The sequence below is a fragment of the Lygodium microphyllum genome, chromosome 21 (genome assembly GCF_053477565.2).
Source record: "Lygodium microphyllum isolate KBCC chromosome 21, Lygodium_microphyllum_v1.1.10, whole genome shotgun sequence".
In the NCBI taxonomy this organism is placed as follows: Eukaryota; Viridiplantae; Streptophyta; class Polypodiopsida; order Schizaeales; family Lygodiaceae; genus Lygodium; species Lygodium microphyllum.
Window position 1 is genome coordinate 80,197,311 of NC_141155.1, and position 67,256 is coordinate 80,264,566.

Below are 67,256 nucleotides of genomic sequence, written 5' to 3' on the forward strand. Positions count from 1 at the left end.
TAAAAATCCAAATCTTATTTTCATAACCTAAATTGTGGATATTTCCTAACTGGCTGAAATTTTCTTTTTCCTTCATCACATATCCATATTTAATTCTTCTTCCTTTTGAAAAAGAAATAAATCACCGCATACAATTTATTCAAAAACAAATCCAGAACCACACACATAATTCCAACCACCACACATAATACTCCTAAAATATCAAACTAAAAAAACATAAAATTAAAAAAAAACATAATTATAACTCATAATACAATTTAAAAATAATAATAATCATCAAAATCAACAAACCCACTAAGGTGTGGTCTTTGTTGTTCAGTCAGTGGTCTTTGATTTTCTTTTACTGGATTCATTGCTTTTGGGGGTTTCTTCCGTGCGCCTTCAGGCTATTGCATACACACCTCTTCCAGGTATTTATTTTATGTGCTTTATTTATTTTTATTTCCTCCTTAATCACAAATTAATTGCTAAAATAAACTATTTATTCACCCACATTTTTCACGCGCATTCGCACTAAACACACCATTTCATAATAATAAAAATTAACCAGTCGTTCACTTTGCACGTGCTACATGCGCTTAAGAGGCACTTTAATTTGTAATAAAAATGAACCATCCCGTCATCACAAGAGCACGCGCTGGCAAAAAAGCGCTCCACATCACTCTTAATTTTTAATTAAGGAATTTGCATTTAGAGACCCAGTTTGGGCATTGTAGTCCGAGTTGCGCTAAAGCACCGTTTTAACTTAATAATTTGTAATTAAAATTTTAAGAAGAAACCGTCGTTTTCTTATTAAGGTTTATCACCTAATAAAATGTCACCCATTGTTAATAATTTATTAAAATGAACCCTTCATTAAAGTAATTCCCCCTCACTGCACTTCTTTTCTCATTTTTTAATAAACTCGCTTCATGGGATGGACGTGTAAAAGTCTATTAGTTGACACTGATGGTTCAAGTTATGGTTCAGTCTTCAAGTACATTTTTATGGTAGTTTGGTTTGTCTATGTGTTACGATTACGGGTACGGTGTGTAGTTTTTTTTTTTTTGCATGATACGGGGATTTGGGTGCTTGCATGTTGCATCGCATGAAGCTTTCGGTCACATATGTGTAGAGTTCATGCCAAAATTTTTCTAGGCTGTGTATTGTCTGGGGTGGTACTTGGGTTAGTTACGTCTATGTCTGTATGAATGTCCTTCTTTTGGATTGATTCCTTTTTTATAGCCCTTTGGTTGTTTTGTAGGCATTCTTTGTAACTGTCTTTGTTGTGGTGTGTGTGTTTACCATCTGAATGGCGCCTCACGTTCCTCCCCCTATCCAGTATGTCCCACTGGTCAGTAGGGATTACTCTTCCCTACTCACTTTTGAGCCTCTCACGAAGGCGGGACTTGCGACTTTCGTGGCTGCCTCCTTTCCCTTACTTCCAGAGGATCCATCCATGTGTGATGAGTTCCTGGTCTCATACAGCAAGAAGTCGGGACTGGTCCAGGGTACTTCCATGACTTTGACACCTCAAGGCTTAGGGAAGGCTCTGTCTCTTCCCTACAAAGGAGAACCCTTTGTTACAGCTCGACAACTATTCTCTAACGATGAGATTTTGAAGCTGTTACAAAAACAGACCAAGGAAATTCTAGATGTCAAGAAGGTGATCAACACTTCAGGAGTTTCCTTTTCCATGATCACTGATCCTGTGTGGAAGTTGGTTTGCCAGTTTCTCCAAGACAGGTTTATGCCTGCAAAAACGCCATCCCATTACTTGTCCAAAGAGCTCTTTACAGCTTTAAGGATGGTGTTAAAAGGAGTAGCTATTGATTGGAGCACTTACCTACTCACTAAGATGGATCAACATTTCGTTAAAGTAACCAGGGGCAATGTTACCAATGTCACCTATGGATCCTACTTGTCTGCCTTCTTGACCTACTCAGGTTTACAGAAGAGTGTGCCTCCTCCTCCTCCATCTGATCCAGTACCCCCCCCTCCACCTTCAGATGAGTCCGAACCAATTGATATAGAGGATCTGGATTCTCCTCCCCCCTGGTCATACAACGCAAACGCTTGAAGCGGGTGGCAGATAAAGCTCCTTCAGTTCTTCCTTTAGTGCCAATTCTTGCTATATTTGGCAGTGATCTCCCTCCTTATCTCACATGCAACAACCTGTTCCGAGCACATCGAGAAGGTTCGTTGGACATATCAGTCTCCTCACTGAATAGTCTAGTCTCGGGAGATGCCATTCCTTTCCTATGTAAAGACATTCAAAGTTCAATTGAACTGTCAGTGACAGCTTGTGTTCAACAGCTGTATGCTTCCTTTTATGAGGAACTGATGCAGTCTAAAGACCAGTTGCATAAGGCAACATCCGAGTTATCCTCTGCTAAGGATACACTGACCGATCTGTTTAAGCAGAAGGAGCAACAAACCCAATTGATTGAAACCCAAAGAGATGCGATATCTTCTTTGAAAATTCAATTAACAGAGGCTCAATCAGAGGTCACTAGAATCTCAGAGGAGAAGGAGAGGATGTCCAAAGAAGCGCAATAGTTTCAAACTCTCTTAGATGTCAAACTCTCAGCCTTATAGATTGCTAATGACACAGTGGAATCACAAGCTTCCCAAATCAAGTAGTTACAAGACCAATTGGCATAGTCACGGTCTATTCCTCCAAGCCCTAAAGTTCCCCTGATCCTTGCTCTCTCATAACAGGACTTGGCAGTTCTTCAGAGACAGACTACCTTGTGTCCTTTATTCCAAGATAAAGTGGAACGATTGCAGTCCAGGATGGATCTGCTATGGTCTACATTTGAGCATTTCCAGGAATATGTTCCTCTGGACCATTCTTTCTTTGTCCACTATCAATTGCATAAATTGGCCTTTTACATGAAGCTTTCAACGATGGATCTTCCTCTTCCAGAGGATGGTTGGAGTGGGGCTTGTTCTCCTGAGTTGCTGACAGAAGTGGTTTGCATGGTGTTTGAAGATTCTGTCATGACCGATACCATGTTGATGTCATATATGTATCTACGAGGAGACTTGTTGATTCTAGATGAAGTGGATATGGCCTGGTATGTGGGAGATGTGGTTTTACAAGCTGTTTTGTATGTCAACTATTTGGAGTTACGAATAGATGACATGTTCCAGAGTTACTCCTCAAAAGTGGCTACTTGCCCTGATAATTCCTGGCACTTCATGATTGATTCTGTGGTCCTGAATCCACGCCACAACACAGCTTCTACCTATGTACAGAGCACTAACCAACTGAGGGTGGATCTCTTAGCTTACCTTTCCAAAAATAATCCATTTGATTCCACCTTTTTTTATGCCTATCAGAGAAGATCTATATTAGGTCCCTCTATTCCTACCCTACTGTATTACCAACAAATGGCTCACCGTTATGATATATATCTTTCCCTCTATCAAACCAATTCAACAACAATCTTACCCCTTCTTTTCCAACCTCAATCTTTTCCTCAGATTCCCATATTTACATATTGCTCTTTTATCAAAGATAGAGTATTTTTCCCTTCTCCACCATGTCCTTCTCCATCCATTCATGTACCTTCTACCTTTCCTATTTATCAATTAACACCAAGGGAGGTGGCTTCAAATTGCTCACTGAAGAGATTCTGCTGGTGATGAGTCAGCTATCCTGAACTGCAGGGTGTTACTACCTTTTCCACAGTCAGCTTCTCGCCCAAGGGTTTTTCCACCTTTTCTTGGAACGAGGCCTGTTATGACAGGGAATTTCTTCCTTTTCTCCCATAACAGTTTTGTTGTTTTTGTTTTTTTCTTTTGTGTTTTCTTTTCTCCTTTTTTTTTCTCTTTTGTTTTCTTTTTTTCTTTTTTTTCTTTTTTTAATTTCTTAATAAAAGGAATGGTAGAAATACCATATATCAGGACCAACCTCACCACCGTTGTTGGATCAGATGAGAAGAGAACAATGTCGGGTTGAGATGTTTTTGCGAGGGGATAGTAGAACGAGACCGCCTCATGAGGAGAACCATCATGGCTATCAGAAGCACGACAAGAAGGATAGTGCGATGCCCAAAAGGGAAACGGTAGGTCAACTGTGATTGTCAAGATCCCCATGGAGCAAAGTACTTTTTCAGGCGATAGCCGTTGATCAGAAAAGGATCATCAACGGCATCAATGGTCTGCACCTGAACAGAGCCGTTAGGATTGACGGCCAGTACCTTGTATGGGCCCATCCACCGTTGTTGGAGCTTGCCAGGAAACTTTCCAAATCTTGAATCATAGGCAAGAACAATATCACCTTCTTTGAACTCCTTGTGCTTGATGAAACTGTCATGATAGGCCTTGCGTCACACTTGAGTGGTTTCCATGCACTGTAGGGCCATACGCTGGATCTCATCCAAGCATTCCAAGTGCAGGAGACGGCATTGCAGTGACTCACTTTCTCCCAAGCGTTCTTTAACTACCACTCGCAAGGAGGGCAATTCCAGCTCAACAGGAAAGACAGCTTCTATACCATACACTAGCTGAAAAGGGGTCTGTCCTGTAGCTGCCTTATGGGAGGTTCTGTACGCCCAGAGGGCCTATGTAAGTCGATCGTCCCAGTCACGACGATGTGCGGCAATCGTTCTTGTTAGAATCGAGCAGAGGATGCGATTGGTGACTTCAACTTGGCCATTGGCTCTGGGGTAATAGGGAGTGGACTTACGATGGCGGATCTTATACAATTCCATCAACTCCTCCATGATTTTGTTAAGGAAATGAGTACCTCTATCACTTACCAGCTCGAGGGGACTGCCAAAATGGGTGATAATATTCTCATACATGAACAAGGCTACGCTATTACCATCGTCCCGCTTTAGGGCTTTAGCTTCACACCACTTTGTGACATAATCCGCATACTAGGATGTATCTGTTCTGCTTCCGTCTGGTAGGTGGATCAATGGGACCCACAAAATCAATCCCCCACTTCTCGAACGGCTTTAGGGGAAGAATGGGCTGCAGTGGCATGGCACTTGTTTTGGTGGGTTTCCCCATTCGTTGACAAGCATCACATCTTTTACACTAATCATATGCATCCTTGTGGAGGGTCGACCACTTGTATCCTACTAATAGAGCCTTCCTGGCTGTCGCTTCTCGTGCGAAGTGTCTACCACATGGTTCATCATGGCATGCTTTCAATACTATGCAAATTTCATCTCTTGCGACACATCTTCGCAGCACTTCATCTTTGCCTCTTTTGTACAGTGCACCGCTTAGCAAAGTGTAGGGGGCTGATTCTAACAAAAGCTTCTTCTTCTCACGACTTGAGATGCCAGGAGGATACTGTTGAGTTGCCAAGAGGTTGGCTATGTCTGGATATCAGGGAGTAACTGTTTCAACTAGAAACAAGGAAGCATCAGGAAGGTCTAGATCATCATGTTCCTCTTCTTCTGTTTGAGGGATCCGTGATAGATGATCGGCTAAGACATGGGAACGGCCAGGCTTAGTGACTACTTCAAAGTCGAACTCCTGGAATAGGAGAAACCATCTCATCAGTCGTCCTTTAACATCTGCTTTGTTCATCAAGAAGGACAGGGCTTCATGATCCACATAGAACTTGAAATGTGTGGATAATAGATAGTGTCAAAACTTCTCCAGCACAAACACCATTGCCAAGCACTCAAGCTCTCTCACTGTATAGTTATGTTCCCTATCAGTGACCTTTCAGCTTGCATAATATATCGGTTGATCTAATTTAGAGGGGCCCTTTTGACATAGGACAGCACCTAGCCCTTCAACTGATGCATCTGTGTGCACATGGAATTCTTGCATCCAATCAGGAGGCTATAAAATAGGTGCTTGGATCAGACACTGTTTTAGGGTATTAAAGGCTTCTGCACAGTCATCAGTCCAAAGGAAGTTAGCTTCTTTTCTTAGGAGCTTGTGCAGAGGGGCTGCCTTGGTTACAAAATATGCAATAAATCTTCTGTAATAGCCCACATGGCCAAGAAATCCTCTCAATTGCTTGAGGTTTGTTGGTGCTATTAAGGCGGCAATCTTTTCAATATTTGTCGGGTCTATTGCAATTCCTTGTGCAGAGACAATATGGCCCAAAAGAACTCTTGAGGAGACGACAAAGACACATTTGTCGGGGTTGAGAGAAATCCCATACTCTCGGCATCTGTCAAAACATTGCTCTAGGTGTCCCCAGTGCTCTCAGATCAAACTATAGACACAGAAGTCATCAAGATACACCTCAATGAAATCATGCAGATGATTCTAGAAGGCAGCCATCATTACTCGTTGGAAGGTGGCACGAGCATTACAGAGTCCGAATGGCATCACTCTGTAGGCATAGGTCCCCCATTCCGTGGTGAAGGTTGTTTTGGATTGGTCCTCTTCTGTTATTTGGACCTGGTTATATCCACTGAATCCATCCAAGAGGGAATACAGCTCATGGCCTGCCACTGTGTCCCCAACAGTTGGTCTGTAAAAGGGATAGGGAAATGATCCTTCTTCATCTTCGAATTGAGCTTTCGAAAGTCAACACATATTCGAAGTTTTCCGTTCTTCTTGGGCACTACCACAATGGGCGAAACCCATTCACTGTTAGCCATGGGATAGATGAACTCTACTTCAAGAAGTTTCAATAATTCGGCCTTCACCAAAGCAGAGTAATTAGGATTCATATGCCTTTGTCTTTGCCTTACAGGTTTGGCATCGGGCTCTAGGTCAATGTGATGTTAGCATACTGTGGAATCAATCCCCTTTAGGTCTTTATACGACCAAGCAAACACATCTAAGTTTTCCTTTAGTAGGTCTCGCAAGACCACTAATTCTTCTTCTGGAAGATTGAGACCCACTTTCAGGTGACGTTCAGTACCCTCAGCATCCAAGAACGTTACTTGTCTTTCACCTTCCACTTCACGGATAAATGTTCCACGAATTGCTTCTAGATAGAGGTCTGACTCTTTCAAGAGAGTCGTATCCTCATCTGATGTCCCACTAGAACCAATGTCCTCCTTCTAAACAGATGACTCATTCGTCTATTGAGGTTGCTGGAAGGGGATCATAGCTTTGTTTGCTTCAGTGTAAGTGGTGACCTCTTCAGGACTCAAGGCTTCATCTTCAGAGGATGCATCCAGAAATGTCACATAGTACGAACCTGCTAGAGGCCGTGGCTTTGAGGGCTTGGGCTTCTGTTGGCAGGGGGCATCATCATCATCTTTTCTTTGGACTAAACACTTAGGGCGACAGGAGCCACTGGTGAACTTAATTTTTATGCTTTTAATCCATTGCTTATACAGATTCTACATACTTTGTGGTCCATTGATCAACCCAAACGGAACCATGGTCATTCCATTCAGCACCCGAAGAGATTCGGCCTCTGAGGTCTCTGTAGGGACATCAACAAGATCATCCGCTATCAGAGGGGCTTCTTCATCTGCACTTTCATAACCTGCTTCATTTTCTTCCTCATCATTTTCATCCTCAGTCTTTGGAGGCTCTGTCTCTGCTTCTGTAGAGGCTCTGTAGGAGAAGAACATATCTTCTGCCTCTGCATCTGCTTCTACTTCTGTCACCAGTTCTGACTCTGCTTCTGCCTCTAGCTCTGGCTCTATATCTGTTACTGTCTCTGTATCCGCTCTGTCTTTGTTCTGTAGCCGCTCTGTATCTGCTCTGCCTCTGTACTGACTCTGCTCTGTAACTATACTGTCTCTGTACTGACTCTGCTCTGTCTCTACGACTGTCATGTAACAGGGAGAACAGTACATCCATGCTTCTATTTCACTGTCAGAGGTATTCACCCATTGACAAGGATTTTACTTCCCTTGGCAGTTGGCTTACAGTGCCCACTGTTAGGGACTGTGCCTCTGTTTTCTTAGGAAAGATCTGCTTAACAGCCTCTTCATCTCCTGATGTACCATCTGTTACCTTGTTAGAGGAGTCAGTTAAGACTTCAATGGATGTGGATCCATTGCCTTTTTGCGATCCATACAGTTTTAACACCGCTTTATTGGGTCCTCTGCCTAGGGTTAGGGTTCCTTTGGACCAGTCCGTCCTGGCTCTTGCTTCAAAAAGCCAAGGTCTTCCCAACAACAGAGGGTATGAAGTCCCATAAGAATTTGGTTTGACCACCAAATATGTCAGCCAATAGTCTCTTCCTGCAAGGGTTGTTTTTACGTATGGGAGGATGCCCAACGGTTTAACTCTACTTTGGTCTACCAATCTGATAAGCCACTGTGTAGATTGAATTCCTTGCAATCCTAAGTCCTTCATTATGACATCCGTCATTATGTTTACTGATGAGCCTCCATCAACAATCAATGCATCTAAAATGAAGCATCCTTCTATCCATACACTAATCTCTGGGGTTCCAGGATCTAGGAAGGCATTAGCCACATCCACTTTCTTTACAGGCTCTGGGGCCTTATTGGTCTTGGTTGCTGTTGAAGGAGCGATCCTTAGTCCACACCTTTGAGTCAAGATGCTTTTGAATCTCTTTCGCCAGCTGGGGGACAACATCAACAACTGCCGGAATGTTAAGTTTGGTTTAAAAGTGTCTAGGTCCTTGACCAAGTCATAATCTTTAATAGGATCCATAAGCTTCTCCAACAACCGGCTGGGAAATGGAGCTACGCCCATTTTCATCTTTCCTTTTTCTACTAACAATTGCTACATCAGCACTTCTTCTATTTCTGGAAGTGCGTCTATATCATCTATCTCTTGGGCCTCTGGTCCTGTCTCTAGGACTGTCTCTGTAGCCTTCTATGGCACTGTAGTGCTCTGTACTGTACTGTTCTGTTCTATACTACTCTGTCCCTCTGTAGGTAGGTTGAACTTCACAGTCTTGGCAAGAGAGTCATTTCCATTCTGAACCACTGGTTCCTTCTTCTTGGTGCACATAACAGCGGCAACTTCCAACTCGACCGAATTGGAAGCAGGTTCTTGTACCTTCTGTTGGCTATCAGTGGCATTGGCCTTTACAGGAGCTGGATTGGGACAGTCCTTTGAAGTGTGGCCTTCTCCTTTGCATCGACTGCATAAGGGCTTGTAATCCACTGATCTTCTAGGATTTGGACAATTCGGGGAGATATGTCCCTTTTTTCCACACCTGTAACATTCCACCTCTGATCTCGGACCACCGCCAGACTGTCGTCCTCTGTAACTTTGAGATGGAAACCTCCATGGACCGAAATTAGGACCAAACTCTCTAGGCTTGGGTCCAATATCTTGTGTTGTCATTTTGGATTCTAGCAAGTTGAATCTTGCATTTTCATCCTTCTGTCTTCGTTCATGCATCTCTTTCAGAGAGCAAATATCCTCTGTATGGTTCTTCCGCAAATAGTAAGAACAGAAGGCTCTAGGAATGGTTGGTTTTCGGGTACATTCAGTGGCTAAATGTCCCGCTTGATGACACTTTCCACACCATGCATTAGAGTGCATCACATCTCTTCCAGCTCCCGCAGGAGTGGATATATTGGTGGTATTCACCTTCAGCGTCTGTAGCTACTCTGTAATCACATCCAGAAGCTCTTTCTTGATACTTGCAACTAAGTTGGATAAGTAGTCCTTCAAATTTTCACCTCCTGAAGTGCTTGTGGTAGGGTTTTGGGAAGCTTCTGTAATTACTGCATACACTAGTTGGGTAGATCCAGAAGGTCCTCTGCTCTGGCTCTGATTCAGAGCTCCTGTTGAGACTTGGGGTTGTTGATTCCAGTTAGTAGGATTCCATTGTTGTTGAGTCGCCATTGGAGGAACTGTTTGAGGCCACTGTTGTTGTGGTTGAACCATCATTTGAGGCACTGTCGTCTGTGGTGACCACAGTGGATTAGGTGCATTATAGTGCGGCACTGTTTGCATCTGGGGATAACGGTAGGGAACTGTCCCTAGGACTGCATTTGGTGGGTATACCATTCCAGGCATATGCGGGGGTAAGACTCCTCTTCCTGGAGTCATTGACAGCCTTGCTTCAACTTTGTTATACAATCTTGCACCTTCCACTGCAGCTTGCAGATTGACAGGTCTTCTCAATTCCACGAACTTACGAACTTTTGGTTGTAGGCCCCTGAGAAACGCTCCTTTTTGGATTCCTTCATCCAAATGATGGTTAGTCCATCTCTTCAGGATGGATTCCATTCGCGAGACATAAGCTTCTACTCTTTCTCCAGAGGACTGACTTAAATTCATGAGCTCCTCTCGCATCCGCTCTTCAAAACCTTCATGCCTGAATTTAGTGAGGAAGGCCAACTTCAGGTCATCCCATGTGCCAAAAGTTCCTACTGCTTGTCTCTCATACCACTGAAACGCCGCGCCCTTGAAAGTGGCGGGGAAGATTCTAACCAATGCTCAGGGGTTCTAGCATTGTTAGCCACACATGCTACCATAAACTCTGCTACATGAAGATCAGGGTATTCATTGTACTCTCCCTTAAAAACTGGCAATGGGACTACATTTGCTGGCATGTCATCAATATTTCCAGGACGAATCTGACTAGGAAGGGGACCTTGAGTCACCATGGGGACTTCTGTAAAGAGTGCTTTTAAGGCGTCAAAGGAGGCTTCTGTGCGAGCTCATTCTCAGCTTTGATTTTTTCCTTCTCTCTTCTCACGTACCTCTGGACTCGTTCCAATGCTTGCCTCTTTATTGCGTCATTCATCAAGGGGTTGACTTCAACCAGTTGGTCTGGACTCAACAGGATAGTGTCAGAGAGGGCTTTAGTCTCTGATAGATTCTCTGGCCAACATCTCCTCTACTTCCTTCTTCTCAACATCTCTGAATTCAGCTTTCAAACCACTACAGAGGGGAAGATATTCTGTTCTGAAAGTATCAAAACTCATTCTTCTTAGGATTGTTGTTGCATCATTATAATAATGCCAGCTTCTGAGGGTTTTAACAGTGTATGTTGTGAAAAACACTCTATCTACCAACTTCCAGTGGGTTGCTAATTGAACAAACAGAAGATTATCAGTGCACCAAGAATCCCACATATCTTGCTGTTGAGCATCCACGAACAAATTCCAACTCTTTTCCTTCTTGTTTTCCTGAACCTCTACAGACCAAGACTCCTGAAGCTTCTTCACAATCTCCCACTTGATGATGTTTGGAAACTTCTCAATGAATGCCAAATCTTCCATGGATGGTCATTCTCTCTGTTTCTGCTCTTCAGTTTGTTCCCAAACAGTTTGCCACCAAGATGCAAGTTTCTGCTGCTTCAACAGGAAGAGGAAATAGTCCACCACATAGAGCATGCATCATGATGGTGATATGTTTCCGCCATTGTGGGATGAACTTCTTGTGGAAAGTGGCTTTGATAATGAGAAATTCCAACTTCTTCAGTGGAAAAGGAACTTTACAAACATCCATTGAATTCTTTTCTTCTTGGCAATGCCATTTCCTTCATTTTTAGCCTCTTCTGATGCTTGTTGATGGCAAGTTTCCCCGGCTGCGCACCAAAAACATGGAGCCCCAAGAGGAACACCAAGGAAAAGGGAATTCTCTTGCAAGAAAATCTATCTTGTAACATCAACAAGCTTTTATTTCATTCTTTTGATCATCAAAACAAAGAAAACAGCAATTCTTCATGAAGCATCATAGTAGATATCTCCCACGGATTTGATATAATCAACCATAATCTTCAACATCTTCATAAAATCCATCAATAGAACAAATAACACAAGGGAATACACTATCTTTGAATGGAAATCAATCACATATTATCCATCTTCAATGTCTTCATAGTTCTCTCTCTCAATCTCTCATATACAATTACACTGTTTTGATAGAATTGGCTATCTCTGACTCTCTCTCTCTCTCTCTATCAATAGTACATCATATCCTCACTACAATACTCTCATAATAACCCTCAATAATCCTTCTTAGGTCGTGGATGCACCTCCCAAGATGTATGTCTGATATGAAGAGTCACCAGAACCACTACAGTGTCTTTTCACAGCTCACTACTGTCACTGTCACTTAGTCTTCTCTTCAGTCTTCAGCAACTGTTTCTTCCACTTGTTTTAGCTCTTTGAACTTAGATTCATCCTTTCCAAAGATTAGAAAAATTTCCCAAAGTCACACATACATTCTACAGAACACTACAAAAGGTCTACAGAATAGTCACAATACAGCTACAGTACAGTTACAGTACAGAGACAGAGCAGAGATAGAGGCTCTACAGAAGGTCATCAGAACCTCATAACTCATACTCAAACCATTCCAAACTCTCAAAAACTATTCAATAAGCTTTCAAAAGATCTCAATCTTCATCAATCATCAATCCATGCTTCATACAGAAGACAATCAGAACAAAACAGAAGCTATACTGAAGGTATACATAACCAATCAAAACCTATCAGAACATCACAGAACCTCATATCTCCACTGAGAATCATCATGAACTTCTAAAACATAATCAATATCATCCAAAACACTCTCAAATACTTCCCTTACAAATCATACATCACTCTAAATCCATCAAAAATCAATCATTCAGTCCTCAAAAACAACAAAAATCAGTCAAAAATTCAGTCTTTTTCCACTCTCAACAATATTTCACACAACCCGAGTGGTATTTCCTCTATCTAACTGCACGTAGTTGGGTTCCAAGACTCGTTATTTTCCGTTGGCTTTCCTCTAATTGTTTGCTCATTGTATTTATTTTTTGGCTTAACCATTGGTTCTCCAGCTTCAAAATGTTAAAGTGGCCTACTAGATTCTAAATATATGCTAGAAGCCCTTGACAATCATCTCCAATAAACCTCAACAATGAGCACTATGAAGAGAATGAAGGGGTGCTTCTTGTTGTAGAATCCACAAGATATGATATAACATTAGTTCATAAATTGATGTACTTTCTACCCTTTGATCTCATTGCTTCCAATGCACTTGGTGTGTGACTAGACACCTTGTTTCTTTTGCAAACTGGTTCATAGTCATCATTGAGCTCAATATGGAGGTGGTATGGATGTTTGCGTCATTAATGAATGATAGACAGCAAAAGTACCAAGGTACAAAAGGGCAAACATTCCTCAAGATTGCAAATTTTTTCCCAAAATTTTTTTTATAAAGAATTTGTTTTCGGTAGTGGTTTTTATAAATAACATCACACTTTCTCTCTCCTCAATTTCTTATAGGGCAAAAAGTGACCTCAAATCTCTCATAATACTCAACAATTTGGGGAAAGTGAGATAAGGACATATGAGAGGTTGTTCCATTTCTTCTATCAAGTGTTATAGTATCATGGCCATCCACAAATAACTTGATATGGAATGGTATCTTTTGATAGATTCAAATGTTAAGGATGTCAATTATCATTCTAATATGAGGGCCATAATATAGAAATATATTGATATATCTTGATAGCATATCATCCTTTCCGATGAGATTGTGTTTGTAATGATCAAGCATAAATTGAATATTTCTCTTACGGGGAGACCACAAGAGCATTTGAATCCTTCCTCCATGAAGATTAAGGAACAAAGTATTCTAATGTGGAGTGATTATTTACTTGTATCTCTGCGAAAAATCAAAATGTTTTGTTATAATGAATTCTATTGTGATTTTGGTATCCATGGTATAATAAATTGTAAATGTTTTGGCCATGAAGCTTATGAGAGCTTTAGAAAAGTTTTGGTACAATTGATTACATTGTGATTTTGGTATATGACAATACTTTTATTGGGTATGGAATTGATATTGCATGTCAATTACATGTCCACAACACATTAAGATATTTGATTACTATGTTAGATTTGTGCCATGATTCTCTCATTATTTGTCTCTTTAAATGCTTTATTACTTTATTTTGGATTGCCTCTCTAGGCAAGCTTTCTATATGTTCACTAATATAACTCCTCCAGAATGTTAGTTTCCTTCAGTCCATTGTGTCTCCTATGGTTGAATAATATGAGTGAGATTGATACCATGGTTTCTCCACCCCTAAGTTGACCAAATTGATTATATTACGTGTTTTTTTTATAAAACTAGACCTTTTGTACAAACAAAACTCTAATAAATAAAATTTTACCTCAAAGGATTTTTTGCTTTGACAAATTCAATAACATTTTGATATATGCATCTAAATGTTTTATGCTTAAATGGGTAGGTTTGTCTTTTAAAATCCATGATTAGTTTCAATAAAGCAAATGAAATTTATTTGAGATACAAAAATAATGAGCACCAATAGATGTTTAGAAAATATATTACTTCGTTACATGTATCCTCTTCTTTATACCACTCTATTGCAACTTCATATACTACATGTATCGAAGCTTTTGTTACGTTACAAAACCCTAATAATTATTTAGAAGTAGAAGATAAAATGCAAGATTTACTTTTCTTACTTAAGGATTCATACACATGATCAAACTCATTGTGAGGATAATGTACACTTCATGCCTCTTTGATATTGATCCGGTCATAACTCCAACATCTATGTATATCAAGCTTGACATGGAGGTGATACACATCTCTATTGTATCTCTTTGATGATAATTAGGCCCCATCCATCTCACTCTGTTGTTGATTTAGCCCAAGCCATCCTCACAAGCTTCTATGTGTTTTCTAAAGTTGCTTCTAAGAAATGAGAATACCTCAAATAAGAATGTGTCAAAACATGGCTCGATCCTTGACATGGTATTTTTGCTCAACTTTTTATGAAAAGGAAGTGCATCGTTATTTTAAATTGATCTAGATATGAGCTATCAAATTTCGAGCTAACTAGTATTTTTTTGGTGTATTGACCTTTAGACTCCTAATCAAGGGTAATTGACAACCTAAAATCTTCATGTTAATTTATGAACTTTTAATAAAATAAATATATTAATTAAATTGTATTTTTATTATCTTTAATGGTATTTGAATTACCTCTCTCTTTGCTAAGGTGAAATTTCTTGCAAGGCCCAAAGTTGAGTCCAAATTTCCCTTATTGGGTATGTGGTCCAACATACTACTGTTTATCCATGTCTTTCTATCAAGACATCAGCTCATTTTTCTAAGATGAAGCCATAAATTGGCTAAATAGTTGTCAAACATGATGGTCTAGTCAACTACTTGAAAAACCCTAACAAACAAATTCATTAAATGTGTGTGCTAGCTTCGATGCTAATGTATCATCCCTTGCATGAGCTAATTTGTGTGTTTGTGGTGTTGTTCTTCCTATGTGTCATACACCACAAACACACAAATTAGCTCTACTTCATTGGGATATCTTCCAAGACCAATATAGCTCTACTTCAAGCTTACATTTCAAATTCCCCACAAGGCATTTAAAAATCTCCCTTCCTTTTGTTCATGTGAGTATCAAGGATAATTTCTCATTTAAGTGGGCATCATCTCCTTGCACTAGTCATCATACCACCTACAAAGAGGGATAAGAGATTGTAATACATGTGAGAATTAGTGTTGTTTATAGCATTCCATGAACTCATCAAATGGGTTGTAAGAAGTGACATTAACATTCTGGAACTAGAAAATGTAACAAGTATATGAAGGTAAAGCAAACCAAAACTCCATATTTTTTTATAATCTAGGAAAATGGAAATTCATATCCCCCCTCACCACAAATAGGGCCCAAGTAACCTTTTTAGCCATAATTTGTAATGCATTCTCTCTCTCTCAAGTTAAGGCAAATAATGCATTACATCTTATCCATTTTAAAAGTGTGAGGAAGTAAGAGAGCAAAAACTATTCATTGAGTCACTAGGCTAAAGCAATTATGTAATCTCATAACAACTAAATGAATAAATCTCTTACATTCAAGAGATTATAGCCATTCCAAGACTAGATGAACCATCAAAGGAGAACTATTTGATAGTAGCTTGGGCCTAAAAGTTAGAGTGTTTCTTGTCAAAACCATTTTTGCTAGCAAAAGTCTTACTAGGTTTTTGGGAAAATGCATTAGTTTGGTAGAAACCATGAAAGTATATCAGTTGATTCTTTTTTGAGAATCACATACACAGTATTAAAAAGCTTTTAAGAATTTGGTTAGTTAAGAGGAGATAATCAAATTTACTATAACATTTATGTCTAGTTACCAAAGTAGGGCATATTTATAATGTATATAAGCATGTTGAAAAAAAAGTCTTTGGGAGAACATATGATCATCTTAATATTATATAAAAATAACATATCAATTACGAAACTACTGTACAAGAAGAAGATGGGCTCCAACTTCAACATGATTCTCTTTAGGTCCAATCCTTTTCTACAATATTATACATTCACTTAAGTATTCTTTGCTATAATAGTATGGACAATAATTTTCTAACATAAGACATTAGCCATATATAAGATAACCATGAATAAAATTGGAAAATTATCACATAAGAGATTAACTATATACAACAAAACCACGAATAAGTTTCTAGACAATGAAATATCAATTTATCTTAGTTGTTTTACTGACTTTAAAAGTTTTACTATCACACAAGTGAATGGTTGGGTTGACTCATATTCCTTGAAATGCATTTGCAACCTTCGCCTTGAGTTTCTAATTGTTTGCTAAATTCTCACCAAAATCTCAAGATTTTCTTTTATATAATCGCACTACAACTACTTAAAAGTAAAATTTAATAGATATTCAATGGTTGGCAATGTGAAAAGTGTTTTTGGTTCGCCTATGCCATAATGAATAGTTTTGGAGACATCTTCTCTTAACGTGCACACCAAAAAAAATTAAAATAAATGTTGGTTGATCATTGATCTCTCATCATTTTCAATATCGTGTCCTTCGAAAAATTCTCTCTTGGTAAATAAATTTTTCTTGATCAAGAAAAGGATGACCAATGTCATCACACACACACACACACACACAAAGAAATTGAGCACAAGTAGAGTCTTATTACAACATGTTTTTGATGGATAGGCATTCCTATGAGAAAATTATATTCGCTACATGGCCATCTCTCTATCCATGGCCACCACTTAAAGCTTCCATACATGCCCCTAATTGGGAAAATGTTGTATATGCAATTGTCACATGACTATCGTAGACATTAATTTGGAATGTAGAAAATGCAATTCTTGACCCTGTATATTAAGGAATCTATTGAAGAGGAGAAGAGAGGAGATGATTCATTCTATGTTTCAAATATATGATTCCCAACCTCCTCTTGCTATGTGTAATATGTATATTTTGTTTTGATGGCAACATCAATTTCTTGAACAAACGTTTTTGGATTTTGTGTGTTTATTAGTCACTCAAATTTGGGACATCATTGTTATTGTATGTCAAGATTACCCTCAATAATTAATGTTCAATTCATAGCTACTTGAAGACAATGGGAAGGGAACAATAGTGCCTCAAGTAGGAAGGTCAAGGAGAATTGTGACTTGAATAAGACAAGACAAAAATTGTTTGCTTTGGAAATTATATTGGAGAAAAACTATGTGTTTGGTCTTTGTTCTTGCAACAAAATATTTGTACCTTGTACTTACTCTTGATTTAATGTTACCGTTCGCACAATTAGTATTAGAGAAAGGCTTGTGCTCTTGTTGAGCTTTGATAAGCTCTGTGTGTGTGCACGCGCACACATGTGCGCAAACAATTGTCCAAACAAAGGTCAACCTTGAGAGATAGAAAACATTTGCAACTAGTTCTAAGAAGAATGTCCCATCCCAAGAAATAGAAAACATCTACAAATAGTTCTCCCAACAAAGGTCCCATCCACAAGTTTTTGAAAGACTAAAGAAGGATATTATGTGTGAGAGAACTCCAAATAATGTTTCACTTTCTCTATACTAGTAGCCTTAAGCATTCATGAAGGGTACATATCCTTGAATTACACTTTCACTATCTTGTTTTGCAAATACAACATAATATATATCCTCAAATGACATTCTCGCTATCTTGTTTTTCGAATACAATGAGATATTATATTGTATTTTAAGTGTAAAATCATGCATGAGGAGCCTAGTTTGTGTCTAAATCTTTGTCTTTCTTTTACTACATGCAACACCACCGAAACATATATTGGCTTGGTTTGTGCAAAATCATATTTGCAAAGATTTGGCAAGCAAACTTATTATGGCGATCTTGGCTTTCTAAGATGTGAAGCTATGTGAGATTGAATCCATGCATACTTAGAAGAATGTGTGAAGAAGAGCACAACAAAGTGATCAACCAACACCTCTTGGGGGTTCCCAAGTTGGTACTTGCTTCATCACTAATCTTGAATCTCCTTGCTTTTACATGTTTGACGAGCGTTTTTTGGTTGCTTGAGATATAGTGTTTGTCACTCTATCTAACGACTCCTCAACAAGTGAAAATCTTAGTTGAATTCTCCAGGATCATCTTTATGAAAGATGACAATAAGATAAAGCACTAAATCAATGTATATAGTGATAAATTATCCTAACATCATGTGATCATGTTGCTAGGATCTATGCAATAATCTAGATTCATGTGCAATGTTTAAACACATTTCACAGCAGTTTATACATTAGATTCAAAAATAATAATTTAAACACATTCCACACAATTGCTATTTTATGAATTTGATCACTGATTATTGCGTAGCAGTATTTCACCTTTTTAACCTGTGTGTCAATACACCATTTTTTAACTTCCTATTAGGAGCTTATTTTTCATGGAGGGAAAGGACTAGATCGAGTATAAACACTACAGTATATCAGTAAGACTGAAATCAAAAATTGTGGAAATAAGCACTTTGCTATGACTGTTTCTAAATCCCTTAAAATTTGCAATTTATTAATTTATAACAAGCTAATAATAAGAATTAGTCAATTTAACATCATTATCTGTATTTAGGATTATCAACACACAGTGATGTTTTTGAGATTAACAAAATTAAGTTCCTAGCATAAATTTGTTTTCTTGTAAACATCGTCAGGTACGATGCTAAATTCAAAGAAACTCTTCCAAGCACAAGCCTAATGTTTGTCGAGCCCTTTTGATAACATCACCTTGTTTTGACATCAAGAACACAAGCTGAGTCCAGTCATCAGAGGCAGAAAGCCTAATTTAAGCTTAAATACAAGCTTTCACATCTAAAACAAGTCTAAGGTTTTGGTATGCAATCTATGAGACACAAGATGCTAATCATATCTAACCCTCATTGGAGCCATTACTTTTGTAGTCGGTTTCTTCAAGTTTCCTGTTGATCTAGAGACTAGAGGTCTAGGTAATCAAAACTTGAGGTATGGAGAATCTACTTAAAATCAGATACCTCAAACGTGAATACTCAGAGTCTTAAGAACAAGTGCATGGCAGATAATTTGCATAGTCAGAGACATGACTTTACCCCTTACTACAAGCTGGATCAGAACAGAAACTCTCATTTTCATAAGATGCCGAATGCTACTCTAACATTGAAATGTATAACTATGCTTACAATTACAAACCTCCTTGGCCTGAGAGCACTTTCACCTTTCACAGGTTCGTGTAATCATTTATACAGATCATACTGCAGCTCAAAAAGAATACAAAGCTGAAACTGAAAAGATATTCTCTTTAGTAGAACAGCTCTCTCTTCTTCACAACCTAGGATTCTTCACTGGAATCCATATCTTGCCAGATGGACTGCAGAAGCTTTGATGATGCCTTGAAATATATACAGCACAGCTCCTGAGGCTTAATTGGGCTGACACCACGAAGTTAAAGAATGGTCAATAACTTGGACAAACAAGATTGCATCCAACATGTTATGAGACTCCAAGATGAAGCTTACCTCGTTGCCAGCCTCATCTGCACTCTTTGAAGAATGCAGGAGCATTTTTCCTCTACTTTCTTCTTTATAAGGGCAAGACCCAACAAGATCCGCACAATGAGCTGAATAAGAGGAAGATTTCTTTACACTTTTGGAAAGTTCCAAACAGAATCAGCACGCAGGAGGCATTGCTTTGCTCATACACTGGAAAACCAGAAAGAGATAAAGAAGAACAGGGATACTATAACCAACCTGGGGGAGTTTGTGTCTCTCTACACCATCTTGATACCTGCCCAACATTTGCTTCAGCTGGTTTAGTGGGACCTGTATGACTGCCCCTTTGTCCTCCCTGTGCTGAGCTGCTTATCACATTGTGGATATCAGTAGGTAGACCAAGATTACTATATGTACTGCCCTTTCCTCTATTCCTGTTCCTCTCTTTGTTATGAGAAGGCATAGAGCCTTCAAGTGATGGTAATTGCATGCTTCCTTTTGGTTGAGAGTAGACAGTAGACCAAGACCTTCCAGTTGAAGCAGCTAGGGTCATGATTGCTTCAGCCTGTAAAGATACATACATGATTAAAAATGCTTGGCAGGCTGTGCTCAGCCTAACTAATTCACAGCAATCGAAAGCTGTTGGCTCACCTTATCAGGAGGCACATCATCAAAAACATGAGCTTGTCCCCCATAAAAAATTGTCATTTGTCGAGTGCTCAGTGCTGTGGTTGGTTTGCTGCAGGCATAAAGAAATCAATGTGTAAAACTATTTCCTTAAGACTTTCAGACCCTGAGAACAAAATACACGTCCAGTTATTCTGCTACTGTGGTTAACATGATGAGAGAATAAACAAACCTTCCTAAATTAAATTCTGAGGCAGCATTTTGCGACCATGACTTTGACCTGCCAGCTGGAAGGCATGAAAAGGTAGTCCCACTGGCAGGTTGGCCAGATCCACTGTTAAGGAGATGTGCAACACCCGAATTTTTCAGCCCAGTTCTTGAGCCTTCATCAGCAGGAGGCAAATACTGTTGCAAATTCAAGGACTTTTCCCTGTGATTGCTAATTGCTGTCAGATCTGGCTGCAGTTCTGTGCGATCTGTTTTGGATGATCCAAAATGTCCTGTCAAATTTAGTGATGATCTTGAGGTGTCCCATTTCTTTGATACAACATCCCGATTCAGTGTTGATGGGTTACGGGCATTTGAAGGCTTTGCTGACAAACGAGGAGGTTGCATTGTCAAATGCAAATCATTCATGTCCACATCACGATATCCACTCTTTTCTTCATCCTGTTTCTCTAATTGTGATGTCCTCTGCAGATACAAAGACAAAATAAAGAGTAGGCAAGTCAAACTAAGAAAAATAAAAAGAAAAACCAAGTAATTCCCTAGTTCCTTCCTCCCTCCTTCCTTCACTGTTGCTCTTCTTGCCAGGCATTTATAGAGCCTCAAGTCCTCATTACTTGGAGACTAGTGGCAAGCGACAACAAATGTCTCCTAACACCCTAATGGTGCCCACACTTTGATATAACTTTATCACTCAACCGAGTAGCACAGAGAGATCTTTCTAGCAACACAGCCATTCAACATTCACCCACCATGCCAAAAATATCCTGGCACCAAGGTTGTCAGCTGCAATGCAGTTTCATGCAACCATAAGAGCAGTTTCAACCAGTGAGATGAAAGAACAGACAGAAGAACAGGAACCAACAAGCTAACTTCAGTATACAGCTATCTTAATTATATGACCCTTGCGCTATAGAAGCGATTTCTAAGCAACCAACAATGAGTAAAAAAACAAAGCCAGGGCCCAGCTCGGGTTTATGGCTTTTTATTTACCTACATTTGTGTTTTGGGACATGTAATAGGATTTCAAGATAGACTTTATTGGGGCTTCACCAACAAATTTACAAACGTGAGGTTAATAAAAACTAGTTTACTTTTCAAGTCTTTAGTCACTTGATCACACATGGGTCATGAAGCACGCTTCACTCATCTACATGCTCTACTGCATGGCACATGTGCTAGTGTCCTAGGAGTTCTAAAAATATAGGTGTCTCATGATTCTATTCCAAAGGAGGGTGAGCTACTGCGGTTCACAGCCCTTGCATTTGGGGGGTGGATTCATATTCTGATGTCTTTGCTTGACAATGATCAATTTTCTTTGGAAAAACATTTCTCACATGTAGGAAATGTCTATAACATTTTCACATTTCATAAAGGTATAAAACACTTAAATTAAATATTCAAAACAAAGTTATCAGGTTGGTACAAAAAAACATGGTCAGTGCATCTTCTGAGAACCGCACTAGCAGTGAGGGTAAGGCTGATGACGTTAAGTACACAGGTGAGGATCTAGATACTGATAAGGCTTGACTCTTGATACTTGTGTAGGAGTAAGAGTTTAGGTTTAAGTTTCAGGATTTCACTATCATTTGAACGTGTTTATTAGCAATTATCATGTGAAATTGATGGCACATTGTATGTTTGAGGTATTTTTTTATATATATGGCATTATGCTTCTTCTATATCTAAGGTCATATCTTTTTCCATATGATGGCACATTGTACGTTTGAGTTGTTTTTTTTATCTATGACAATATGGTTTTTCCATATGTGTCCAATGTAAAAGAAATCAAGCTTTAGATGCTTCAAATGGGTTCTCAATCTGTGAATACCTTGCTACTGCCTGAAAATTTCAGCCATGGAAGAAGAGAATCTTCAAAATTGAGCTCAAATGCTTGAAGGAAGCCACAAAACTTGGTCAAGCTTCATCCAATAGTGCTAGAACCCTAGTTTGAAGCTTCAAGAGCAAGATAAATGCTACCTATGCAGTCCAGGACTGCCATGCTTTTTTTGGCGCAATCTGCACAGGTCTGTGCTGCAGTCCATGTGTACTTACTAGCTCAACAACAGGCATGTTTTGGAGTTGTAACAAAGAGCTAATCGATACATAATACATTTTTAGCTCAACAGGACCTAGCTTCAAGCCTCCATTGTACAAGAACTTGCATACAAAGGAGCTAAATGATGAAGTAATAGATAGAAAGAACGTGTTGTTAGAGTTCATGAGATGTGGAAAAAGTATGGTTGCAGCATAGTGTGCAATGATTGGCCTGACAGAAGGCGTCTACCCATCATCAATGTCAAGGTCATATGCATATATGGCTCGGCCTTCTTGAAGGCAATAGATACAAGTGGACGACACAAGTCATGGGAGTTGATTTTCGAGGCAATAAAAACATGCAATTCTTGATGTTGGGCTCGATAGTATGGTATAATTGGACAATGCATCTAACTATGTGCAAGCATGATAATTGGTGAAGCAAGAGCAAGCTACATTATATGTACATGTCATTGCCGTCACCTCTTGTTCAAGGACATCAGATTGTTTGTATGGGTAGAGCCAATATTAGTACATGTGACAATTTGTCACTTGGAAGCACACTGTTTTGGCATTGTATAGAACATTAAGCAAAAGGAATTGGTGAAACGTACCAAAACACGGTTTGCCTATAACTTGTTGAATGTGAGAGTTCACAATGGATTGTGGCCGCATTGTCATGAGGACGTGTATTTTTGAAACCTCGCTTAACAAGTGGATAATTTTTAATCACATGGTTAAGTAAATGTTGCACATGTGAGGTGTAACTGGGGTTAGAGTAAATTTACGAGCCCGAGACTCGAGAAAATCACGAGATATCAAAGGCAAAAGTTGCTATAAGTAACGTCGCACAAGTACTTGGTGTATTTGGTGCCATTTGTTGGCCTAGGTCATTCATTTGGCCATAAGTGTTGGTGACACTAGAGAAGTGGCATTTAATAGTACCTAACGCCAATCTGATGGTCAAAGATGGTGCAGAGACGCTCAGGAATGAAAGTTGCCTAGACAATTTAATTATTGGCCAAACATATTTTTTTGGGTACCGAAATAATTATTAGATTAATTTTCAGTATTTAAATAATAAAAATTAATATTTAATTATGGATAATGCTGGAAAAACCATTTGGGAAGGTTGCTGCTTGTCAAAAATACCCATGGAAGACTGAAAAACGTCTTTAGAGGTTAGAGAGAGAGAGTTTAGTGCATTCAACCTGCGAGGGAGAGAGAGAGATGTTGGTCTGATCTGCAACCATTGGAGGACCTTCTGAGGCAGCCAAGGGCAGAAGAAGACCAATCAACAGCAAGAGACAGCACCTACAAGCTGTTGAGACAAGGCATCAGCAGTGAATGACTGATCTTCAGTTCTTCGCGAAGAAAGTCGGAATTTTCTCTCTCAACATTTTCTCTCATCTCGCAACCTTTCTACAACCTTGCTCTGAAGATTACAACATTGAGATCACCAGAGACTGAGAAATTTCAGATTTCTCTACTATAAACCCTAACCTACAGCAGAAATTGCTCCTTCTCCTTCCTCACCATCCGGAGTGCTATTTACTGTCCGAAAACTGCGATTGCGCACGGCACGAATTCGGAAGCCCTTCTTTTTACATGAGATCTCCCAAACTAGCTTAAAAGCCACTTGCTTTTTGTATGACACCACCCTATTCTAGAAGCTTTCTACACGTTTTGAAGATATTTATAAGAAATAATATTCAAAATATCAAAAATAAGTTAAAATTGTCCGAAAATCCCATCATTTTGAACCATCCGTACTATGGATACTAACACTAAGGACTAATATGGCATTGACTCTCTAGATTAATAAGCCGGATGATGATGCACTCCAGGGTTTTTCACACTGTGTCCGCATAGTAGTACGACATCCACCCCCTCTGAACCTGCATATCCTCTTGTATGTGCCGCATAGTTAATCTTCATCTGGATCAATATATTCATCTTCCATCCCTGCATCTTCATCGTCCTCTTGATCATCCAAGTCAATATAAATTCGTTCTTTATCCTGCACACGTTCTTCAATTGGTTCACTTACATTACGTGGCTTTGCAATAGGAATCTTCAAATCTATACCATCCAACTTAAACAAAGAATACGTCGCGTTATCATGTATATACTTCACAATATAAGAACCAAACCATCTCTTAAGAAACCTTTCTTGAGTGTACTATGTTGAGTGTCAAGACTATTGTCATAGACTAACACCCAATCTCCTTTCTCAATGGGTTTTAGACGAAGCCTGTGTTTCTTGTCAAACCTATCTTTATTCTTCAACCTAGCATCTTTTAAACGCATGGTTGCAATCTCGATGTCTTCAAGCCTCCTTTCTAGCTGTCGAGTCCGCAAATTTCAAAAAGGTCCTCCCTGTTCATATAATTCTCCCAAGGCAGCATACAAACCTATCTTTATTCTTCAACCTGGCATCTTTTAAACGCATGGTTGCAATCTCGATGTCTTCAAGCCTCCTTTCTAGCTGTCGAGTCCGCAAAGCAAGAAGGTCCTCCCTATTCATATCATTCTCCCAAGGTAGCATACTCCAAGTAGTAATAACATCCTCAATAGGCATAATAGGCTTTTAGACATACATCAACTCAGCAGGCATATATCTAGTCACTGTACTATGTGTAGCGTGATCAGCCCATAAAGCATACGGAAGTAGACTGGGCCACTCTCGAATCTTACCTTTGCATGCCTTGGCTAAAGCTTTGATGATAGGCGGGTGTCCATGTTCACTTTTACCATTACCTTCAAGGTTGTATGCTAAAGTGAGAGCAAGCTTTATGCCCAACCTCAAGAAGAATCCCCTAGCTTCTTTTGCATCCAACTCTCCTCGATCTACAGTTATCTTTCCAATACAACCATAGCGGCAAATAACATCTTCCAAAGGAAATCTACATACCACACTTGTAGCCTTTGTTCTTAATGCCCGACCTTCAACTTGATTTGTTAGATCTTCCCTGGCAAGTACAATGTATCGCATTTGCCAAAGTCCCATGGGCATAGTCAGCACCCATTTGTAATGCATGGCTAACAGATAGGTAGGATGTAGACCATCATGATATCGCACATTGGAATACTTTTGGCAAGTAGCACAGGTCTCTACAAACTACAACACATCTTTATACATACCTTTCCACTAATATCTTTCTTTGATCTTCATAAAAGTGGTCCACATACCTCGATGACCAACCCATAGACTCTCGTGAAACTCTTTGTTGTACCAACATCATCTATTTCAATAACCGTGTCTTCTTCATCCTCATACCTGGCTCTTGATAACATATCTGCAACTAGATTATCTTTACCTGCAATATGGCGAAACTCTCGGTTCAAGGACTTGATGTAAGCAATCCATCGCAACATAGCAATATCTAGAGTTGAGCAACTAGTGATCATCCCAAAGCAAAGGTAGACAATCTGTCTCGACAACCACTGATGCATTGATAAAGTATTCTTTATCAGACTCCAATGCAAGGACCACTCCCCCACTTAGCCACATCATGACCTTCAAATTGATCTACCTTGTTTACCACCGATTGAAGTGCCTTTGACATTTGTTATAGCTTCTTCCATCCTCTCCATGCTTTGTTGTTGTCACATATACATTGCAAACTCCCTAAACATCTACAACATGTTTTCTTGCCGCACAACACCTTTACAAATACCTAGACTCGTCATAGCTTTGAACTCCCATCCCGGCTATTTCACGTCGGGTTCACCAAAAAGATATCAAGATAATCTACACATATGCCAAGAAGACACTGGGTCTCTGTTGTGGGAGTGAATAGGAGTAGTAATGGATGGATAGATGTATACGATGTTAGAGAGATTTTTAAGTGAGAATTAACGGTAGTAAGAGATTAGGTAGTTTTTTGTATGAGAGCAAAGATGATGATAGAGATTACATAGAGTAGAGACCAACGAGAGATGAAACAATACACATACAAGAGATCAGAGGCTCAAAGATCCCAAATCCAATCCTTGCTTAAGAAAACCTGTTTATAATGAGTCTCCCCTTCATCATGTCCTGTTTCACTCTGTTATATCCAAAAACTCACACCAAACAGTAGCTTCTACTCTGCTACTGAGACGGCAAATATAATGGTTCCGTTGGCTCCAAAAGGGGGGTAAAACTGCAGGATACCTGCTTAGAATTCTCCCAAATCGCTCCTCCCTCCTCATCATTCGGAGTGTTGTTTGCTATCGAAAAACTACAATCGCACACGGCACGAATTTGGGAGCCCTTCTTTTAGCATGAGATCTCCTTAACTAGCTAAAAAGCCACTTGCTTTTTACATGATACCCTATTCTAGAAGTTTTCTACACCTTTTGACGATATTTACAAGAAATAATATCCAAAAAATGTTCTTCCCTAACTTCATCCTCGATATCATCATTTTCAGTAGTAGGTACAATTGCATTGGCCTCATCAATGTCTATGCTAGAGCAATTGTTATAGCATCCTAGGAGGGAGATTTTTGAGATGAGAAAACCCTACACCATCTCATTTTTAGTCTCCATTTTGATTTTTCATATTTACTTCGCTTATCTTCTTAGCTTTTTTTAGCTTTCATTATAGCTATGGATCTCTACAATTTACATTTTACTTGTGGCTATACCTATTATGAGACATCATCATTTTTGCATATGTTAATCTCCCCTCCTCTTCCCCCCAAACCCCTCCTCCCTCCCTCCCTCTTATGCTTCCAAAACACAATGAACAAGAATTTGCAAGCATTCAAAAAGCAATCTCTCTCTCTCTCTCTCTCTCTCTCTCTCTCTCTCTCTCTCCGTGAAGATATGCTAGGGTTTGCATCGAGGAAACACAACATGTACAACCAAGACTAAAACACAAAGACTCATGCAGAGACAAGCAAAACTCAAACCCTAAACACAAAACACAAAACGTAAAACAAAGAAACCCAAAACTTAAACACAGAGAGAAGAAACTCTAAAGTCAATGAATGCTGTAAATGAATGTAAGAGTGTACAAAATGCCCAAGGGCAGAGCAATGCAGAGTCGGAGAGTGACATCTACCGGAGATGGATCCCGAGTGCAATAACCACCAATTGTAGATGAGAGAGTACTGAATAATGAAGGGCAGCAGGCTGGTCACCAGAACACAACAGTTGGAGACTGAAATGTAGTAAACACAACAATGTACCACCAAAGAAAGGCTAAAAACTGATCACCCGAGACAGAGTTGTCAAGCGATAACAGGAGAGGTGCTTGCTAATATAGACGGCCTGCCGGACAGCAAAAACATAGATACTTTAGCAATTGCCTGGTGGGAGAGATGGCAACGCAAGCTGCTTGGCACCAAATGCTAAAAATGCAAGCTGATCAAATGTTGTGATGACGGAGCAAATGGAGACCTTCAAACAACAAAGCGACGGCTGAAAACACGCCACCCAGGGCTAGATAGTGATGGGCTGCAGTCGCCTAGACAGCAAATGGTAGGTGGTTGATGGCTAAAATCTACACGGTAGAGTGAGAAACCAGCACAAAAGGATGAGGTTGAATGGTGGGCAACCTATCTATTTATAGATGTTGAAGGGTGCCCCAAAAGATTAGGGTTTTGGGGGACCACTGAAACTCTCTCGAACCGCGTACCAAATTTGTGTTTTTCATTAATTAAGTGTGTTTTGGGGTTGTTCAAAAATACTAATCAGCTGTAAAGCACGTTTTAGCTCAACACCCCCCCCCCCCCTAATAATGAGTAATCATATTAATCGCATAAGAAATACAAGAGTCATGGTAGAATAATAAGAGAAATTGTCGTATTTCAAGAAACTAAATCCTCCCCAAGGAGAAGGCCACCATGCTGACTAAGATCCAATTGCCAGTGGAGAAGACCCTTGAGCTTAGTAATATGACTTTGAACCCCAAAGGCGGAATCGAAGATGAAGACATTCCTTGTGACCAAATCGCACCAACAGCCCTAGAACCTAAGAAAATGATACAAGATCTTCATATATGGCTGCACATTAGTGGGATATTTTACCTTACCAAAGACCCAATCAAAAAGACACAACAAAGGTCCCACTACATCTCTCCAAATGATAGGCAAGAAGGACATGACCTTTCTAGCTAATAGGCGCAAAATAAATCTATGGCGGAAAGATTCCACACTGGTAGTACAGAAGAAATAGTTGCCATTCTAAATGCAATGCCTAGAAAGAGCTAAGGCGAGGAAAAAAGCCACCTATCAACATTTTCCAAAGAAAAAATTTGCATTTGAATGGAGTCTTATTGAGCCACCCTTCCATAACAATCAATTTTCATCATCCTTGCTTTTATGTAGTTCACAAACAGCATTGACTTTGATCACCAACCAATGGCGATCTCTAATCATAAGGTGATATATTTGGTTAACTGAAGCATCCTACAAACTCAGTGGACCTGTAAATTCTCGTGAAGATAATTGAATTAAGTAGTAAATATATTGCATCAGACTATCAAGTCAGCTTAGAAGTAAATTCTCTCTCTCTCTCTCTCTCTCTCTCTCTCTCTCTCTCATAATAGGTAAATGTATTAATTATGAAAAAAAAATACAAGATTACAAGACGCTAGATGGCTCTAGGCCATTAAGCATGAACCAAATACAATAGACTCAACAATTACTCTCTGAGGCATCACGATGTCATGTTGCTGCGCATCCGAGTCGTATACACCTCCATTTCTTTTGTTGTGCATTTGTGTTAATTTCCGCGTGTGATTCATTGTTTGTGTGATGCATTTTAATAATCCGCATCCAATGTATATATTCCCTTAGTGCATGCGCATGATTTTGTTTGGATGCATGATGTGCATGTATTAGAAAAATATGAAAAACTGATGCCAAAGGATCTTTATCCTGCTGCTATTTGTTCTAGCTCTATGTGCAATGACAGTCTTTAAGATCACCACATGCTATACATCTCGGTATGAAGGTCAAAAACCAGGAACTTCAGGGTTGAGGAAAAAGGTTACTGTTTTCAAACAACCAAATGAAGTTACTTTTGTTTCTGCAGTCAAAGTTTGCTCCAACATGACAGCCTTGGTGCAAGTGTTTTGAAGATATGCTACAAGAAGGACATTTAAAGGGGGAAGCAGAGTTGCTGCAAGATATGCCTCTTGCAAATAATCTTGGTTGCTTGGTTGTCAATGTTAAATTAATGCAAAAGGCATGGTGACATATTGCTAGCACAGCAATGCTTTGACAAAAATTATGCTCATGTCAGACTTTTATAAAAGTGCTGGAATGAGGAAGGTCGCTTGCCTAATTTTGACATGTGAACAAGAAAAAGAAAAACTAAAAATAGAGGAGAAAAGGAAGGGGAAAGGAGACTAATTTGGGGAGAGAATTCGAATAGCGGAAGGAGGGAAGAACAGACGGTCTGTGGAGGATACGAGGAAAAAAGAATTGGAATGGGGAGTTTTTTTTTTCTGTCTCTTTTTTCTCTCGGTCTGTTTGTGTCTGTGGTGGGTCTACCTGTGTACCCCGGGTCGGCATTTCTGCCTCAGGGCTCTTCCGAGATCAAGCTGCTGCTTCATTGACCGACCCGATCCGACAAATTCCTCCCGGTCTCAAATATATTACTGTACTTCTGAATCTATTACGGGGGGGAGGAGAGAGAGACTGCTGGAATGATGGAGAGGAAGCGAAGTGCTGCGCTGGACGTAATCTTTGGAATTTGATGAGGCAGTAAGACAAGGATGAGACCACGATGCAGGTGAAGAAGTGGACGAGTAGGAGGCTATGGTCCTGGGTCGAGGCCCGTGATCGTTCTATCCAAGATCTCCTGAAGCAGCAGTACGAACCTCCCACAGCACTTAGTGCGAGGTCGTTCTGCTCAGTTAATTTCCCCCAGCGTCCCACGAAAATCATCGAAGCTCTCCTGACGCAGCATGGACCTCAAACTGCCGATAAATGCTGGAAACTAGCACAGGTATTCCAAGTAAGACACGTTTGAAGAGTATGCTAAGATGGCTGGTAGAGCAAAAGAGAGTTAGGAAAATCTGTAACCAGCTGAATCAAGGAGTCCAACAAAAAGGCGGACACCAGAAAGGAGGCCGTCAAAAGGGTAGCTCCCAGAAGATGCAAGAATTTCTGTTCTGTGTTAGGCCGAGGAAAGTAAAGCGGCCTAAATCCAGTAAACCGAAGGCTGCAGTTGAAACAACCTCAGTAGAAGCACCACCAGAAAACGAGTCTTAGATTGGGATTCACTTTTGCGATATAGCAAAGCGGCAGCACCTATCAAAAGCAAGGAACGAGAGAAGATTACATTCTCTCTTGATGTCCTCACATCTTTTGCAAAGGTGAAGGTTCCTCACCCTGCCACCTATGGCGATGTGATCAAAAGCCTTGAGGAGCTCAAGAAGAAAAAAGAGAACTATCTGGATATGTAGAAGTGGGCAAAATATTTGCGAGAAAATCCAGATTTGGTGGTATTATCTGATGCAGAGCCTCATGAGGTAGCTTTTGTTGATGACGAAGATGTTGCCTCTACAAGTAACTCGAGCTACCTGCTATTGAGATTCATGTGGTTGAAAGTCTGTGCTCCAAACAGTTTTCCATAGACAAAGCTGGGACTTATTCCAATTTATTCAAGCTATCATCGAGAAGATTATAACTAATCATGCAGTGTAGCAGAGCCTCTCTCAGTCTTTCCTTCCGAGTTATGCCGTAAATTCAAACCTTCAAGTGTCAAAAGCATGTGGGCAGTATTCTGGTTATGATTTAAGGGCATACTTAAAGAGCCTATTCCACGAGCTTTCATAGCTACAATAAGCCGATTTGTAGAGAGTCAGGCCCAAAATGAAAATGTCTTTAAATCATCAGTCTGATTGTGATTTTCTGGGCTTTGTTCATGTACTAATTCTGTTCCAAGAGACGCATTTTTTTTTCATTTATGCCCTGAACAAACCCTTCCTTATGTTTATCTTGTCTTTGGGAGCATCAAGGTGAGGTCGGGAGCTGTCAGAGGTACATGAATGTGCTCTCCCTGCTGATTGACAGAGCAACAAATATATGCAGAATTATGTTTCTAGTCACATGGGTGAAATATCAGAGGGGAATTTCCATCAACAGGTTCAGCATCCACAACTAGTTGAGTAACTTCAGAAATCAGCACTTTTACTCTGGATTATTAGAGAATGAGAATATACACCGGAATGCTAAACAGTTTGAAAGATGCTTCAGTTTTGTTTTCTGATCCTCATGTAACTCTCTTGACAAAGAATATAATGTATTTTGGCATCAACATTTCAAAGTTTCTTCTTGGTAGTCTCTTCCATTGCTGTATCTAGAACCCCGTGTTCTGCAGCCCTTGCGTGAACTCTACGACATTTCTGGTGAACCCAACGTGAAAGTGCTGCGTCATCAGCAAGATGGGAGACTCGCAAGAAGAGATGACAGATGATAATGTCATGAAGAACCTGTTTCAGTCATTTACCATGTATATGCAGCAGCAAGCTCATGCAAAACGTGACAGTGATGCTATGGATGCTTTGAAAGCTGTCCAACAGGAGATGAAGCAGTTTAATGGCCAGCAAGTGTCAACTTACTTGCATTTGTATGAAGAAAAGATGAAGTTTTTTGGGGTTTCTCAAGATGTTTGGAGCCGCTACTTCTTGCGGATCGTGGTGCGCGCTCTTGAAGGTCGAATTGCAGAAATTCAAGAGGCACATGCAGGTTGGGCTGAATTTAAAAAGGCATTAAAAGATGAGTATTTCCTGGAGGATACAGATCTTATGAATCGCAGGAATTTTTTAGCATGGGTTTCTATGCCTAATAAGGGACTTTCTGTTACCGCTCTTCTGCGAGAGTTTGAAAGCCGTTATGATCAGTTGGATGGGACTGAACAGCAAGCTTTGGAGATGCAGAAAGTGGAGTTCTTTTTGCAAGCTGCAGATGCTGATTTACAGGAAAAGTTGGATGATCTTTTGGAAGATCAAGCTACTGATTCAGGTTTAAAGACTGAGTGGAGACATGTCATTGATGCTGTGAATGCTCTTGTCAAGAAGCAGCGCAGGAGAGTAAGATTGCATCGAAATACAGGATCAATTCCTGAAAAATCCTTGGAGACTTCTTCTTCTACCCCTGCTGCTTCTTTGCCTAAGCCTACTCCTCCTGTTGTGAATCCACCAGTTCCTTCTGCTCCAGTGCCTTTATCTGTAGATGATGTTATTAAAGGCTTGGCGGATTTGACGATTGAAGCAGTCAAAGCTGAAGTTGGTAAGTTAAAAGAGCAACTTATGTCAGTACCTGCTGTAGCACCTGCTCCAGTGACTGCTTTTCCAGCTGGTCAAAGAAAAGGGCGACGATGTATTTGGTGTGATAGTACAGAGCACCAACACTGTAGAGATTGTGATGCTTTTCAGGAAGCACGTAAGAAGAATGTAGTGTTCTGGGGCCAAGATGGGAAGATATGGCTGACAGAGACTGGCGCTCCTCTTAACACGAACTTTGGTAAGGGAGGTATGAAGAAGCTTGTTGATGATATGGCTGCGCGATCAGCTTATGTGAGTGTTAGAGGAGATGCTTCAGCTTTTGGAGTCCAGCTTGAGGAGAAATCTGATGGAGACTCTGCTTTATGGTCTTCTGCCTTGGAGATAGCGAGAAGAGGGAAAGTTCAAACTTCTACTATGACTTGTGTGGGCTCTAGCATCCGAGGAGAAACAGGATGGGATTCTCCTGTTGACAGGTATTCTATTTTTGCTTATATGGCTAAAACGCAGGGTTTAGATGCCATGGTTGAGGAAAAGAGAAGAAGAGATGAGGAGGGTCCTAGCTCCTCCAAAAAGACTAGAGGGGGTGACTTTGTTTCACCACCTGTTACAGCTCCACCTATGTCAAATTCTCCAACTCAAACAGGTTCTGATCAACCAATGGGAGGCAAGCAGAAAGAAAAGAGGCAACCAAGAAAAGAGCCAGGATTCAAGCTCTTGTTAGACCTTGATATGCAAACGGATATGAGTAAGATTTTTCATGAAAGAATATTGAATAGTGAAGTCACTTTTACTGTTGGAGAGGCTCTTGGGATTGCTAGAAGAGAAATACAGGATCAGATGCAGGATCTTTTGCGGAGGAAACGACATGCGATGGAAGGACCTGCTTTACAGGGATTGTGGCATGGAGCTCTTGGGGAAGAGCATGATGATGCAGTGATGGTTGAGAATGCTTCTGTTAATCCGCAATCGGAGAAAATAGTGCAGCCTATGCAATATGAAGATGATGAGACCCCTATTCTCATTCCTCGCAGCCATTTTTCACGAAGTCATTGGGCTAGAGCAACCACTGAGACAGTGGTAAGGATTGGAGAGAAACAAATTCCCTTGATTGCTTTAGTTGATCATGGTTCTGAGATTAATCTTATTGCTCGAGGTGTTTATGAGAGTGGCAAGTGGCCTATGGATGCAGAGCATGGCTGGCGCATGAGAGCCGCCAATAATACTTCTGGTGATATGTATGCTGCTTGTCCGAGTATCAGAATTTCTATTGGTAATGTTGAAGAGGATTATCATTGCTTTGTTCAGGATTCATGCTCTTATCCGATTATTCTTGGACAGCCTTTCATTACAGAAGCAAGAATGGAAACAAAAGTGATGGATGATGGGTCAGCTTATGCGCGGATACGCAGTAAAGATGGTATGCGAGCTGTTCAGTTTATGACTGTTGGGGTAAATCATCCGAGGAACAGGGACTCCTTGCGTGAGGCACCACTACCTGCGAAGGAGTTGGATTTTCATTAGGTACCGCTGTCTTGCGAGACGCCAGTGGTACGGAGCGGAGAAAAGAGGAGATCTCGCCTCCTGGCAGCCAGTCTTTCTCCAATAACTTTGTTGGGTTTACTTCAGATAGTTCAGTAAGTTATCAGAAAATTTCAGATTTGCCTAGAGCTGCCAGGCAGTACATTGGTCGTAAGGAGAAAGAGTTGAAGAATGCAGGTATTTTGCAAGCAGAAGAGCATGTGGATGGATTGTATGAAGGGATGTCTTATGTAGATACATTGTTTGAGATGAGAGCAATGCTGAAAACTGATGTATGCAAGGGTTCAAAGATCATACCTGTGCAAACCTTGGATATGTTTCAGGAAATTTCTGGTTTTATGCTGCAAACAGAATTAGAGGCTGAGAAAACTCAGCAAACTGAATTTATGGCTGATCTTGATCAGCTAATAGAATTGCAGAGGGCTGAATTCATTCAGCCAACAGAGTTGAATGCAGAAAAATTTCTGCATACAGAGTTTCAGGACGCATCTATGCAGTCCATAGAGCCGAGGGCTGAATTCATTCAGCCAACAGAGTTGAATGCAGAAAAATTTCTGCATACAGAGTTTCAGACTGCACCCATGCAGTCCATAGAGCTAAAGGCTGAAATTTTTCAGCCAACAGAGTCGAAAGATACTGAAAATTTGCAGAAATTGCAGCAAAGGAAAGAGTGCTTGAATGATGCCAAGGTTGACACAAAATATAAAACAGTTGATAAGAAGGTTAAGCCGGTTGCAGGCCCGCTTCCTTCTGATAGTGATGAACAGATTGAAAAAGCTATGAAGCAGCCTATGTTGAGGGATCCTGCAAATATTGGACATAAGTTTACAGCTGAAACTCTTGCAGAATTGAAGATTGGAAATGAGGATTTTTTGCTTCCAGTGGAAAAAGAATGTTTTAGAGAGATGCTTGGACGTCATGGTAAGGCATTTGCTTTCTTTCCACATGAAATTGGCTGCATTAGTCCCGAATTGGTTGCACCTATGGTCATCTTCACTGTTCCTCATGTACCATGGAATATACGTCCTATACCTGTGCCTAAAGCACACTTGCCAAAGCTGATAGAGTTGCTGAATGAAAAGATTAAAATGGGGATTTTGGAACCCTCTTCTGCACCCTATTCTAACAGGTGGTTTACTGTACCAAAGAAAAATGGTACTTTGAGATTTATTCAGGATATGCAGCCCGTGAACAAAGTGACAATCAGGAATGTGGGAACAGGTCCAGTTGTGGATGAATTTGCTGAGGCTTTTGCAGGACGAGCCATCTATTCTCTAGGAGACTTGTATTCAGGTTATGATCAGTTTCAGCTTGCCTTGGAAAGCAGGGATATTACTACTATGCGGACACCTATTGGTCTTGTGAGGATGTGTACCTTGCCACAAGGTGCTACAAACTCAGTTGCTCATATGATGAATGCTATGCATAGAGTTCTTCGAGACTATATTCCGCAGTATACCATGCCTTTTCTAGATGATGTGCCTATTAAGGGTTATGCAGAAGAAGAAAAGAATGAAAGTCTTGATTTGCGTGGGTGTAGACAGTTTGTGGCTGATCACTTGAATGCTTGTGAACAAATATTGACACGATTAGAGGAGGTAAATTTGACACTTTCAGGGCTGAAATCTGTCTTTGCTGTTAATGAAGTCATCATAGTTGGGCATATGGTTGGATATTATGGCAGAAAGCCTTCTCCTGCTTTGTGGGAGCTTGTGTATTTTACATGATTTGGATTCCTCATTTTGCTCATATTGCAGATGTTCTCTATCAGCTGCTTCGAAAGGGGCAGAAATTTCATTGGGATGAGAAGCATTCAAAAGCCATGCGTAAGCTCAAGAAGCTGTTGCAATCAGCTCCTACTCTACGCAAGGCGGATTATCAGTGTGGACGGCCGATCATGTTGACAGTTGATACTAGCCCTATTGGCATAGGTTGGGCTGTGGGACAGGATGATGCTGATGGAAATAGGTATGCAATCCGCTTTGGAGCTAAAGTTCTTAATGAGCGACAAAGGAGATATCCGCAGATTAAAAGAGAATTGTGGGGAGTAGTCACTGCACTGAAGTGTGACAAAGGATATTTTATTGGAGCTTCAGTTATTGCGGAAACAGATTGTTTGCCTTTGCTTGGCATGATTACTAGTTGCTCGACTCCAGATATAGCGATGCTTCGGTGGATTGCCTATATCAAATCATTGAATCCAGAATTTCAACGCATAGCAGGGAAAGATAATCCAGTTGCTGACATGCTTTCTAGAGCGAGATATGAGGATGAGGAGTCAATGCTTGCAGAAGATGATGAGACAGAGTTTGCTGCTTCTGTCCTTATTCATGATTGTCATGTATCTACTGTTGAAGCCTTTATTGAAGAACTTTATGTTGATGAATGGCTGCAAATTGGACAATATCTAAGTTCATTGACTCGAAGAGCTCATTGGACAGATGATGAATTCAAGAAAATCAGAAGGAAGGCTTATGGGTATTTCTTGAAAGATGGTTTTCTTTGGAAGCATCCAAGAAAGAGAGGAGGCTTGCCCTTGAGAGTAGTCTGTGATGTAGCGATGCAAATACAGATTATGCGAGAGTTTCATGAGAGCTCATGGGCTGGACATAGAGGTGTGTGGGCTACCTATGAGAAAATCAAAGAAAGATACTGGTGGAAAGGGATGTATAAAGATGTTTCTCACTTTGTGGAGACTTGCAGGGACTGCCAGCTTTACTCTTTAGTGCGACATCGTGATGAGCTGCATCCGACTTATCCACTATGTATGCATTACAAGTGGGTGGTAGACTTGGTTACTTTGCCAGTGGGACTTTGGCAGATGAGATATCTTGTCTTGGCTAGGGAGGATCTTACAAACTATGTTGAAGGTAGACCGTTGCGAACGAAGACCACCACTATAGTATGTAAATTCTTGTTGGAAGAAATATTTTGCAGGTATGGATGTATAGGCAAGATTACAGCTGATCGTGGAGAACTAGATGCTGATGAAGCTAGAGAATTCTTCTCACGGCTTGGGATTAAATTGGCTCTTACTACTGCCTATAATCCAGAGGGAAATGGCAAAAGTGAAAGAGGACATCCGCCAATAGTTAAAGCATTGGCAAAAGCTTGTAGAAGTCGGATTGGAGATTGGCCAAGATTACTACCTTTTGCATTGTGGGCTGATCGCTCTACACATAGTGTGACTACTGGATACATGCCTGCGGAGTTGATGTATGGGCAAAAACCTGTCATGCCTACTGAAATTTGTACTCTCACTTGGAGTGTTCTTCCGTGGCATGAGAATTTATCAAGGGAAGAGCTGTTAGCCCTTCGGATTCGTCAACTAGAGAGAAGGACAGAAGATGTGCAGCTAGCCGTTGACCGTTTGAAGGCAGCCCGTCTCAGAAATAAGGACAGGTTTGATTTAAGGCATCGCTTGAGGCCTAGAGCCATAAAAGAAGAAGATTGGGTTTTAGTCTATGACAGTAGTCTAGAAAATCAGCATAGTAGCATGAGAAAAATGGTTCAAAGATGGTTTGGACCGTATGAAGTGAAAAAGGTTTTTGACAATGGTACTTATGAGCTGGCTGAGTTAGATGGAACAATATTGAGGGTGCCTATTGCTGGAAAACGAGTCAAGATTTTCAAGAGAAGAGAAGATGAAGAATATGCACTTGAAGCATTGACAGAAGAAGAGCAGATAAGAGAAAGACAAGCAGAAGAGACAGAAGACATGGATGATGAAGCCGATGGAGAAACAGGTCTACTAGAATCAGAAGATGGACTTGACCTGTTTGTGGAGTTGAATGATCCTGGTTAGTTGGCACATCCGGAGGATGCGCAGGTTTAGAGGGGGTGGATGTCGTGTTGCTGCGCATCCGAGTCGTATACACCTCCATTTCTTTTGTTGTGCATTTGTGTTAATTTCCGCGTGTGATTCATTGTTTGTGTGATGTCCGGAGGATGCGCAGGTTTAGAGGGGGTGGATGTCGTGTTGCTGCGCATCCGAGTCGTATACACCTCCATTTCTTTTGTTGTGCATTTGTGTTAATTTCAGCGTGTGATTCATTGTTTGTGTGATGCATTTTAATAATCCGCATCCAATGTATATATTCCCTTAGTGCATGCGCATGATTTTGTTTGGATGCATGATGTGCGTGTATTAGAAAAATATGAAAAACTGATGCCAAAGGATCTTTATCCTGCTGCTATTTGTTCTAGCTCTATGTGCAATGACAGTCTTTAAGATCACCACATGCTATACATCTCGGTATGAAGGTCAAAAACCAGGAACTTCAGGGTTGAGGAAAAAGGTTACTGTTTTCAAACAACCAAATGAAGTTACTTTTGTTTCTGCAGTCAAAGTTTGCTCCAACATGACAGCCTTGGTGCAAGTGTTTTGAAGATATGCTACAAGAAGGACATTTAAAGGAGGAAGCAGAGTTGCTGCAAGATATGCCTCTTGCAAATAATCTTGGTTGCTTGGTTGTCAATGTTAAATTAATGCAAAAGGCATGGTGACATATTGCTAGCACAGCAATGCTTTGACAAAAATTATGCTCATGTCAGACTTTTATAAAAGTGCTGGAATGAGGAAGGTAGCTTGCCTAATTTTGACATGTGAACAAGAAAAAGAAAAACTAAAAATAGAGGAGAAAAGGAAGGGGAAAGGAGACTAATTTGGGGAGAGAATTCGAATAGCGGAAGGAGGGAAGAACAGACGGTCTGTGGAGGATACGAGGAAAAAAGAATTGGAATGGGGAGTTTTTTTTTTCTGTCTCTTTTTTCTCTCGGTCTGTTTGTGTCTGTGGTGGGTCTACCTGTGTACCCCGGGTCGGCATTTCTGCCTCAGGGCTCTTCCGAGATCAAGCTGCTGCTTAATTGACCGACCCGATCCGACAAATTCCTCCCGGTCTCAAATATATTACTGTACTTCTGAATCTATTACGGGGGGGAGGAGAGAGAGACTGCTGGAATGATGGAGAGGAAGCGAAGTGCTGCGCTGGACGTAATCTTTGGAATTTGATGAGGCAGTAAGACAAGGATGAGACCACGATGCAGGTGAAGAAGTGGACGAGTAGGAGGCTATGGTCCTGGGTCGAGGCCCGTGATCGTTCTATCCAAGATCTCCTGAAGCAGCAGTACGAACCTCCCACAGCACTTAGTGCGAGGTCGTTCTGCTCAGTTAATTTCCCCCAGCGTCCCACGAAAATCATCGAAGCTCTCCTGACGCAGCATGGACCTCAAACTGCCGATAAATGCTGGAAACTAGCACAGGTATTCCAAGTAAGACACGTTTGAAGAGTATGCTAAGATGGCTGGTAGAGCAAAAGAGAGTTAGGAAAATCTGTAACCAGCTGAATCAAGGAGTCCAACAAAAAGGCGGACACCAGAAAGGAGGCCATCAAAAGGGTAGCTCCCAGAAGATGCAAGAATTTCTGTTCTGTGTTAGGCCGAGGAAAGTAAAGCGGCCTAAATCCAGTAAACCGAAGGCTGCAGTTGAAACAACCTCAGTAGAAGCACCACCAGAAAACGAGTCTTAGATTGGGATTCACTTTTGCGATATAGCAAAGCGGCAGCACCTATCAAAAGCAAGGAACGAGAGAAGATTACATTCTCTCTTGATGTCCTCACATCTTTTGCAAAGGTGAAGGTTCCTCACCCTGCCACCTATGGCGATGTGATCAAAAGCCTTGAGGAGCTCAAGAAGAAAAAAGAGAACTATCTGGATATGTAGAAGTGGGCAAAATATTTGCGAGAAAATCCAGATTTGGTGGTATTATCTGATGCAGAGCCTCATGAGGTAGCTTTTGTTGATGACGAAGATGTTGCCTCTACAAGTAACTCGAGCTACCTGCTATTGAGATCCATGTGGTTGAAAGTCTGTGCTCCAAACAGTTTTCCATAGACAAAGCTGGGACTTATTCCAATTTATTCAAGCTATCATCGAGAAGATTATAACTAATCATGCAGTGTAGCAGAGCCTCTCTCAGTCTTTCCTTCCGAGTTATGCCGTAAATTCAAACCTTCAAGTGTCAAAAGCATGTGGGCAGTATTCTGGTTATGATTTAAGGGCATACTTAAAGAGCCTATTCCACGAGCTTTCATAGCTACAATAAGCCGATTTGTAGAGAGTCAGGCCCAAAATGAAAATGTCTTTAAATCATCAGTCTGATTGTGATTTTCTGGGCTTTGTTCATGTACTAATTCTGTTCCAAGAGACGCATTTTTTTTTCATTTATGCCCTGAACAAACCCTTCCTTATGTTTATCTTGTCTTTGGGAGCATCAAGGTGAGGTCGGGAGCTGTCAGAGGTACATGAATGTGCTCTCCCTGCTGATTGACAGAGCAACAAATATATGCAGAATTATGTTTCTAGTCACATGGGTGAAATATCAGAGGGGAATTTCCATCAACAGGTTCAGCATCCACAACTAGTTGAGTAACTTCAGAAATCAGCACTTTTACTCTGGATTATTAGAGAATGAGAATATACACCGGAATGCTAAACAGTTTGAAAGATGCTTCAGTTTTGTTTTCTGATCCTCATGTAACTCTCTTGACAAAGAATATAATGTATTTTGGCATCAACATTTCAAAGTTTCTTCTTGGTAGTCTCTTCCATTGCTGTATCTAGAACCCCGTGTTCTGCAGCCCTTGCGTGAACTCTACGACAACGATCAAAGTACAAAGAAGCTAGATGGGCTAGAGGAGAGCTGAAGAAACTGCAACGTGCCAAGGAAGCAAATCCTATCTAGGGAGAATATCCACCAACTCAATCAAGCAAGCTACCAATGCCATCTTGACCTTTCTAAAGACCCCACATGGTGTTCCCCTTCTAAACAAGCTAGTCCTCATCTCGTATAAGCAAATGGTATATCTGATTGATTGAAGCACGATTCAAGTGCAGCTGACCATTAATCATCCAATCCTGCCGAGGGGTCTCTTGGTCGGAGGGGAAAAGAGGCTAAATGGCCTGTAAGAGGTTGAGATGGAGTCCTACAAATTACAATAGCCTCAAGGAACATGAAAGTAGCATCGAACTGATCGAAAAGACATGACAGATCCACCTGCAGGTAGAAGAGCATCAACAATGGTAACCAGTCCCAAGCATGTCATCCTATTCAACATTGGCCTTTGTTCCTACTTGCCTTGCTCGGTAAGAAGCTTCAAAACAGCCAACACTTCAGCTATGAGGGAGGTCTCTTGGTCGGAGGGGAAAAGAGGCTAAATGGCCTGTAAGAGGTTGAGATGGAGTCCCACAAATTACAATAGCCTCAAGGAACATGAAAGTAGCATCGAACTGATCGAAAAGACATGACAGATCCACCTGCAGGTAGAAGAGCATCAACAATGGTAACCAGTCCCAAGCATGTCATCCTATTCAACATTGGCCTTTGTTCCTACTTGCCTTGCTCGGTAAGAAGCTTCAAAACAGCCAACACTTCAGCTATGAGGGAGTTTGCTGCCTCCCAATCAGGAGGTGAATGCCAAGAAGGTTTGACAAGGACCGATTTCGAAGACTGGACCAAATGATTCAAAAGCATGGAAGACTTAAGATGAAGAGGCTGGTCAACATTATACACATGCTGCCATGAAGCATAAATATTAGTTTTCCCATGCTTAATACCTTGAGTCTCAAGGAAGAACTTGGCAATCAAAGACTAGGGCTGCCTACCCTTGCACAAAGCCTAGAACAGTGACCAACGGAGAGCAATCATATGTTTCTCCAAATCTGCAACAGCCCCACTGCCCATTCTTTTGGAAGTGCAAACATGGTGCCAGGAGATCCAAGATATATCCATCCATGTAGAGTCCTTTTTCCAAAGTAAGAACCTGATAGGTTGGGTAATGTCTCGTAAATTAGACTTCCGCCAAGGTAGCAAGGGAAGGTAATACGAAACCATTGGTACCATGATTATTTGAGCTATTTTCAATCTGTGTTACGTCCATATCCAAACTATCAATAACATTCGGTGATACTAGATCTTTAACCAAGTCACAAAACAATGAGCAAGCCACACTGATTGTATGAGAAACAGAGGATCAAAATCCAAGCAAGTCCATGAAATAGATCCTGCACATTTGCACAATTGCTTGAGGATCTGTGACTATCTCACATTTGGAATTGCGCAAGTGGACCACATTTCCCCTAGCAAAGGAAGCATGCAAACCCCGATAAAATTTATGTGACTCACAATTATTGTCCTGCAATCCCTCTAATAATGTAGCAAGTTTAGCCTACTCATATGATCTCTTTTGAAAAATACCAATGAGCTGTATCAATCTTGTAGAGATACAAAGTACAAGGGGATCTTGTGGTGAATCCATCAAAACCAAGTTCATGAAATCTAGGAGTTGCTCGGCAGCTTGCAACCTTTGGTTGTGGAGAGTAGCACAATGTATTCCATATTATCTAGCAACTGTCTGCACATCTCTCTCTCTCTCTCTCTCTCTCTCTCTCTCTCTCTCTCTCTCTCATGTTGCCCTCACACACAATGAACAAGAATTCACCAACCTTCAAAAGACGATTATTGTCAAGTGCATCCATCTGCAATTGCTTTTCCAAAGTTCTGATTTTGCTTTTCCTTCCCTGACTAACAGCAGGACAGGCTAAACCATGTGATGAATATTCTGTAACAAATCACCAATCAAATGTTCAAGTAAGTAATTAAGAACTCGTGTATCACATTTGCAAACTGAAGCTATGGCTAGCTGATGAAATTCAAACACTTCTCCAATAGTGATATAGTGCAATAGAATCATCAAGAAAAACACCATCAAAACCCATTCTGTATGATGGCAAACAAAAAAATTGTTTTGCAACTTGTTTATTTTTTTATATGATAACACTTAAAGCGAACAATACTCACTATTGATCAGTATGTGAATATTGAATGGGATAAATCTAAATGCCTGTAATATTACATACACAATCCAGGCAAAACCTCGTAGACAAGCAAGCAATATTCACTATGGATCGGTATGTTCACTGGGATAAATCTAAATACCTGTGATAATCCATACACAATCCAGGCAAAACCACATGTCCATGACAAACTATGAAACAGAAAGCCTTCTTCAATTTAAATCCCAATCATACTTAAATAAATCCTATCGAAAATTCAAAAACTAAGTAATTACTCTGGTCAGACTGACAGGTTCCCCACCCTTCTTGTTGCATATGTAGATTACAAATGGTAAGGCGATCCTTCTCCTCTCTTATGTACTTTGTTATTTTAGGGGAATGGTTATTACACCCTTGTAGTACTCCTCACTCATTAATGTCCAATCAATAGCCAGTTGAAATCACAAAGAGGTTTAAACTTGTTTCAATAAAAATTAGACCCTAAAGAGTCATAATGACCAACAGCTAGGTAATCCAAATGCAGACCCTTTAAAGAGCTTTGCAGAAAAGGCAAGGATACTGAACTCTCAAAAAAATTCAGATATCCATACCACATGAGCTTTACAATTTTTTGTAGGACTTCTCAGTGTATTGGTTAGAGAAAGAAAAAATCCAAAGAAGAGATATGAAGTATCGTCTATGCTATATAGTTAAATGATAAGGCAGACAAAGGTCAGATGATAAGTGAGCAATAACACATAGATGAGCCCTGCAAGTGTGGTAAATGTAGTGCAAATGATAGGCAACAGGTCACCTAGGCTACCTGCACATCGAAACAAAAGAAGAAATAACACATTCCCTCAAGCTCACATGCAGTACTAAAGAGAAAAGCAAGACAATCATCTTGATTATCTTCATGGGCTTCAAATGATTACTATTCATCTTGCCCACAGAGGTTTAATTTAGTCAAGTTGCATACACAGAAAAAACAAGAATGTCACTAGCCTAGCTGCATGACCGTCTAGGAAGCCTAGTGACTCTTAGAAACAACAAAGAAACTCCCAAATTCATACATGTGCAACACAAAGCAAACTTTCTGAAAACACAATTATATCATCATGATACCTGAAGAAAAATCTTCCGAGCTTTGGAATGCCGAAGATAATATGCCAGACACAACTACTGGGATAGTATTCTCCTCAATTTGACTACTATTGAAAGGAGATGCTTTTGTTGATGCTACTTGTTCTGACTCATCAATCAAATTAAAATTCTCTTTGTTGCCTTTCAAACCTGTACCTCCTAATTCACATGCATCCTCTTTTGTACCACCAATGCCAAGAAAGTCATGAAATACAACTTCTTTTCTGGCCATAGAGATGTCATGACAGAAAAGTGCACCATTGAAGGGATCAAGTCATTGTGCATCCAAACTACGATATGGTTCTTTTTTGACATATAACCTGAAACAACCAAGCGTACAAAAATCATGAGAAATTTAGCATATTATGCAAACGCATAGTAACTAATCTACAAGCATTTTAGCTTTAGATTAATTTGGATTTGAATCAAAAGGCAGTCCATACAAATAACCTCCTCCTCACCCCTCCAAAACACCCTCTGCTTTCACCAAGATAGAATTTTTTTCAAAAGACCTAGTTAAAGGTCCAAAGCTTAGCTAAACACTTGGCACTTCCAATTAAAGATAGACGCTACCACGGAATTGTACATTTCTAACCTGATGCAATACATGGTTGATAGCAATAGCACAAACTGTGAGTTTAAAGACCTAGAAAAAAATTTAGGTAGTTTAGAGCCGAAAGATATTAAAGAGCTCTTGAGCTAGCTAAAAGTTTAAGATGCAAAGCAATGGGCAAGCCCAAGCATACACCATCTGAACATCGGGAGGCAATTCATCATCCCAACTGAGAAGTCCTCAAACCAGCCCAAGTTAATCTTGGACCAAAGAGCTGAGGTGGGGGAACTAGGAGGCTATCTCCCCAGTCTAGTCACTCATATGCCAGATTACCAGTTGGTCTTGGAAACTAGGGCCCCTTCTTCAATAGAAGTAGGACTCTTCTTGTGGACTTGGTCATGCATGATCTGAGAGGGTGTTAGCAGTATTGTCAACTGATGAGTGAATCTAAGCCATGCCTAGTATTACTAGCTATTTTAGGCATTTTATTGTGGCATGTATGATGCATATTTGGGCATTTATTGCTGGCTGACCAGCATTAAATGCTGGCCGGACCTGATGCACTCTCTGCATTCTTTTTGGCCTATTTATTTAGGCTCCTCCACAGTCTCTCATTCATCATTTGTAGATCCAGTGCATACTTTGGTAGAGAGAGAAGCTGATGCTAGTGCCCACACAGCCAATGACTCACTATTGCACGCGACTATCTCATGTTTGGTATATGGAATCCATTTCCCAAGCATTCTTCTGAGTTCTCTTCTTTGTAGTGTCTCTATTTCTTTCTCTTCTGTCTCAAAGTGAGAAGACTAGGTGTAGAACACATCATATGTCGGTGACAAAAGATGTGAGAGAAGTGTCGCAAGTAGGTCCTCTGAAGAAATGTCTATACCAAGGGATGCAAGGTCATCTCGAATCTCCTCCACCTGTGGATATGATCCCTCGTCGTAGGGGGATCTGTGGACAAAAAGCTTTGTGGCATCAACCTGAGAGATAATCGATGCCAAAATGTTTGGATCTAGTAGAGAGATGTCAATCTCTTCCAAACCTTTGCGGCGGTGCAGATACATCTAAAATGCACGAGCACAAAATCTGTACAACTCAAAAACAGAAAAGAGCATGCTCTGGCATTCAATCGATCCCACAAAGTTGCCGAGTCCGTAGTCGCACCATCATGACAATCCACTATAGGTTGGGGTATAGGGACAATAACAAAATCCCAAAGGTCATAGTCGATGAGAAGGCACTCCATGTGGCACGACGAGAGAGGATAGTTCATCCCATCTAGGTTGTCGGATGCAGATAGAAAGGGTAGGATGGCACCTGCTCATGAGATGCCATCAATGCCAAACAGGGATTGGAAACCCCGAAAGAATATAGTGGGAAAGAGTAATAGAATCGTGGTCAGTCTGAATGCCATTCCAAAGGATGATCAACGAGATATGTGATAGGCATAGTCTCAAAAGTTATAGGTGGACAAGGAGTGCCCTTAATTGTATCCAAGAGGCTAAAGAGGATTTCTTAATTGAATTTTTTCAGGATGCATACATCTGTGCTGCCCATGCACATAGGGTGACACTTATGGATAAGGATATGATTATCCTAAGAAGATTGAGATATAGATTCCCCAAGGTTTTAGAGCCAGTTCCTCTTACGGATGAGAAGATGTACAATATTCTTAATGTGCCAGCATACACGAAGGAGGAGGACACAAGCCCTAAAGTGGAGGATGTCACACATGAGATAGACACAAGACGGCATGAGAAGGAGGAAAAGACTACAAAAGAGCAAGCAGAGAAATTGAGGGCGCATAAGAGAAAGAAAGCAAAAGAAAAAGAAGCAGAGCAACTAGGACCAATTTTGCTATTTATAAATGCTCTGCTCTCTCACTCATTCATCACATCATTGTGATCATTCAGCCAGCCCTCCTCATTCTCTTTCTCCCCCCTTTTACCGCCTAGCGCCCACACTGATGCTCAATGGAGCGTGTCAAGGCTGACCATTGCAACCTTCTATCTTTAAGCCATTGCAGTCCGTTTGTTCCTTCTCTCAATATTTGCTTTCCCTTTCCTTTCCAGCACACACTCTCACAAACTCAACTGTGAGGCCAAGTCCACAAATCTTACTCACCGAAAGTAGATGACAGCCCATGCCCGGGACATAAAGAACCTCTAATGCGTGGCAACCATCATGTTGTGCCCATGTATCAAACACATAGTAGCAATACCATCTGGAGAAGCGGTCACGTGACGAAAAGTGCCACTATCCACTTTTCAAACTATGGAGCCATCAACATTGCATCAAATGGATCTTGTGTAGAAGGCTCGATCACCTCTAGATGTAGAAAGGCCGCTAATGAAGGAGTAGCCACCGCTCATGAGTCCTTTGTAGTCTTCTTCTCCTCCTTCATGGTGTCCTTCTTATCCTTATCAAGACAATCCTTCTTCCAGTGATGACCTATCTTAGGACAAATGTAACAAATGTACTCCTTGTGCTTCTTGTTCTTATCTTCCTTCTTTTGCTTTTGTTTCCTCTTCTTTTGGGAAGCTCAACCTGTAAGAGCCCCAAATTTATGAGAATTAGTGAGGTTCAATTGCTCCTCTTGGTCCTTCCTCCCACTTAATGGTCTCCATTTGCCTTGAATCGATTAAGGCTCAAATGCTTGATGTGAGCAATTACGGTTGGTGTGCAAGAGAGAAATAAGGACAAGAAAATTCGGGCATTCAACTTGTCCCAATGGGCATGTATCTTCACCAACCTTGCTTTCTCTGACAAAGAAATTTTGGAAGAATCATTGGCCGTCAGATTGTCAATGGCCTCAGTCATAAACTCCGCCAAATCATAAGACTTCAAGATGGTCAACATCATCACTCGCCAAATGCAATAGTTCTCTCCATTGAGCTTTTGATCCTTATAAGAGCCACTAGCAGTGGGACCTTACAATCCATGATAACCTAAAACTCCATGTTGATTTTGGAAGACATGGTCGCTTAAATAACGTGCACAAGAAAATGGATAGCCACCTCTAACTCCAAAAGGCAGCTTACTCAAGCTTCTATTACTCCTTTTGAACCTGCTTTAACTGCCGAAGATGATTAAAATGTGAAATCTAGTATGAAAGCTGAAAACACAGCCTTTCCTCCTTCCTAAACAACAAATCCTACACAAAAACAGCAAATTAACTTCCTTTCCCGTACATATCCACTCGCCTCAGCCTTGTGTTGATGCACAGCCCTCCCACTCGCCCTCGAATGCTGAAAATGCAACCTTGGTGTCACACTAAAACATGCTCTTCAAGTCTACCCGCAATCAATCAGCCCTTCAATACTACTCTAATACCATGTTAGAGTGCCGTGAATGTGGAAGCGCATAACCAAACTGAAAGAAAGAAATGAACACAGAGAGAGAGAGAGAGAGAGAGAGAGAGAGAGAGAGAGAGTTAAGAGTTGAAGACTATAGAGAATGAATGCTGAATACTGAAGGCAGATATGTACAAGGGCTATGTAAGTATAACCAACCAGAGATCTCTCTCAATCTGCATGCAAAATAAGGATAGGCTGCACATAATAAAATATTCTGATCAGGTTGACCAAAACTAGCTGACTGCTGCAATAAATAGGCTGACTGCACAAAAACAATACAATAATAATAAAACTGCTGCAAAAAATGGAGTTTGCCACGTGGAAAATCTGCCTAACCTGTCTCCTTGATCAGCCTGGCCAAATCGCTGCCCAAACCTGCTGACTCCACAAAATTGCCGTCCTATTCCTGTACAATGCAATGCTGCACAAACTGCATGTACATGTCTGTGCTCATCTTGGAGGTGACCAATCTCTAACGGCAACCATGTGATGATGAACTAGGGATAGACTAGAATGTCAAGGAATCCAAGTTACCTAGCACACTCTCTATTTATAGATGAGGAACCAACCAAAAATAGGGGAGTTTGCTTATGGCACATTGAAACACCTTAAGTGCATTTGAGTTTTGGGGTTGTTTACTGAGCTAATGAAGGTTTGATGTGTAATGCAACAAATTTAGCTTAACATACGCCTATCCCAGTTTGCATTTCCCCTTGCAAAGCCTTGTGCTTTGTCATTTGGGTGCTTGGCTCATCGAAAACCCAATTGGACAGCCTTCCAAGAGAAAACCCTTGTGTATCTTACAACATTCTTGCATTTACTTCATCTCATCAGGCAGATCTCTTGCGCTTCCTTGCTCCATTTTCCTCCAAAGCAGCTACCCCCTCATGGCAGCATTCTCTCGTCCTCAAGGCTCTAGAGGTGGTCTATTACTTTGGTTCCCTTCAACTTTTTTTTCTTTTCTCAAGAATAATGGGCATGGAACCTTGCTTGCCATTTTCTCTTGGGCTCCCTTTTTGGGCTTGGAAGGGGGTGTCAACTTATGAACAAGTAGGTCGATATTAATCCCCAAATATTGGCCTTCATTTAGCCCTTGTACTAGCCCAAAAATGAAAATCAATAATATTCAAACTAAACTAAAACTGAAGAAATTTTGGTAGGACAAATGGCTGAACATGTTCTATAAAAGGAGACCAAGAGACATGCCACTCTTCGTCCCACATCAACCAGACTTTCATCGCCAAAATTCTCATCACCCTCACCTTCTCCAAACTTGTCATGCTGCTATTCCAACCCTAAAGCATAGCTGCCAGCTTCAATCCTTCGTGTTGCCATGTCATGACTGGTTGCTGCCATGACCTGTCTGCAACCAAAACAAATCTCATATTGTCCCCCTTGTGTTGCTCTAGATGACATGTACAGCTGCTCAGGGGCCCACCCTGCTACCTGCATCAAAATGAGATAGTTTCTACCCACTCTGCTGCCTGCTGATTGCTCCAAACAGCCACACTGCCGTTGCAAACCTGCCATACAGCCATTTCCATCAAAACACGGCATCTTGTCATCCAGAGTGCAATTTTCCTACCCAAAGTCTGCTAACTCCAGCCAAACGTATATCTCTTTCGTCATCAGCATTGAGACGTAGCAGTTTTGAGTCCTTGTCCTTGGACTCTATATGAGAGACAATACATTCATCCTGCTGATTCATGGCATCGCCACCCTCCTACCTGCATCAAAATGAGGTAGTTTCTACCCACTCTGCTGCCTGCTGATTGCTCCAAACAGCCATGGGTGAGCCAATATGGTCCTATGGTGGGGAGATGAATTGCACGATAGTGCTTTATGTTTGCATAGCAGCCTTCTCATTTCTGCGCATTGGCAATCGGAGTTTGGCAACCGAAGAGTTGTGGTTCAGGCTGTACAACAATCTCTGAACTAACTATAGCTCGTGGAGAGAGAATCTCCCAAAATCATAAGAACAACGCATCCCTTGAGCAATGGACGTGAACGACAAAGAAAGTACAACGCATCCCTTGAGCAATGGACGTGAATGACAAAGAAAGTACTACCAAATCATCGCAATCACTTGCAAAGATAGCCCCTCCCTCTCATAGAGATACAATTGCACAATTGCAAATCTTGCTAAGTTTACCAAACGGTGCATCCCTTACGCTGTCTGTGATGCGTATGACCACATTTGTGACCACAAATCTCCTTTCCTGGTCCATACTCTCAGACAGCTGTGAAGCACAGAGTTCGATCGCACATTAAATAGTAATTCAAAGCGCCTGTGTGTCAAAATCCCGCATTTTGCAGTAGATTATTTGCACAAGCCATAAACGCTCCCCGGCTGGCCATCATCCTATAACACAGTAGTGCGCGGGCACCCTATGTGATGCGTACTGATCTCTAACGGCGGGAGGGAAGCTGAAGGTCATTAATTAAGTAATTTTCACAGGAAATGGGATGGCGTGAGGATTGAGCATGCTTGAATATACGGTGTGCGATAATGACTATGAAATCAAAAAGCTTTTGGAGGTTCTGAAGAAACGCACCAAGGAGTGAGGGGCACTGCGGCTGGAGCTTCATGAAGGCGGCGTGCGCGGGGAGCTAGCGCCATAGCTCTGCATAAAAGACATGATGATGATGATGATGATGGCGATCAGCCGGTAGTCCGCGGTCAAGAAGGAGGGAGGGATTTTCTTTGGCCCTTTCTCGTGTGGTTTGGTTGGTCGTTGTTTTTGGTCATGACGGGGGTAGCTTTCCTTTCGGTCGTTGTTTCCGTCCTGAAAGCTTTGCTTCTCACAAAGACACCGGCAAAACAACAAAAGAGAGGACGGTTAGATGTCCAAAGAGAATCAAAGTCCATCCAATATCTATTCAAGATTCCCTTAGTAAAATCCCCCCCCCCAAATACCTTACTCTCTAGAACCTCTTCTTGTAGGCTCTGGTCTTGTTCACTAAGAATATTTTCGACAAACATATTCTTAATTCAACAAATCAACAAATTTGGACATACATTCTCATAACAATTTACAACCACACATCCTTCTAGGTTGTAGTTTAATAGGAATTTCTCATATCTAACTGGCTTTGTTATAAAAGCCGAGACACCACATTCCCACACACTGTATGTAGGTGATAGACTTCCTTGCACTCATAGCAATCGTTTTTTTTTTTTTTTTAATGCTTGTGCAAAAGTGTGTGAGACGATTCTTTCTGTGGTTGAACTCAAGGCTACTCCAATTGCTACTTTGGTTGTTGTGTTACTTTACAATCTGGTTAGCTTCAATAGAAGGGGATAATCCAAACAACAATAGTTTTGCACATGTGCAAATGCATAGATGGATCTCGCTTTCCCCTAAAAAGATAGGCATCTACAATATGTGGATGAGTGTTTAACCCCAATGGAGAAGAAGATTTTTTTTCTCAATAATTCAATCAGTGTTTGTTATGGGACATGTAGGCAAGGTTTTATGTTACTTTTCCCTTTTTTTTTCAAGAAAACTTACGATGGTGGTCATACCGATGGAAGGTTCGATGAAGGGTCACAAATGTATGAAAGGTCAAAGATTAAGAAAACAAAGAATTGAGGTAATGAAAGCCCAAAAGTCACGAGAGTGGACATGATAATGAAGCATCACAAGGAAGACTACAAAGGGAGGGGACAATAATTGTAAGGACTAAGAATGCAAAAGGACATTTAATATAAATGATAGGATAATATTGTGCTCAAGTAAATAGTAGTAGTACATGAATGAGAACTTTCAATGTAGTAACATAAGGATGTTGTATTGTATGACATGGCTTTATTCAACTCAAAAATCACAAATGCAACAAAGAAGTCACATTACATGTAAAGACAAAATTGTACCCATTGCCCCTTTGCCCTAATATTCCATGGGGCCCAATTGATGTAGTGATATGTTTAAGAACCTACCTAGGGACTCACATTTTTTATCTTTCATGCCCTAACTACTCAAAGCCATGCCACACAATCATGTTGGAACTCTCTCTAATTTCCCCTCAACCACCAACAGAACCTCCATCATCTTGCCACCTTCCTTCTTATTCAACATAAGATACCTAGCATTGCTCTTCACTATTTGTTGTGTTTCCTATTGCATAGCTTGTTCTAGTGGTTGAATGGGTGCTTTAACCCATTATGTCCCCCAATATTATCTTCGCAACATGATGTTCTTATTTAAATTTTTTTAAGTATAGCCTTATGCCTTGCTCTTAGTATATTCATGGCTTGCATGTTGTCTAGCTTAGGTTTGCACTAGATCACCATTTGTTGCCTATCACATTCACAACTTCTAACTTTCTAATTATGAGCCCAACAATGGGACATGGATGGAGACTCTTATTCTTTCACAAGCTTGACTCACTTATGGCTTAATTATCTCTCACCTACTTGGCTCATACTCTAGCTTTGAATTATCTACCTCCCTTATATCCTCGTGAATGCAAAAAAGCAAAGAGATCTTAGAGGGTATAGTAGACTCACCTACTTACATTGCCCCGCATTGTAGTCTATGGTTCATTGATGGTCTCATGTTCCAAGCATTGCACCTCAATCCACTACCCCTCCTTCTTCCAATTTGCACCATTGCCACTCCAATCCCAAGAGAAAAAGAAGGAGTAGATGATGATGATGATGATGATGATGATGGAGTGTATCTTCTTCCAATTGGTCCCTCACTCCCTCGCACAGTCCTTCTCACTCAACCTTTTACCTTCATGAGCTATGGAAGTAAGCATAAAAGAAGAGATAGAAGCAAGGAGTGAAGATCAAGCTTCACTCTCACAAGTCCCTCACTCAACCTCACACTCTTACTCTCTCTCCCTCACTCTCAAGCAATGGAATCAACAAGCAAGTAGACAAGAAGATGGAGAAGGGATAAACGCAAAAGTTGCACACATGAGAATGAGCTCTGTATTTACTTTTACACATTATATACATTAGGGTTAGGGTTTCACTTAAGTTGTGCACCCTCTATCTTTTTCCACTCATGACCAGTCCTCTTTTTAAATTTCAATGTAGGGTATTATGGACATGGTTTGGGCAAAAGTAATTAGAGATGTCCATAGCATCCATGTTTGTTGTAAGTCTTTTAATGTAACCAGAGGTGATATTACAATTTACATAAGAGTGAGCTCAGCACTCACTAAATATTTACAAACATATAATACATTTTGATCTACAAGTGATCAATAGGAAAATTTACAAATGCATCTCATGGATGACTAGTACCCAAATTAATACATTGAGTTCTTTGAATTTTATAGAGCTTTTAAAAATAAATTTTGGTACTTTTGATTGATCATCTTTGCTCTTCAAATATAGCTTCGAACTTGCCTTCAACTAGTTATCTTCTTTAAGGGTTAACATTTACCCCCGTTGCTAGCCCAGTGTGAGACTCAAGGCATACCCTTCAAGTGTGGCATGGTGGACTTTTGAGGATCCAAATCCTGGAGATATATTGAACTCAATGGATGGAAGGGTAACATGTACAATAACAAGCACTAATAAAATGAATGGAGATTTACTGAAGTTGATGGTTACGGTGCTCGATCTTCACACTTTTTTGCCTAAAGAACTTACTCTCCTCGGGGGTGTGCCTACCTAATCATGCAATGGAGGTGGTGGATGTGCAAATACAACTAGGAATTGGGTCTAACACCAAAAAGTCAAAACTCCTTGGGCATATTCCTCACTTGAGGACCCAATTAGTGAACAAATGGTTGGTGCAATGTAATCTAGGGTGGTAGGTCTACAAAGCAAACCTAGGAAATCCTATGTAGCCTTGAGGTGCTAAATTTGTGAATATGGGAATAAGAAGGGATATGAGGGCTAGAGATAGGGCTAATCGGTTAAGCCATCAAGCATCTCTAATCTTAAGGACCCCTAGGTGTAATGAGTGTGGTATACCCATTCCAAGTTGGAGCTATTGGTTTTTTTTCTTTTCTTTGCTTGTAATGCCTCTTATCTTTAAAGGATCAAGATGACCCCATTCAAGGCTTTCTATGTGTAAGACTACCTTACTTTTCTCAACGTCTTTGAAGCCACTGTAAAAGTGGAAGCTTCCAAGAAGATGTTAAAAGAAATGGACAAGCAAGAAAATGCAATAAGACAAAATATTCAAGATATTAAGGATTGTTAGAAGATCTATGCCGATCTTAGAATATAGGAACTGATCTTCAATGAAGGAGACATTGTGTTTCCCTATATTTGCCCGAAGAAGATTTCTCTATCCTTTCATAAATTCCAGAAGATAATCCCAAGATATTGTGGATCTTACAAGAGCATCATGTGTCTAGTGACCAATGCATATAGACTACAAGTTCTCAAGCATTTGAAAATTCATGATGTTTTCCATGCTAGTTTGCTAAATGCCTATGTACCCCATCCTAAGCATGTTGCTGATTATCAATAAGTTGTAATGTCAAGCCAAGGAGTCCTTGAGAAAGGATCCTTAGAAATAGACTCCTAGAAAATACCTCATCTAGTTGAAGGACTATCCTAAAGAGGATGACACTTGTGCTAATGAAGAAACTTTATGTAAACAATATCCCAATTCTTCTTGAGATAATGATATCTTGATTCGTGTAAGGAGGAGAGCATGTAACGTCATTAATTGAACAAAGAGTCTTAAATGCTTAAATCTTAGTTCAATCGCAACAAGTCCTGAACTATTTATAAGAATGTGTGTAGATTTGAGAATTAGTGTGTGAAAGGGGGCTTCTACAAAGGTTAGTATAAATAAGATTGTATGAATTATAGGGATTATGTAAAATATTCCCTCCTATTTGTTTTTCATCATCATCATCAACTCCAATATCATCACCACTCAGTTGCACAAAATGAGAGTAAATCATCATCTCCATCATCTAATTACCATCAACATGACTATTATAAGTAAAAGAAGAAGAGATGAACAAACAATGCCTTGCATCTTGAGTGTTACTTGGAACCCTTCATTATCATTGACTTCACATGAAAGGACGAAAGGATGAGATTTGGATAGTTCATTCAAATTAAAGAAGACAACATGAGAAAGAGAGTTCAGAGTCAACCTTAAAATCTTAAGGCTTGAAAAAGACTATAAAATAGATCTTTGCAAATCATAACACTTGAATCTTTGTTCTTTTTTCTTTTATGAGGATTTGAGAGAGAGAGAGAGAGAGAGAGAGAGAGAGAGAGAGAGAGCTCATCCCAGAAGTTTCTTGCTCCCCTTCTTCTAAAGAAGAGGACAGAGATAGATATAGAGATGTAGAATAAAGAAAGAAAAGAAAAGATCAATCAAATAGAGGAAAAAATATGAGGTAACTAGACTTGCCAAGAACAAGAAAAAGGAGCAAGTAAAGAAGAAAAGGTATGAGAAGAACTCAATATTTGCCACGAAGAATGATTCTCGAGAGGAAGTAGAGTTTAGAGCCACATTAGAACAATCAAGAAAGAGTTTGAAGCTAGAGAAGCAAGTCATACTAAGGATCACAAAGACATGTTGCTACCTCTAAGGATGTCATTCGAGGAAGAAAAAAAAGGCATCCTTGGCATGACAACTATAAGGAGGATTGACTAAGACAACTAAAGTCAAAAGTTCTAGAAAAGGAAAGGAAAAGTTGTGGAAGAAGCACTTCCAATAGTTGTACCCAATGATATTATAAGATTACTTTCAACCATATAAGGACTAAAAGATTAACTGACATAAATGAGAAAGAAGACAACTAAAAAGACAATTATGTATCCTTAATCAAACTACCTACAAAGTTAGCTATTGACTCTTTGGACTGACCCACCAAAATAAGCCATACCTTTGGGAGCATAACCATCTTATAAAAGACTATGCCAATAGCTTAACCTAGAATAAGAAAACAAAAGATGCAAGCACACCATGAAGAAGCAAAAGAAACACAATCGCCAAGAACAATCATGTTAGAACAAGAGAAGGCCAAAATGACCACTTTGAGCAAGGATCCAAAAGATACCCTCCAAACAAAAGAGTAATTGAAGGTAGCCTTCATGGGGCTATACAAAGCACCATATACATAGCTTTGGCAAGAGTAGAAAAAAATGTGAAAGAGGAAGCAAGGAATGGACAACGAACTAAGGAGAAATTCATCGAGAAAATGGCCTCAAACTTAACAAGTGCCTTGTTTAGAGAAAGCCATTGGAAGGAATACGCTACAATATGTAGGCATATTATCACCTTGCACAAAAAGAACTTTATAGAGAATTCATCCTTACTACCACTACACTATCTGTAGATGACATGGAGGAAGATAAAGGCAAAACTATTACTTGTCACATATTCTCCTCTACATGACTTTGCATAGGAAATTAAAGTACCCACATATGAGTAAGCTAAAGAAAATCTAGCATATCAATTTAAATTCATAAACTATAGTAATCATGAGCTTAAAGAAATGGGATTTTGGATGACTATATCATCTCAAACTCATTCAAAATCAAGCATCCAACCCAACATACATGAGGAGGTTTCAAGTTTCCATAGATGGCTTAGAGCTGCCTAGAGTAGTTTCCATAGATGGTTTCAATATCAAGAATCCAACTCAACACACATGAGGAGGTTTTCATAAATGGCTTAAAACTGCCCAATCTATATATCCATTCTTCTTAGAGTTGTTTATTTCACTATGAAAAGTCACTCAAGGATTATCTCTTAAGTGCAAGCTACTTGTCATAAACTATGCAACCACTTCCTTAGAAATTCATATTCAATTTGTTTGATTAAAAAATGGAGAAAAAATTCAACTAAGGGTAGGTATTACATCCAACAAACGTTTTTGCAACGATATGCTCTTAGGATGTCTTTTATGAGTAGGTTAAGCTATTGGCATAGTCTTTTATAAGATGGTTATGCTCCCAAAGGTATGGCTTATTTTGGTGGGTCGGTCCAAAGAGTCAATAGCTAACTTTGTAGGTAGTTTGATTAAGGATACATAATTGTCTTTTCAGTTGTCTTCTTTCTCATTTATGTCAGTTAATCTTTTAGCCCTTATATGGTTAAAAGTAATCTTATAATATCATTGGGTGCAACTATTGGAAGTGCTTCTTCCACAACTTTTCCTTTCCTTTTCTAGAACTTTTGACTTTAGTTGTCTTAGTCAATCCTCCTTATAGTTGTCATGCCAAGGATGCCTTTTTTTCTTCCTCGAATGACATCCTTAGAGGTAGCAACATGTCTTTGTGATCCTTAGTATGACTTGCTTCTCTAGCTTCAAACTCTTTCTTGATTGTTCTAATGTGGCTCTAAACTCTACTTCCTCTCGAGAATCACTCTTCGTGGCAAATATTGAGTTCTTCTCATACCTTTTCTTCTTTACTTGCTCCTTTTTCTTGTTCTTGGCAAGTCTAGTTACCTCATATTTTTTCCTCTATTTGATTGATCTTTTCTTTTCTTTCTCTATTCTACATCTCTATATCTATCTCTGTCCTCTTCTTTAGAAGAAGGGGAGCAAGAAACTTCTGGGATGAGCTCTCTCTCTCTCTCTCTCTCTCTCTCTCTCTCTCTCTCTCTCTCTCTCTCTCTCTCTCTCTCTCTCTCTCTCTCTCTCTCTCTCTCTCTCTCTCTCTCTCTCTCTCTCTCAAATCCTCATAAAAGAAAAAAGAACAAAGATTCGAGTGTTATGATTTGCAAAGATATATTTTATAGTCTTTTTCAAGCCTTAAGATTTTAAGGTTGACTCTGAACTCTCTTTCTCATGTTGTCTTCTTTAATTTGAATGAACTCTCCCTCTTCATGTCATCTCAATCAATTGTGCTCTTTCTACAAGTCATTCTCAAACAAATCGTCTCCCTCTTGCTTTGACATGGTGACTGTCCAAATCTCATCCTTTCGTCCTTTCATGTGAAGTCAATGATAATGAAGGGTTCCAAGTAACACTCGAGATGCAAGGCATTGTTTGTTCATCTCTTCTTCTTTTACTTATAATAGTTATGTTGATGGTAATTAGATGATGGAGATGATGATTTACTCTCATTTTGTGCAACTGAGTGGTGATGATATTGGAGTTGATGATGATGATGAAAAACAAATAGGAGGGAATATTTTACATAATCCCTATAATTCATACAATCTTATTTATACTAACCTTTGTAGAAGCCCCCTTTCACACACTAATTCTCAAATCTACACACATTCTTATAAATAGTTCAGGACTTGTTGCGATTGAACTAAGATTTAAGCATTTAAGACTCTTTGTTCAATTAATGACGTTACATGCTCTCCTCCTTACACGAATCAAGATATCATTATCTCAAGAAGAATTGGGATATTGTTTACATAAAGTTTCTTCATTAGCACAAGTGTCATCCTCTTTAGGATAGTCCTTCAACTAGATGAGGTATTTTCTAGGAGTCTATTTCTAAGGATCCTTTCTCAAGGACTCCTTGGCTTGACATTACAACTTATTGATAATCAAGAACATGCTTAGGATGGGGTACATAGGCATTTAGCAAACTAGCATGGAAAACATCATGAATTTTCAAATGCTTGAGAACTTGTAGTCTATATGCATTGGTCACTAGACACATGATGCTCTTGTAAGATCCACAATATCTTGGGATTATCTTCTGGAATTTATGAAAGGATAGAGAAATCTTCTTCGGGCAAATATAGGGAAACACAATGTCTCCTTCATTGAAGATCAGTTCCTATATTCTAAGATCGGCATAGATCTTCTAACAATCCTTAATATCTTGAATATTTTGTCTTATTGCATTTTCTTGCTTGTCCATTTCTTTTAACATCTTCTTGGAAGCTTCCACTTTTACAGTGGCTTCAAAGACGTTGAGAAAAGTAAGGTAGTCTTACACATAGAAAGCCTTGAATGGGGTCATCTTGATCCTTTAAAGATAAGAGGCATTACAAGCAAATTCAACTAAGGGTAGGTATTGCATCCAACACACGTTTTTGCAACGATATGCTCTTAGTATGTCTTTTATGACTTGGTTTATTCATTATGTTTGCCCATCAGTTTATGGGGTGGTAAGCCATACTAAAGCATACTTGTATCCCATATAGCCTCACAATTGAGAAGTAAATAGGGAGCCTCAATCACACAGACAATCCTTTTTGGTAACCCACAAAGTCTGAAGATCTCTTTGACAAAAAATTTTGCAATGCGTGAAGCTTTGTAGTTTGTCTTGATGTGGGAAACTTTGGTTAGTATATCCACAATCAACATGATAGAGTTGTATGCTCCTTGGGCCAAGGTCAACCCTACCACAAAATCCATCTTTTAATAATGAAGAGGTATCCATCAAATGGTTTGATGTATGGTATTCAAAAGCTAGTGATGATATGGATGAGTTTATAATAGAATCAATGAAGAAAGCTAAGGAACCATTTGAATCTATGTGTAAGGCTATGCTAACTTTGAAAGGTGGATGTTTTGAGTCCAAACCTATTTTTATGGATGTTAGCTCATTGGCTTATCATATGTATCTATACTGTAATCCCTTTCTCAAATACTATAAATACAAGGTACTCTATTTGCCTCTTGAAAAATGTACACTTACTCTTTTTGGCATAGAGCTTGTGTGTCCTATAGTGTTTCCACCATCATCCAAAGTTGTCCTCTTCATGCTCTTTTTCTTCTTCTTTGGAGTAGCTTAGGATGTCATTGAAGAAGATGAGGACAAACTTGTCAAGGTAAGGCTTGAATATGTCCAATACTATTTTGTTGAAAGTAGTAGGAGCATTAGTCAATCCAAAGGACATTACAATAAGTTCATAGTTTCAGTACCTTGTATTAAAGGCAGTCTTTGGGATATCTTCTTCCTTGATCCCGATTTAATAGTACCTTAGCTTTAGATCAATCTTTAAAAAGTTAATTTCTCCTTGAAGTCTATTAAGAAGCTCATCAATCCTACGAATTGGGTACTTATTTTTTATTATCACCTAATTCAGCCCAAGATAATTGATGCAAAGACAAAGGGTCCCATCTATCTTCTTTTGAAATAGGACTGAGACTCCTCATGGTAAATTACTTAGTCAAATGTAGCCTTGATCAAATAATTGCTTGAGTTGTCCTTACAACTCAATAGCCTTAGGCATTGAATATTCTATTGAAAGTACTAGAAGCACTTGTCAATCCTAAGGACATTATAATAAATTCTTAGTGCTAGTACCTTGTATTGAAGGTAGTCATTGGGATATCTTCTTTCTTGATCTTAATTTAATAGTACCTCGACTTTCAATCAATCTTAGAAAAGCTCTTTGCTTCTTGAAGTCTATCGAAAATCTCATCAATCTTGGGAATTGGGCACTTATTGTTTATTATCACCTAGTTCAGCTCACAATTATTAATCCAAAGATGAAGGGTTCCATCTTTATTCTTTTGAAATAGGACTGAGGCTCCCCATGGTGAATTACTTGATCAAATGTAGCCTTGATCCAATAATTTCTTAAGCTATCCTTTCAACTCAATAGCCTTAGGGATTGACATCTAATAAGACCTTTTTTTATTGGACCTACTCCCTTGATATTGTGATTCATTTCTCTCTTGGTGGAAGTTTGATTGGTTTCAGAGCTTGGATGCCAGTTCAATCTCTAAGTCTAATTTCTTTCCACGCGTTGGAGAAATAAAGGAACGAGTAGGTGTGATGCCCTAAATTATTACGCAAGGAACTACTTTAATACAAGTTATTAAGGTTTCGTATAAATCTTTCCACATTTCAATGCACAACTTAAAGAAATGTTAATTCTATACACAAGTGGAAGAAAAAGAGACATCTTTCATTCAAATTCTCAATAACCAAAGAGGCATTACATCATGATAGGGATCATTTTACAAAAATTGATATTAATGAGGCGATCAGTGTTGATGAAGTAGTACATCCCATCATGCTTGTAACACCTCTCGTAGAACAATGGAGATGTATTATGGAGCTGACCCAAGACATACATAATTTGATCCCTCTAATAAAAATCTAAAGAAAGCATGGATGAAAGAAACATAGCCCAAAATACAAGGAAATGTTGTCAAGCTTCATCACTCTAGAAAAATCCATCATTCACATTAGTGGCAAAAACATTTCATAAGGGGTTGTCAACTTTACCACAACCTTTTAGAAGATTTGAAAATAGTCTTTCTTGGATTATGACTACAATTTCTTTTGTTTTGAGAAAGGGCCGGGGGGGGGGGGGGGGGGGGGGGCGGGGGGGGGGGGGCAGTTCACCACATCAACCCCTCTAGCGATAGGGTAAAGTTTTTGACCCTAGTCCCCTAAAACTACACTAAGTTAGAGGCTTTATGCCTCAACTATTTCTAAATCTTTCTAATCGAACATTTTCACGAGAAACCTCTCAGCTAATTGAGACCATCATACTATAGGATGAATCCATTGGAGATTCACCCACATGCTTCCCTCAAAGGTATACTTTTAGTATTTTAAGTAATCAATACATACAAACAACTTCCTTAATTAACATGTTGGAACATGTTTGTTTCATGTAATATTAGTATAGACACAAATACAAGTGAAAATGGTCTTTGAGAAAGCACAAGCCTTTTATTCCACGAGCAATGTGCATAATCCTTGCTTTATCTCATAAAGTTCTAGTCTGTAATTAGACGCAAACTCTATCCAAATGCAAAACCACCACTCCACCTAAACTAGCACTAGGGCCTTTCAATAGACCTGTTTTGAGTTTGTAGGGGATTAGACTAATCCTAGTACGCCGAAGAAATTATAACGAGAGCTCCCCTAACTCCTTAGCATCTCCTAGCTAGCTACAAGTCCTCATGGAGAGATCTCTCATATTTGGTGCTGGTCTTAGCATCCATACTAGACAATCATCTCCTTGGTGAAAGAGCTCGATCTTTGACCTTGGTTGGGGAGGCTAAGCACGCTCTTGACAATTAACTTATGTTAGCATAATATGTTTTAGAAAACACAAGTGTTCAAACAATCCTTTCTAATGCATCAAGCAATCCGTTGCAACACAAATCCATGTAGGGAATCTATACAAATGCCTTGCCCTCTAATAGGGGGTTTTGTCCAACCAATCAAGTCATCATGAACTTGAGATAAGACTTAACTTATATTGTTAAAATGAATTCAATCTTTGGAATCATTATGGTATCTTTAGTTTGGCCTAGACCCTCCCTTGGGACTTTATTTGTTCCCAAGTTCTTATCTTGCCAAGGTCTTTAGGTTTTTCTCAACCTTAGTCTTTAATTTCCAATCTAAATTAACTAGCATTCATCTCGATGATAATCCTAGTGCTTGGAAAGTCTTTCCTTGTGATGGAATCTTGGAAGAAGGCCTTCCAAGTGTGTAGACTTGGAGTCTCTTTAAACTATTCCATCTTAGGCTCTTTAATGAAGATAATATTTTAATAGCTAAATAAGATGATTTTTCTCTAATCAAGGAGACAATATTCTAGTAGTCAATATTCTAAATGAAAAATATTTCTTTGAGTATAGCTATTAAGATAATGTCAATATTATCTTAACCTCATTCTACCTAGCTCTCTTTGGCATGTGATGATTGCATGAGAATTTTTAACGTGTTATCCATCATATTACATTTTCTTTAAAACAAGATTGGATACTGAAGAAAGAAGTGAGAAAAGTGGAGAATGTGAGAGGGAGAGAAAAGAAGAAAGAAGAGAAACAAGGGAAGGTGAAGATAAAGGAGACATTAAAAAAAAAAGAGAGGAGAAGGAAGAATATGAGGGAGAGAGAAATGAGAGACTAGCACCAATTTTTTTCTTGACCACATTTGCATTCTCTTGTTGGGCCACATTTGTGCACCATTATTCATAGTCTACCCTCATTCACATTTTCCTTTTCTCTTGTGATCCTAAAAATTCAAGGGCCCCTCAACCTGTGAGGCAAGTCTTCAAAAGGGGGCCTAAAAGGAGGGGTGGCTACAAGGCTTTAAGCCTTTGATTTCTCTCTCTTTTTCTCTTTTAAAAAAATTTCCCTTCAGACAGACATGTACACACATTCTCTCATTTTTAAATTAAATGTATTTCCTAGTTTTTTTTTTGCATTGAATTATATCACATTAAATTTTAATTAATTAGAAAATAATTAAATTTTAGAACAATTTTAAGTTAACTAATAGATTAAGAAAATTAATAATAAATCAAGAAAATTAATATTAGGTCAAGATAAATAAAAAATACAAAATGTTAAATAAATTTAAAAAATTAATGAAAAATAATATAATTTAAATAAATTTTATCATAAATTAATATAAATAATATTAAATTAAATTAATTAAGAAAAGTAAAAAATTAAGGTGGATAATATTAAGATAGTTGAACAAATGCAAGATGATGCCACAATCAAAAACTTATTTTTACTAATTTAAGAAAACTTGATGAATATCTTGCAATGATCAAAAGCTAAGATTGCAAAAACATTGCATATCCCTTTCCCAAGAGGAACCTCCACCTCTACACATAGCCTTCTCATAAGCAATGGGCTCATCATAATCAGTTACCATGGCATAATGCATAGTAGGCTCTGATGAGGAGGACATAAAGATCTAGTAGAGCATTGCAAGGCTAATTGTGGAATTAAGCTGTCTAACTTGGGCTGGCTATATTGTAGCATGAGGCTCCTCTTGAAAGATCACCTTGCACACCTCAATCACCTACTCATGTTGCATATGCATCTTTTCCTCATGAAACACAACACCATGGCTACTATTGATAACTTTCATAGTATCTGGATCTTAAAGATGATATCCCATCTCACCTACATCACCATATCCAAGAAAGATGCATTTGATAGACTTTGGATTTAACTTATTACCCTTGTCTTTGGGAATATGGCAAAATGTCTCACATCTAAAGTCTCGCAAGTGTGCATATAAGGGAGGTTTAACATACCATACCTCCTCAACAACCCTATAGCAAGAGTAGTGAATGGAGATTTGTTAATCTAGTGAATTGCAGTAGTAACTACCTTAGCCCAAAATGAATGAGATAAGAATGCATGACTAAGCATAGTATAGACCCTCTCTTGAGTCATCATGTTCATGTGCTCTACAACACCATTCTAGGGTGTGTGTAAGGGGTACTCAATTGACACTCAATACCTTGAACATGACAAAATTGCTAGAAAGCACATGAGGCATAGTCACCCCCCATTATTAGATCCTAGGCATTTTAGCATGTACCTAGAGTGGTTCTCAACCAAGGCAACAAAGTGCTAAAACATAGATAAAACTAACTTCTAGTTTAAAGGATATGCCCAAAATTTATGCAAAAAGTTAGCAATAACTGATGACAAGGCATGGGACCATAAACATTTGAGTCAAGGGCTCACCCATGTGTGTAGAACGAGACATTCGATGTGTGTTACGTATTTGCTTGCCATATAACAATGATGGCGAGAATCAAAACACGAGTAATCCAAGGGTGGGATATACTAGGAATGGGTCAAAACTTTCATTCCTTTGAGTGACATATGGTGAAGGTGACGATGCCATAGAGATACATGAGGGAGATTAGTAGTTATCAATACATGATTAGTGGAGCCAAAGACAAGCAAAGGATACAGACTACTAATCTTGGAAACTCTACCAAAATGAGATTGACACAAGTGATTTTGCATGAAAAATTACCAAAAGAGACATGATATCTATTATCATTCAACCATCCTGCAGAGATAAGGTTTTTGGTCAAAGTTGGTACATAATGTACATCATGGAGAATACAGAAAGTACTAGTGGAAAATTGCAAACCACATCATCAATGCTAACAATATCACAAACATGGTCATCATATAGACGTATTGAGCGACATATGTTATGGTAAGTATAGAACCAACTATGATGTTAGGTCCCATGAAAGGAGGCACTTGGATCGAGTAGCTAGCCTTGAGAGAAGGAAGACTAATTATCAGTCAATTACTTGGCACCAAGTTAAGAAGCAATCAAGATATAATCATATAAACTATATTCCAATGCATTTAATTTCTCAATCTTGACAATGTAGTTTGTAATGCATTGAACATTAGATGCCTTTTGCATGCCTATCCTGGCATATCTTATGGCACTGTGGTTGTATATGTCCCTCCTACCCACAGTAATGACAAGTAAAAGATGACTTAGGATTGTGGGATTTACTATGACCCTGTCAACGATGAGGTCTAGACTTAGATGCATTTTACTATGGGTCTCTACTATGATGGTCATAATTGCCTCTAGTATCATTCCTACCTCTAGCTATAAGAGCATGAGAGGCAAGAGTTGCATTAACATTCTTTCTATTCACTTCCTCAATATGTAAGGCTTCCTCTCCATCTGATTAATTAAAACCATCCTCAAGAGAATTGATGCTAATAGTAGTATGGAAGGTATCCCAAGAATCTGGAATAGTGATAAGCAAAAACATAGACTTATGTTATCATCGGAGATGAACTTCTTGAAGTAGGTTGGCTGCAAATAGAGTGAGACTCAATTAGATAAATATACATAGGCGTGCCTTCCTTCATACAAAAGTCCACAAGCTTTTTGAGCAAGTACAACTATTAAGCATGGCTTTGCTTATCATAAAGAGTACATATCTTCTACATTATGCCTTTGTGTTTTAATGGTCTAACCTATTTAACTTGCCATATTTGGGTCTTCCAATAATTCAAGTTATTGTCATCCAACTTATCAATGTTAAAGATGGTACTATCCCTGGAGGTATTAGAAGCAGCTACCATTATGAATGCAAAGCAAGGAGAGAATGGGCTTTTATAATAATAGTATATTAGCCCCAAATTTGAGTCAAAACCAATGCAACATTATGGAAAGAATAACCCAATGTATTGTTGTCTATAGAATAAAAGCAAGAGTGCCTAATACAAGTGTATGATCTCAATAAAGTAGCTCAAAAATGAATTTTAATAATGATATCCATAAAAATGTAGTAAATTATGAAACAACTATGGGAAAACATCCAAAATAGAGTGCTCCCATTGCCAAGGAAGTCTATATAGCAAGGGCTAGGACCAAGGTTTTAGAAACTAAGGATACATGCAATATAAAACCATCTCTATAACACATTTACTAGATTATCCAATATCTCATAGTTAAGTATTTGATAAGCTTTCAAGAGGCAAAATCTTAAGGGCTTCATAATGTAGGGTATTGGGGTTAGATTAAAGGGTTTATTTTGGGGAGTGGTAGGCCTAGAGTCAAAACATTAGCTTAATAAAACTATCTTAAGATCTTGTTTGGAGAGAGAGAGAGAGAGAGAGAGAGAGAGAGAGAGAGAGAGAGAGAGAGAGAGAGAGAGAGAGAGAGAGAGAGAGAGAGAGAGAGAGAGAGAGAGAGAGAGAGAGAGAGAGAGAGAGAGAGAGAGAGAGTTATATTAACGTCTTCTAAAGACCAAAACTAGCCTATGAGACAAACTGTGATACAACTGATGAGGTCCAGCTATCCAAAATAAAAGTGCTGAATGAAAAGCTAAAAACTGGAAACTGAAAATACGGTGCTGTGAGTGTGATAAGTGTCGTGTATGTATATGTGCGTATGTAGCTCTGGTACTCCAGATAATGGCTACAAAAGGGGAACAAATGTCGGCTGTGATAGGGGAACAACTGTCGGCTGTGATAAAGTGGTGCGATGTGTATATGTAACAGATGCAGGGAGATATACTATCCTGGGATGTAGTAGCAGTCGTCGAAGTCGCTAATAGCAGGTGATCCCTCCTGGATGCAGGATGTGGTACATCGGCGGTGGAGAAAGAGCAAACTGGGGATCTGAGATCCAATGTGTCGAGTGTCGTCGGATCTCAGTCTGCTGTTGATGTAGATCAAGAATCCTCCGGATCTCCTATCAGTGTGGCTGTGGGGTACGAAACCCACGGATCCTCGTGCGGCGTCGGGTACGCTGGTCCTCAGCCTGCTGTAGTGTGAGCCCGGAGGTCTGGCTGGAGGCTGGTACAGTAGCTCTCACTCTGTTTGCCTAAAAGAACTGTGTAATAGTCGTCTGGGTGGGCCCCTCTCTGAGAGAGAGAGAGAGAGAGAGAGAGAGAGAGAGAGAGAGAGAGAGAGAGAGAGAGAGAGAGAGAGAGAGAGAGAGAGAGAGAGAGAGAGAGAGAGAGAGAGA

The 67,256-nt window shown here is 39.7% G+C and overlaps 1 protein-coding gene and 1 pseudogene across 4 annotated transcripts; both read right to left on the reverse strand.

Moving 5' to 3' along the window:
• Window positions 1-19,234: 19,234 nt before the first annotated feature.
• On the reverse strand, window positions 19,235-50,962 carry LOC148018196 (uncharacterized). Of its 4 annotated transcripts, none has more exons than XM_087661934.1 (8): window positions 50,716-50,962; window positions 44,231-44,568; window positions 42,776-42,891; window positions 20,473-20,933; window positions 20,265-20,352; window positions 19,872-20,178; window positions 19,641-19,729; window positions 19,235-19,553 (listed from the first exon to the last, which is right to left on the reverse strand). In XM_087661934.1, the coding sequence occupies exons 2-8, from the start codon at window positions 44,478-44,480 to the stop codon at window positions 19,545-19,547; spliced, it is 1,320 nt and encodes a 439-aa protein (XP_087518060.1). In that variant the 5' UTR covers window positions 44,481-44,568; window positions 50,716-50,962; the 3' UTR covers window positions 19,235-19,544. The 4 variants fall into 4 exon arrangements, with proteins under 4 accessions (XP_087518060.1, XP_087518057.1, XP_087518058.1 ...); XM_087661931.1 differs by having other exon boundaries at window positions 19,641-19,741; XM_087661932.1 differs by lacking the exon at window positions 50,716-50,962 and adding an exon at window positions 50,332-50,684 and having other exon boundaries at window positions 19,641-19,741.
• LOC148018197 (uncharacterized) lies at window positions 24,271-25,576 on the reverse strand (annotated as a pseudogene).
• Window positions 50,963-67,256: the final 16,294 nt, after the last annotated feature.

What these genes read in the sequence shown, in the direction of transcription:
- LOC148018196 (XM_087661931.1), bottom strand. Translation starts at nt 44,480, where the DNA reads ATGGCCAGAAAAGAAGTTGTATTTCATGACTTTCTTGGCATTGGTGGT. An exon ending in ACAATAATCGTCTTTTGAAG is followed by an intron (nt 20,934 to 42,775) that starts GTTGGTGAATTC and finishes TTGTATCTGCAG; the next exon opens with AGGACATCACAATTAGAGAA. An exon ending in TCAGAATTTAATTTAGGAAG is followed by an intron (nt 20,353 to 20,472) that starts GTTTGTTTATTC and finishes TTATGCCTGCAG; the next exon opens with CAAACCAACCACAGCACTGA.